This window comes from Hordeum vulgare, chromosome 1H (assembly GCF_904849725.1).
Source record: "Hordeum vulgare subsp. vulgare chromosome 1H, MorexV3_pseudomolecules_assembly, whole genome shotgun sequence".
Classification (NCBI taxonomy): domain Eukaryota; kingdom Viridiplantae; phylum Streptophyta; class Magnoliopsida; order Poales; family Poaceae; genus Hordeum; species Hordeum vulgare.
This window is the reverse complement of record NC_058518.1, coordinates 413421740-413493828: the sequence shown is the minus strand read 5'-3', so window position 1 is coordinate 413493828 and position 72089 is coordinate 413421740. Positions and strand designations below refer to the sequence as shown.

General features: G+C 45.0%; 1 protein-coding gene across 1 annotated transcript; it reads right to left on the bottom strand.

Annotated features, from left to right (window-relative positions):
• Positions 1-39124: 39124 nt before the first annotated feature.
• Positions 39125-43190, bottom strand: LOC123441336. The gene is made up of 2 exons (XM_045117819.1): positions 43032-43190; positions 39125-41267 (listed from the first exon to the last, which is right to left on the bottom strand). Exon 2 carries the CDS (start codon positions 41233-41235, stop codon positions 39355-39357), a length of 1881 nt encoding a protein of 626 aa, XP_044973754.1. The 5' UTR covers positions 41236-41267; positions 43032-43190; the 3' UTR covers positions 39125-39354.
• Positions 43191-72089: the final 28899 nt, after the last annotated feature.

The following is a 72089-nucleotide window of genomic DNA, read 5'->3' as shown; positions in this document are numbered from 1 at the left end:
CACGATGCCAATATTAATGATGCTTATGGAGATGAACTTACTATAGTTCCTTATGTTGAAAATGAAATTATTTCTATTTCACCCATAAATCATGATTGCAATGATGTTACTATAAATTCTATTAATGTCAATTGTGCTAGTGATAAGCAAAACTACAAGCTTGGGGATGATAATATTGTTATGTCCTTTACTTATTGCAATGATCATGATTGGGCTGATGATGTTTCTTTTGATCTTGAAATTTTATTTAAGCCTAATGATGAATGTGTTATGGATAGTAATGTTTGCAATAATATTGAAATTGGATTTGGAATAGTGAGAACTTTAGATAGAATCCCACATATTCGTAGAGTGTTCAGTCTTATAATTTTACTGGTAAAAGTGGGTTTGGAGAGGTCGTGACTTTAGTTATTGTTGATCCCACTACCTTGGAAAATTGTAAAATATTTGTGCATATGGATCATTGAGAGAATATTTTATATTAGAGCTATATTATTGAATTTTAATATCATCCTACATGTAATTATTGTGAGAGAGTAAAATATGGTTATAGAAGTTTCATGTTACTGACTTACCTCTCTTTGTGTTAAAATTATTGATGATCCATTCTTCCAACATGCATATGCTAGATACTTATTTTATTAATAATTGTTTCTTGTAAAATGCCAATGCATTGGAAGTATGTTAGACTTAAATGTGTTTTTCACGTGCTACATTATTCTCCCTTTATATTTCAGTTATATCTTTCTTGTGAGCACCAATACCAACACAAGCCTATCTTAATGACTATAAAGAAAGAGCTTGTTGGGAGACAACCCAATACTTTTTTTATTCTTAGTTAAAATGATTGTTGCCTCTATAATGATTGTGTTTTTATGTTTAAATTAGTGTTCGTGCCAAGTAAAGCCTTTGGGATGATTTGAATGATACTACAATTGATGCGGTACAAAAACAGAAACTTTGACGTCCAGTGCAGAATTTATATGATTTTACTCGAACTTATTTTTGATCTCGAGTTTTTACAAAGTATTGTTATGCAAATTCCTCAGGTATTCCTAATTTTTCAGAATTTTTGGACTTACATAAGTATGGTACTTAATTATATAATTATAGACTGTTCTATTTTAGACAAATTTTATTTTTGCTTGCATAGTTTGCTTGTTTTGATGATGTCATGGATTGTATCGGGGGGTATAAGTCATGGATAAATTAGTATACAGTACCTTATGCAATAATAAAATATGAATCAATTTATAATAGTACATAAAGTATTTCATATATTTATTATACTAACGGATCCCATGAAGTTTCTCTTGAGTTTTATGTGTTGAAGTTTCCATGTTTTGGGTGTTATCATGATGGATGAAGGAATAAGGAGTGGTAAGAGCCTAAGATTGGGGATGCCCAAGGCACCCCAAGGTAATATTCTAGGAAGACTCAAGCGTTATCATTTTAGATTGTATCCTAATGTTTCAGAATTTTCAGAGTTATAGAAGTTGGGTGCATTTGCTTATCATTTTAGACTGTTTTGTTTTAGACAAATTCTAGTTTTGCTTGCGTAATTCGCTTGTTTTGATGATGCTATGGATTATATCGGGGGGTATAAGTCATGCAGAAGTTAGATTACAGTATCTTATGCAATAACAAAATATGAATCAATTTATAACAATACCTAATGTTTATGGTTCGCCTATCCTACTAACGGATCTCATGAGTTTTCTGTTGAGTTTTGTGTGCTGAAGTTTTCAAGTCTTGGGTGTTATCATAGTGGATGAAGGAATAGGGAGCGTCAAATATCCTAAGCTTGGGTATTCCCAAGGGCATGCCAAGTCAAATTCTAGGAAGACTCAAGCGTCTAAGCTTGAGGATCCCCCGGAAGGCATCCTCCCTTTCGTCTCAATCCATCGGTATGTCACTTAGCTATATTTTTATTCATCACATGATATGAGTTCTGCTTTGAGCATCGTTTGCTTTAGTTTGCTTTTGTTTTAGTTTTCCACAATCATTGTTCTATGAATACACCCGCTTGAGAGAGATGCGAGATCACCATGATTTATTAGAATACTATGTGTGCTTCACTTGTACCTTTTGAGCTTAGCAGTTGCTCCAGTGCTTCACTTATATCTTTTAGAGCACCGTGGCGTATAGATTTTAAAGAAATAATCGCATTCTCATTCTTAATTATATTTGTTTGAGATTTTAATAAATATATATGGTAATTTGCATGGGTTATAAGACTAGTCCGAAAATAATAAGTATTCAATGAGTGCATAATCAAAACCACATGTAGCACATAAAAGAGAAATTATTGTTAGTGATATTATGTAGCAATGTGAAATGGCATGAGAGCATGATCATTGGTTAATATAGGTATCATGAATTAGAGGTTGTTAACTTTCTATTCATCTAAATATTTTTATGGCATGGTGAGGATGTCTGAGCATACTTCTTCCTCGTTGAAATCCTAGTGTTGTTTAAGTCAGGGGTGCGCGATGGTTAACTCCTACCAACCTCCTCCCTAGGGGCATGCGAGTAGTGTTTTGCTTTGAGAGAGCTAACAAAATCTTGCAATAAGTATGTGAGTTCTTTATGACTAATGTGAATCCATGTATATATGCACTCTCACCTCCACATGTTTGCTAGCTTCTTCGGTACCGTGCATTGCCCATTCTCACCTCGAGGGTCGGTGCATCCAAAACCCTTGACGTGATAGGATCTATTGCACATAAACCTCATTATATCTTCCTCAAAACAGCCACCATACCTACCTATGATGTCATTTCCATACCCATTTTGAGATATATTGCAATGCAACTTCCATTGTCACATCATATGACTTATACTTCCATTGCCATATTGCTTTGCACGATCGTAAGGCAGCTAGCATGATATTTCCATGGCTTGCCCATTTTTGATGTCTTTTGCTATGCTAGATCATTGCACATGATGGTACACTGTCAGAGGCCTTCATATAGAGTCATACTACAACTTTTTGATGATGAGTTGTAAGTAAACAAAAGTGTGATGATCATCATTATTAGGGCACTGTCTCAGTGAGGAAAGGATGATGGACCCAATGATTCGCCCACAAGTCGGGATAAGACTCCGAACAAAAAAAGGAAAATAAAGAAGAAGTATAAAATGAGAGAAAAGAGAGAAGGGACAGTCCTGCTACCTCTTTTCCACAGGTGTGCCTCAAAGTGGTATCATGTTCTTAATATAGAAAGTCTCTTGCTTTGTCACTTCCATATGCTAGTGGGAATTTTCATTATAGAACCTGGCTTGTATATTTCGATGATGGGCTTCCTCAAATGCGAGAGGTCTTCATGAGCAAGCAAGTTGGATGCACACCCACTTAGCTTTAGTTGAGCTTTGATAACCCACAAGTATAGGGGATCGCAACAGTTTTCGAGGGTAGAGTATTCAACCCAAATTTATTGATTCGACACAAGGGGAAGCCAAAGAATATTCTCAAGTATTAGCAGTTGAGTTGTCAATTCAACCACACCTGAAAGATTTAGTATCTGCAGCAAAGTATCAGTAGCAAAGTAGTGTGATAGCAACAGTAGCAACAGTAACCAGTAACAGCAAAGTGACAGCAGTAGTGACAAAGTAACAGTAGCAGCAGTGACAGCAGTAGCGACAAAGTAACAGTAGCAGCAGTGACAGCAGTAGCGACAAAGTAACAGTAGCAGCAGTGACAGCAGTAGCGGCAAAGTAACATAGCAAGGACCAGTAGGAAAAACTCATAGGCATTGGATCGGTGATGGATGATTATGCCGGATGTTATTCATCATGCAACAGTTATAACACGAAGAGATATGTAACTAGCTCCAGTTCATCAATGTAATGTAGGCATGTATTCCGTATGTAGTCATACGTGCTTAGGGAAAAGAACTTGCATGTCATCTATTGTCCATCCCTCCAATGGCAGCGGGGTCCTAATGGAAACTACGGGATATTAAGGTTCTCCTTTTAATAAAGAACCGGACCAACGCATTAACACTTAGTGAATACATGAACTCCTCATACTATGGTCATCACCGGGAGTGGTTCCAGCTATTGTCACTCCGAGGTTGTTGGGTCATTACACATAGTAGGTGACTACAACTTGCATGATAGGATCAAGAACACACATATATTGGCAACAACATAATAGGTTCAGATCTGAAATCATGGCACTCGGGCCGTAGTGACAAGCATTAAGCATGGCAAAGTAGTAGCAACATCAATCTTAGAACATAGTGGATACTAGGGATCAATCCCCGCCAAAACTAACTTGTTTACATGATAGATCTCATCCAACCCATCACCGTCCAGCAAGCCTACGATGAGATTACTCACAAACGGTGAAGAGCATCATGGAATTGGCGATGAAGGAAGGTTGGTGATGACGATGGCGACGATCTCCCCTCTCCGGAGCCCAAAACAGACTCCAGATCTGCCCTCCAGATGAAGAACAGGAGGTGGCGGCGCCTCCGTATCGTAAAACGCGATGAACTCTTCTGCCTGATTTTTTCCGGACGAAAGAGGCAAAATAGAGCTGAGATTGGAGGCGGTGGAGCAACGTAGGCCCCACAAGCCTGCGAGGCGCGGCCAGGGGTGGCGCTCCTGGTGGAGTTGTGGGCTCCACGCTCCACTTCCTCTGTTGATTCTTGCGCCAGTATTATTTATATATTCCACAAAAAATCCCCGTAAATTTCCAAGTCATTCCGAGAACTTCTATTTGTGCGCAAAAACAACACCATGGCAATTCTCCTAAAAACAGCGTTAGTCCGGGTTAGTTCCATTCAAATCATGCAAATTAGAGTCCAAAACAAGGGCAAAGTAGATACGATAGAGTCCGAAATAAAAGTTCTTGGAATGTCCTGAAAATTAACAGAGAATTTTTCTAGAATAGATGAAAAATACCTGCTCAAAGATCCATCGGAGGAGGTGTGTCAGTGGGCCACAAGCCCATGGGCCGCGGCCACCCCCCCCCCCCCTGGCCGCGTCGTGAGGGCTTGTGGGGCCCACGTGGCGCCACCGCCTCCAAACTCAGCTCTATTTATTCCGTCTCGCCCGGAAAAATCAAGGAGAAGGATTCATCACGTTTTACGATACGGAGGCGCCGCCACCTCCTGTTCTTCATCTGGAGGGCAGATCTGGAGTCCGTTCTGGGCTCCGGAGAGGGGAAATCCTAGCCATCGTCATCATCAACCTTCCTCCATCGCCAATTCCATGATGCTCTTCACCGTTCGTGAGTAATCTCATCGTAGGCTTGTTGGATGGTGATGAGTTGGATGAGATCTATCATGTAATCGAGTTAGTTTTGACGGGGATTGATCCCTAGTATCCACTATGTTCTGAGATTGATGTTGCTACTACTTTGCCATGCTTAATGCTTGTCACTAGGGCCCGAGTGCCATGATTTCAGATCTGAGCCTATTATGTTGTCGCCAATATATGTGTGTTTTAGATCCTATCTTGCAAGTTGTAGTCACCTACTATGTGTTATGACCCGGCAACCCCGGAGTGACAATAGCCGGAACCACTCCCGGAGATGACCATAGTATGAGGAGTTCATGTATTCACCAAGTGTTAATGTGTTGGTCCGGTTCTTTATTAAAAGGAGAACCTTAATATCCCGTAGTTTCCATTAGGACCCCGCTGCCACGGGAGTGATAGGCAATAGATGTCATGCAAGTTCTTTTCCCTAAGCACGTATGACTACATACGGATTACATGACTACATTATATTGACGAACGGGAGCTAGTTACATATCTCTCCGTGTTATAGCTGTTACATGATGAATCACATCCGGCATATCTTTTACTACTGGTCCTTGCTACGTTACGTTGTCGCTACTACTGTTGCTACTGCTGTTACTCTATTGCTGCTATCACTACTTTTGTTCCTTGCTACTGCTGTCACTACTGCTGTTACTTGATGCTGCTGTTGCTACTGCTGTTACTTGCTACTTTGTTGTTACCTATTGCAAGACTTTTCTGGGGCCGTTGCTGGGGAAGAATAGTCCTCCATAAACGTGTTATTTACTGGCGACATTGATACAACAAGTTAGGAGTAGTCTGCCGTCAACAGATCTTTTCTGGCACCGTTGCTATCATACTACTTTGCTACTGATACTTTGCTTGCAGACACTAATCTTTCAGGTGTGGTTGAAACTGACAAACTCATCTGCTAATACTTGAGAATATTCTTTCGATTTCCCTTGTGTCGAATCAATAAATTTAGGTTGAATATTCTACCCTCGAAAACTGTTGCGATCCCCTACACTTGTGGGTTATCAAGACGATTTTCTGGCGCCGTTGCCGGGGAGGCACAGCTATATTCTCTGAGTCACTTGGGATTTATGTTTGTTGATCACTATGAAGAATCTGAGAGATCCAAGAACTAAAGTCTTGCCCTCCACTATGAGGACAGGTAAGGAACTGCCATCTAGCTCTACACTTGATTCACCTTCAGTTATGAGTAAGTTTGCGACATCACCTCCTGCTAGAAATCTTGATATGTCGTCTGTGCTTGATGATGCTACTTCTGCTGCCCATGATGCTTATGATGATGCTATGCTTGATACTATGTCTGATGATGCTATGCTTGATACTACTATGCCCGATGATGCTATGCTTGATACTATGCCTGATGATGCTATGCCTGATACTACTTTGCCACTAGGTGCATTCCTTGATGCACAACTTGCTAGAGTTGCTGCTAGATGTGATGATACTTCTGAAACTGCTGATACTATTGAAGTAGAACCTGCTATTTTGCCTACTAGAACTAGCTCTCCTATGCCTGAATTGCCTGTTATGCCTGAGCGCTATGTTCTCGAGGAAGAGATAGCTGAGGACTTTCTTGTGTGTAAGGATAGCTATGATGTTGAGAAATTACTGTGCAAGTGGAAAGAAAAATCTCTGAACGCTAGGATGAAATATGACCCGAAGTTTGCTACTTCGCCTATCTTTGTGACCGATAAGGATTATGAATTCTCTGTCGACCCTGAGTTAATCACTCTGGTCGAATCTGATCCCTTTCATGGTTATGAGTCTGAAACGGTTTTAGCCCATCTTACCAAACTTCACGATATAGCCACCCTATTCACTAGTGAGGAAAAGATCCGCCACTACTATATCCTCAAGTTGTTTCCTTTCTCGCTAATGAATGATGCTAAGACCTGGTTCACTTCTCTTGCTCCTGGTTGTGTGCGTAGCCCCCCCGGATATGGTCTACTACTTCTCTGAAAAATATTTCCCTGCCCATAAGAAGCAAGCTGCCTTGCAGGAAATATACAACTTTGCGAGAGTCTCCCACAAGCTTGGGGGAGGCTCATCCAGCTACTGAATGCTTTGCCTGATCAACCTCTTGAGAAGAATGAAATACTTGATATATTCTATAATGGACTTACCGATGCTTCTAAAGACCACCTAGATAGTTGTGCCGGTAGTGTTTTTAGGGAACGAACCGTAGAACAAGCTGCGATTCTATTGAATAACATCTTGTGCAATGAGAATGCTTGGACTATTCCCGAACCACCTCCTATGCCAACTCCGAAGAAAACAGGTATTATATTCCTCGGTCCTGAAGATATGCAAGAAGCTAAGAAATCTATGCGAGAGAAAGGCATTAAATCTGAAGATGTCAAAAATCTACCACCTATCGAAGAGATCCATGGTCTCGATAACCTGATACAGGTAGTAGAAGTAAATTCTCAGCATAGGTTTGATGAGAGTGATATTCCTTTTGATAAACCTGCTAGCTTATGCCTGGATGAATTTGATAGCTTTGTTGCCAAACAACAGAGTTTCAATGATTATGTTAGCAGACAATTGGAACAGAATGCTCGTATGCTTAGTCATTTAAGTGCTTGTGTGGACAGAAACGTCAATGATCTTAAGCTTCTGAGTAAACATGCCTCTATGGTTACTACTCAGGTAGAACAAGTACTTAAAACTCAGAATGACTTGCTCAAGGAGTTGAATGACAATTCCATTAGAGTCGTCACTAGAGGCGGTAGAATGACCCACGAACCTTTGTATCGTGGGGTCATCCGAAGAGAATTGAACAAGACTCTCAAGGAGTTAGCACTGATGCACCTAGTCATCCTAGAAAGAAGAAGAAAGATGATAGGAACCTGCATGCTAGCAACCCTGTTGCTGCTACACCTGAGAGTCCAAACGATGTCTCTGTCTCTGATGCTGAAACACAATCTCGTGCTAAACATGAGCCTAATGATAATGTCAATAGCGATGTTCATGAAGATGCTCAACCTAGCAATGATAAGGATGTGGAGATTGAACCTAGTGTTGATCTTGATAACCCACAGCCTAAGACTAAGAGATACGATAAGAATGACTTCACTGCTAGGAAGCACGGTAAAGAAAGGGAACCATGGGTTCAGAAACCTATGCCCTTTCCTCCCAAACCATCCAAGAAAAAGGATGATGAGGATTTTGACCGATTCGTTGGAGATGATCAGACCTGTCTTTCTGCAAATGCGTTTGACGGATATGCTCGAGATGTCTCCCTATGCTAAGTACATGAAGGATATTGTGACTAATAAGAGGAGGATACCTGAGGTTGAGATTTCCACCATGCTCGCTAATTATACCTTCAAGGGTGGAACTCCTAAGAAACTAGGCGATCCCAGTGTGCCCACTATACCTTGCTCCATTAAAGGCAACTATGTTAGAACTGTGTTACGCGACCTTGGAGCCGGTGTTAGAGTTATGCCTCTCTCTCTTTATCGTAGGCTTGAACTGGATAAGTTGACACCCACTAAAATCTCTCTGCAAATGGCCGACAAATCAACTGCTTTCCCTATCGGCATTTGCGAGGATGTGCCCGTCGTGGTTGCTAATGTCACTATCTTAATAGACTTTGTTATCTTGGATATTCCTGAGGATGATGCCATGTCGGTCATCCTCGGAAGACCCTTTTTAAACACCGCAGGGGCTGTTATAGATTGCAACAAAGGCAAAGTCACTTTCCACGTCAACGGTAATGAGCATACGGTGCACTTTTCGAAGAAACAATATCGAGTACATTGCATCAATGCTATCGAAAAAACTTCATCGATTCTTATTGGGAGCTTTGTATGCCCTATTCCTCGTGTCAAGATGAAGTATAATTTGCTTGTTGGGGAGATACACATCCCCATTGAGGTGACCTAGTGACTGTTCAAAAATTCTCCGTTCTCTTTTGCGATTCGAAAAGTTTTGTCGAGGGGATTTGATCAACCCCATTGACGGATTTCTTTCGATGACCATGAGATGGATGAATCAAGGAGTCACAAACCTCTGTTTTAAGCTTTCACTTTAGGTTGCTTAGAAGAAAGATGATAGATTTAGTTTAGTTTTCCCTGTTTTCTGTCTTAGCGTCTCGTAGAAAAATACCCCGAAAATAAAAGTTCTCCGAAGGTCCTGAAAATCAAGTATGATTTTTTCTGGATTTTTTGAAAAATACTGAGACGAAGAGCTTGTCTGGGGGCTGTACCAGTGGGCCACAAGCCGTGACGGCGCGGGCACCCCCCTGGCCGGGCCACCTAGGCTTGTGGGGCCCACAGGCACCCCATCCACTCATTCTTGCTCTCATCTGATTCTCCTACCTCCAGAAAAAATCGTTTCGCAGCTCAAACCCGTTTTCTTGCTCCTCTTCCTGGGATTTTCGATCTCTTTGCTCAAATCATCATTCTCCGAACTATTTTTGGGGAAATTACTCCTTAGTAAGTGACTCCTCCATTGGTCCAATTAGTTTTTGCTCTAGTGCCTTATACTCCGCGTATTTTTGCTGCCTTGGTGACCATGTTCTTGAGCTTTGCACACTAAATTTAGCTGGTCCCAAGTAGTTTTGATGCGTAATATGGCCTCTAGGCACTTGTGGGAGTAGTTTCTATGAGTTTTGTAGAGCCTTATTCACTTTTCCTTAGAATCACTAAAAATTTCAGAAATTTTCAGAGATAGAAAAGGGAAAAGATGAGGAGGTTCTTAAGAGGCTCGTCAAGCCGTGACCCCAAGGATGATGGGAGTGAGAAGTGGCCCAAGTATCTGGTCCCTCGAGTCACAGAAGTTCGAGCGTGCGAATGGCCAAGCAACGTGTTCTTACGCACCGCTGGAATTTATGAGGACTTTTATCACTTGGTGGAGAACACAGGCCTTACTGCCTTCGTTGAAGATAAGTGTCTGCAATACCTCCCCCTCACTAATATCTTCATACAAAGCTTTAACTTCTATCCGAGGAAGAATCCTCCTATGGTTGAGTTTAAACTTTATGATATCCCCTAGCACATGTCACTCCAAGATTTTTGCAATGTTTGCAAATTACCTTTTGTTGGGGATATTCATGAACCTCGTCCACGGGACTTGGAAGCTTTCATTGATACAATTGTTGTAGGAGAGGAGAGAGGAGTGTCTTGCGCTAGAGCTGCTAGCATACATTTTCCAGTGCTTCGGAACTTCTTATTATTTGTGGGAAAATGTTTGATTGGCCGTGGGAAAGCTGGGTCACTTAGTTCCCCAGATCTTGCGGTCTTGCGCGAAGAACTTTATAACGATAAAACTTATAGCTTGGGCGCTATAGTAGCTCAACGGTTGAACATGAATCGTTCTAAAGGCATTGTCTATGGAGGTATCTATGCTACCCGTCTTGCTAGACACTTTGGGATACCTATTAGACTGGATGAGGAAGAAGAGATTCTTCTTCCCGAGAGATATCTATATTATGATAGCATGGTTCTCCATGACTTTCTGGATAGAGATATAAACAGAAGGATGATTTATAACCTTGTATTTAGTCAGGGTACTCATGAGACTATTACTTTGCCTGCTCCTTGTTTGTTCAATCTTCATGCACGCAAGTATATTATTATGCCCTCGGACATCTACGCATATGGGGCTTAGCCCAACCACAGGTGCCCGTGCCCGAGCCATCAGTCGAGTACCAGACGTCTGTTTATCAGTGGGAGCCAGAGGAGCTCACACAGCTGTGGCATCCTCAGTCCACTCTGGAGTACCCCGGAGCTGGTTATTTCCATCCTTGGGAGTAGACCAACTTAGGCCAAAATCCTAAGCTTGGGGGAGTATGTGTTCTTAAAGACTTTACATTCTTGCTTATGCTTTCACTTTGTTCGTCGGTGTTCACACTTTGCCACTGTATCATCCATGCTAGTTTATTTTCATTTTCTCGTTTTCTTTTCGTGTGTCTGTCTAGTTTGAGAAAACCCAAAAAGATTTTATTTTTTTTCTTTTGCTTGTTGGGAGCTTTCCCGTGTAAATAGTTTTCTTTTTCTTTGGGTCAAGGTAGAAGATCATGGTTACAATGTTTAGTGGCTCTTGCATGCATACCTGTTTAGCTTTCAAAGAGCCATATTACTTTGTCTTCTCCTTTGTGTTTGCCTGCAGATTCCAGCGTAGTCCCATGCACGAGCACTCTTATTATTGTTCATATCGTTCGGTCGTGCAAGTGAAAGGCAATAATGACGATATATGATGAAGTGACTGAGCCTGGAAAAGCTGGTATGAACTTGATCTATTTATTTTTTTTGTAAATATGACTAGCTCGTCATGCCTGATTCAGCTTTGTTGTGAGAGAAACATGTTTGCAATGACAACTTAGAGATCATAGTTGCTTATGCCATGCTTACTTAGCTAGGAGCTTATAATGGTTTGTCTTGGTTGCCAACATGAATGTTGAGATGACTATGATGTAGTATGATAGGATGGTATCCTCCTTTGAATGATTCAAGTGGCTTGACTTGGCGCATGTTCACGCATGTAGCTGAAACAAAATCAACATAGCCTCTATGATGTTCATGGTCATGGTGGTTTATGTCCTACTCATGCTTGCACTCAATGTTAGTTAATCTCAATGCATTTTGATGACTGTTGGCGCTCTCTAGTTGGTCGCTTCCCAGTCTTTTGCTAGCCTTCACTTGTACTAAGCGGGAATACTGCTTGTGCATCCACTTCCATAAACCCAAAGTTGTGTCATATGAGTCCACCATACCTACCTATGTGCGGTATCTACCTGCCGTTCCAAGTAAATTTGCATGTGCCACTCTCTAAACCTTCAAAAAATAATCTATTTTGCATGCCCGAACCGCTCATGTGGTGACAGGGGGCTATTAGTATCTTCCATGCTAGGCGTGTTATCCTCGATATGTGTTTATTCACTATCATTCACGAGAAAGGGGCCGATAATTGGAATTCCCAGTTCCATGCTCAAATCGAAAAGATAATTGCAAACAAAACTCCCCCATGATTGATGTTGGTATGGACGGTACCCGAGGATTCGTCTAGCCGTGGAGTGTGATTGATTGGTGGTGGGGGAGTCAAAACTTTACTTTTCTGTTTGGGAACCGCCTATAGCATGTGTAGCGTGGAAGATGTTGAGAACTCTTAGTCATTGCTTTGACAATGAAAGCATGCCACCCAAAATTATTATCTCTTTTTTCAAAGCTTGAGCTCTGGCACCTCTGCAAATCAATGCTTCCCTCTGTGAAGGGCATGTCTATTTATGTTCCTGTTGAGTCATCGTCCTCTTACAAAAGCACCAATTAGAGAGCACATCTGTCATTTTTATGCTTTGCTTTTAACTGTGTTGAGTATGAGTGTGACTGGATCTTCATTGCCTTGAATTGCAATGTTTAGTCAGCCCTTGGTCTTTGAAGGTGCTATGCATTTATGTTTTGCGGTCACAAAAAGAGCTAGCGAGATACCATCTATTCGTACGGCTTCATGTTGTTTTGATTGAAGTGTTGACATTTGAGGCTTATTATTATTTGCTCGCTAGCTCATTATGCCATTTATATGAGTTTACCGTGAGACCTAGATGTCATTTGCTTATGTGGTTTGCTTGTGATCCTGCTGAAATTCTGGTTATGAGTTAGACATAGTTGCAACAACAAGATCAAACGGAGTTCGTCAAAGTTTTTCTTTTGTCTCTTTCAGTTTGTCAACTGAATTGCTTGAGGACAAGCAAGGCTTTAAGCTTGGGGGAGTTGATACGTCTCCGTCGTATCTAATTTTCCGAACTCTTTTGCCCTTGTTTTGGACTCTAATTTGCATGATTTGAATGGAACTAACCCGGACTAAAGTTGTTTTGACCAGAATTGCCATGGTGTTGTTTTTGTGCTGAAATAAAAGTTCTCGGAATGTCCTGAAAATTTACGGACAAATTTTCTGGAATAAATGAAAAATACCTGCGCAAAGATCCACCGGACGAGGTGTGCCAGTGGACCACAAGCCCATGGGCCGCGGCCACCCCCCCCCCCTGGCCGCGTCGTGAGGGCTTGTGGGCCCACGTGGCGCCACCGCCTCCAAACTCAGCTCTATTTATTCCGTCTCGCCCGGAAAAAAATCAAGGAGAAGGATTCATCGCGTTTTACGATACGGAGGTGTCGTCACCTCCTGTTCTTCATGTGAAGGGCAGATCTGGAGTCCGTTCTGGGCTTCGGAGAGGGGAAATCGTCACCATCGTCATCATCAACCTTCCTCCATCGCCAATTCCATGATGCTCTTCACCGTTCATGAGTAATCTTATCGTAGGCTTGCTGGACGGTGATGAGTTGGCTGAGATCTATCATGTAATCGAGTTAGTTTTGATGAGGATTGATCCCTAGTATCCACTATGTTCTGAGATTGATGTTGCTACTACTTTGCCATGCTTAATGCTTGTCACTAGGGCCCGAGTGCCATAATTTCAGATCTGAGCCTATTATGTTGTCACCAATATATGTGTGTTTTAGATCCTATCTTGCAAGTTGTAGTCACCTACTATGTGTTATGACCCGGCAACCCCAGAGTGACAATAGCCGGAACCACTCCCGGAGATGACCATAGTATGAGGAGTTCATGTATTCACCAAGTGTTAATGCATTGGTCCGGTTCTTTATTAAAAGGTGAACCTTAATATCCCGTAGTTTCCATTAGGACCCCGCTGCCACAGGAGGGATGGACAATAGATGTCATGCAAGTTCTTTTCCCTAAGCACGTATGACTACATACGGAATACATGCCTACATTAGATTGACGAACGAGAGCTAGTTACATATCTCTCTGTGTTATAGATGTTACATGGTGAATCACATCCGGCATAATCATCCATCACCGATCCACTGCCTACGAGTCTTTTACTACTGGTCCTTGCTACGTTACTTTCTCGCTACTACTGTTGCTATTGATGTTACTCTGCTGCTGCTGTCACTACTGTTGTTCCTTGCTACTATTGTCACTACTGCTGTTACTTGTTGTTGCTGTTGCTACCGCTGTTAATTGCTACTTTGTTGTTACCTGTTGCAAGACTTTTCTTGAGCCGTTGCTGGGGAAGAATAGTCCTCCGTCAACGTGCTATTTACTGGCGCCATTGATACAACAAGTTAGGAAGAGTTTGTCATCAACAGATCTTTTCTGGCACCGTTGCTATCATACTACTTTGCTACTGATACTTTGCTTGCAAACACTAATCTTTCAGGTGTCATTGGAACTTACAAACTCAGCTGCTAATACTTGAGAATATTCTTTCGCTTCCCCTTGTGTCGAATCAATAAATTTGGGTTGAATACTCTACCCTCGAAAACTGCTGCGATCCCCTACACTTGTGGGTTATCAATCGAGTTCATACCAGCTTTCCAAGCTCAGTCACTTCATCATATATCGTCATTATTGCCTTTCACTTGCACGATCGAATGATGTGAACAATAATAAGAGTGCTCGTGCATTGGACTAAGCTGGAATCTGCAAGCAAACACAAAGGAGAAGACAAAGTAATATGGCTCTTTGACAGATAAAAAGATATGCATGCGAGAGCCACTAAACATTGTAACCATGGTCTTCTGCCTTGACCTAAAGAAAAAGAAAACTACTTACACGAGAAAGCTCCCAACAAGCAAAAGAAGAACGGGAAAATATTTTTCGGTTTTCTCAAACTAGACAAACACACGAAAAGAAAACGAGAAAAAGAAATAAACTAGCATGGATGATACAGTGGCAAAGTGTGAACAACGACTAACAAAGTGAAAGCGTAAGCAAGCATATAAAGTCGGTGAGAAACACGTACTACTCCAAGCTTAGGCTTTTGGCCTGAGTTGGTCTACTCCCATGGAGGGAAATAACCAACTCCGGGGTACTCCGGAGTGTACTGAGGGTGCCACTGCTGTGTGAGCTCCTCTAGCTCCCACTGATAAACTGGCGTCTGGTACACGACTGGTGGCTCGGGCACGGGCACCTGTGGTTGGGCTATGCCCCAATATGCGTAGATGTCCGAGGGCATAATGATGTACCTGCCTGCATGAAGATTGAACAAAGAAGGAGCAGGCAAAGTAATAGTCTCACAAGTACCCTGACTAAATACCAGGTTATAAATCATCCTTCTATTTATATCTCTATCAAGAAAGTCATGGCGAACCATGCTATCATAATCTAGATATCTCTCAGGAAGAAGAATCTCTTCTTCCTCGTCTAGTCTAATAGGTATCTCAAAGTGTCTAGCAAGACGAGTAGCATAGATACCTCCATAGACAACGCCTTTAGAACGGTTTGTGTTCAACCTTTGAGCCACTATAGCGCCCAAGCTATAAGTTTTATCTTTATAAAGGGCTTCGCGCAAAACCGCAAGATCTGGGGAGCTAAGGGACCCAGCTTTCCCACGGCCAATCAAACATTTTCCCATGAATAGTGAGAAGTACCGAAGCACGGGAAAATGTATGCTAGCAGCTCCGGCGCAAGACACTCCTCTCTCCTCTGCTACAGCAGTAGTATCTATGAAAGCCTCCAAGTCTCGTGGACGAGGTTCATGAATATCCCCAACAAAAGGCAATTTGCAAACATTGCAAAAATCCTGGAGTGACATGCGCTGGGGGAGATCATATAATTTGAACTCAACCATAGGAGGATTCTTCCTTGGATAGAAGTTAAAGCTTTGCACGAAAATATTAGTGAGGAGGAGGTATTGTGGACACTTATCTTCAACGAATGCGGTAAGGCATGCGTTCTCCACCAAGTAATAAAAGTCCTCATACAGTCCGGCGGCACGTAAGAACAGATCGCTAGGCCACTCGCACTCTGACAGCCCGATGCCGATGTTCCAGAACATTCCCCCCTTTATTCCATTTTCGTCGTGTGTCTATTTACTTTTGTCGCATCATCATCGCATCATGCGCATCATCTGCATTGCATCGGCATCTTCGTTGCCGCCAGTTTTCAAAACTTGCATCCGTTAGTAGTTGCCGGTTTTCGTCGTTGTCTGTTCTGAGCCCGAGCGCACTCGCACGCGTCCGCAGCACCGTCGAAACCCTGTTTTAAAAGTGTGTTGAAAACTTTCTCTGATTGGGGTGAGATTTGACGTGCGGTATCATTTTAATATAGCTAGGCCGCCTGTCGAATTTCGTCGCGATCGGAGTCCGTCTGGTACCCGAACGATCGACCATAGCGGCACCGTATTCGGTCTATCATCGGACATTTGTCGGTGTTTTAAAAATCGTTGCCACGCCGCCCGTTCTCCCTCTCGTCTCCGTTAAACCACCCTACACGGCCTCGTAACCGTTCCCGCGTTCATAATCACTCGAATCCGACCGCGTGGTTGGATCCGGAACGCGATTCCGGTTAACCGAGCCCCCTTTTTCTGTGTAAATACCCCCCTCCATCATATTTTTAGACAACAAACCCTAACCCCCCTCGGGATCCGCGCCCCTCAAACCCTAGGCCCACTCTCTCTCTCCTCTCCAGCCCCCCTCTCTCCCTCAGCCGTCGCCGGGGCCCGCTCGGGCCCGAGGCAGGCTGTGACAGCCCGATGCCGACGCCCAGAAGATTCTCCCTTCTTTTCCGCTTTCGTCGTGTGTTTAGTTTTATTCGTTGCATCGTCATGTAGTTGCATCATCGCATCATGCATGGCATCATGTCATCGGTGTTTTGTCGGTGTTGCTTGTTGCTCCGTGTTGTTAGGCATTAGTGCTTCGTGAGTGACGTTGTTTTGTTGGAGTGATGAGAGAGGGAGCGTGAGAGCCACCGCTAAACCCCGTTGCACCGCCGACCTAAACCTTCTCCCCTTCTCTCCTCTCTCATTTCGTTTTTGTGGTTTTGCCAAAGTCTTCGTTTAAAACCCCTATTTAAAAGGGTGCGTCTTCTTCTTTTCAATAAAAGTCTCTTTTCAATAAAGGTCCTTTTATTAAATGTAGGGGAAACCCTTAGGTTTTATTTTAACTCTCCGTTTGTTTTATTTTAAAACCCTCCCATTTTATTTCTCTTTTAAAAGGCTTTTATTTATTCTTTGAATAAAGAGGTTTTTATTAATTCTTTTGAAAAGGGGTTATTTTTATCTTCTTGTTAAAAGAGTTTTAATTTAATTCTTTTAAAAGGGTTTTATTTTTATTCTTTAAAAAAAAGGTTTCATTTTTATTTCTTTTAAAAATGCCCAAACTAATAATAGTTGGGGTTTGGTTTAAAGGGGTAAAAGGCACTTATTTTAGTTTATTTTATTTTGTTGAAAAAAAAACCTTTCTTATTTACAGATTTCTGTTTTAAATGTTTTAATTAAAAAAAACCCTCAAGGGGAGGGAGCCAGCCCAGATGGCCCCCTCCAACCCTAGCGTCGGCCTCCCGTTTGGCCTCCTCGCCCCTCGTCCCCCGTGACCGTAGCCCCCTCGTCCTCCCCGTGCTCCACCCCCCAGCGCCATGGCCGCCGCCTCGCCTCTGTTCCCGTGCGCCCCGCCGGCTCGCCCCGCCGCCAGAGTACCCTCCCGAGCCGCGCGAGCCCTCGCCTCTGTCCCCACACGCCGCCCTCGATCCTGCCGAGCCGCCCCCTCGGTCCGCCTCGCCCCTCTGCGCCGTCTCCTCCTCGAGCCGCCCCGCCTCCGGCGCCGTCTCGCCCCAGCGCCGGCCTCCGCCCTGCTCCGCCTCACCGATGTGCCTCGCGCGCCGCCTGCTGGAGCCCCGCGCCTCGATCCCGTCGCCCGTCATGGCCCCAGCGCCCCTGCACCCGAGCTCTCCCAGCCGCGTCGCCTGCACCTCCCCATGCCAGCAACCTCGACATGCATGGCCTCGCTGGCTCCCCGTCCTCGCGCCGAGCCGCCCTCGGCCTCTCCCCGCCGTCGGAGGCCATCCCGTGCCGAAGCCCCTCCAGGGTCCCTCGACCCTTTTCTCTCGTGCCGGAGCTCTGCCCGCGTGCTTCCCCGCTGTGCGCGTTGCCGGCCTCAGCTGCCCGCCGCTAGTACCATGGTCGCCGCTCAGACCGCCTCTCCTCGTTCCCCGTGCCTCCCGTCGCTGGTGCTCGCTCCTCGACCCGAGCGCGACGTCGATCGCTGCCGTGCTCGCCAGTGCGCCGCCCTGCTGGCCCGATGTGTGCCGAGATGCTGATGTTCCATGTGCTTGTTGGCATGCTGAAGCCTGCTGCTATATATGGTGCTCGTTGTTGTCGCTGTCGCGTTACCTGCTTTGCTAAGTTGTTGCTGTTGTGCTGTTGCTGTAGAGGTTAGCTAGGCTGCTGCTTGCCGTGTTGCCCGCTGGTAGTTGCTACCTTGCCTTGCTGCCATGTTGCTTCTGTTGCTTGCGCTAGCCATGTCGTGCCGTGCTTGATGTTTGCCTGCATGCCGCTGCTGCCGTTTGCTGCTGCTAGGCTAGGTTGCCGCGCTTGCTGCTTGCCGAGGTTGCTGCTAGTCTAGTCGTTGCTGGTGCTAGTGCCGCTTTGCCGATGTAGTTGCTGTTGTGTCGCGTGCCGTCGCTGCGTGCATGATCACTGCCTTCGTGGGTCCTCGACAAGTTCGCCGCGAGTACCACGACGCCCCGACGACCCCAGACATCTACGGATTCGTGAACGACTACCGACGCCGAAGACCGTCTGCCGACGCCGAGAGTACGACTACCGTCGACGAGACCGTGTACCACTACTTCAACTACAGGCGCGTGTACGACTACTTCCACCATGACCACGACGTCCGCTTCGACCGAACCCCTCCGATTCGCACGCGTCGAAGGTATACCGATGGGACATGTCGTGTACCGTGTGCTAGTGATGTACGGGTGTATGTGTTGTACAAGTCGAATGCATGTATGCACCGTATTTATGCACCGTTTGTTTGCACCGTTTATTTGCCGTGCACATCGTCTTCCTTTTCGTCGAGCCCTCGACACATGGGAACCCGAGATACGGGATCACCCCATCTTTATTTACCGTTCCCGCACGCGTTCGTATACGTTGGCACCGGTTTCTCCTCGAGTTATCGGGACCGGAACGTTGTCGTGGCATCGTTTCCGATTTGCCGCCATGGTTTCCTCTCGCTCGCCATGGCGTCACCATGCTTATTTTCCTCCTTGTCGTGATGTTTGAACCCGCATGCATAACGCATTCATGGCATATATTTTGTGTTGCTTGTTCTTGTGCCGTAGCTCCATTCAAAGTCCGACGTGTTGTCGACTAGGATGACTTGTAGGATCATCGCTTCACCCTTGCCATGATAACCACAATGTAATATTGCCGTGATAATTAACGGGAGTGAATTAAATAATTAAACGTGTAGTTTCGTCGATATGCAACCCGTTGCATGTCGAGCTTCACTTAATGTGTAGAGTTCGCGTGAGATGAATTGCCATGCCATCCCTTGCATCTTTGAAGTGATCATGCATCATATTAGGGTGTGCATCATGTCTTGCTCTGTGGTGGTGAATACTTGTGTTGATGTTTGTTTCCGGTTTGCCCGTCTCGATAGAGTTCCGCAAGCGTGTCGGAATGTGAGGACCCGTTCGACTACGTTGGTTTGCCGACTTCTCCGAGTTGTTCTTCTTCCAAGCGGGATCTCAGGCAAGATGATCATTTCCCCAGATACCATTACTATCATTGCCATGCTAGTTATTTCGATGCTATCGATTATGTCTCGTTGCCTACCACATGTTAAATATCAGCCTCTCAACAATGCCATGAATACCTTCAACCTGTTCGACCTAGCAAACCACTGATTGGCTATGTTACCGCTTGCTTACCCATGTTGTTAGCGTTGCTAGTTGCGGGTGCAGACGCTTCCATGTGGTAACATGGGTTCCTTGTCATATCACCCTATTAAATGCTATTTAATTTAATGCACCTATATACTTGTTAAAAGGTGGAAGGCTCGGCCTTTCTAGCCTGGTGTTTTGTTCCACCTTTGCCCCCCTTAGTTTCCGGCTACCGGTGTTATGTTCCATAAATGAGCGCTCCTAACACGATCGGGGTTGATATGGGGACCCCCTTGATAATTCGTTTTAGATTAAAGCTGGTCTGGCAGGGCCCAACTTTGGTACTACATTTGCCTAATAACTAATGAACTGCATAGGGAGTAATTAACCCGAGGAAATTTAATCAACCCCCGGGCCAGTGCTCCTCATGAGTGTTGGCCCCACCTGAGCGATGTCCAGCGCCCCTCTGGTCACCCGGAGGTTTAGCGATCCCGACGTCTAGCTCATCCGCTGTGTCCTGAGAACGAGGTACGCGACTCCTACCGGGATCGTCGACACGTCGGGCGGCCTTGCTGGATTAGTTTTACCTTTGACGAGATATCTTGTGCATCGGGATTCCGGTGATGCTTTGGGTAATCTCGGAGTTGAGGTTTTCCACTAGGGAATCCGACGAGATCGCGAGCTTCGTGATTGAGGATTCCTATGCGGCTTGTGTTAATTTGTGATGGACTAGTTGGAGCACCCCTGCAGGGTTAAATCTTTCGGAAAGTCGTGCCCGCGGTTATGTGGCAACGTGGATACTTTGTTTAACACTGGTTCTAGATAACTTGAAGTTAACTTAATTAAAACATGCCAACTGTGTGTGTAACCATGACTGTCTCTTTCGTGAGTTCTTTCTCCGATCGAGGACACGGTGGGGTTATGTCTGACATAGGTAGGTGTTCAGGATCATTCATTTGATCATCAGTAGTTCACGTCCGTTATGCGTAGATCTTCCCCCTCTTATTTCTTGTACTCGTAAGCTAGCCACCATATATATGCTTAGCCGCTACTGCAACCTCACCACTTTACCATACCTCACCCATTAAGCTTTGCTAGTCTTGATACCTTTGGAAATGAGATTGCTAAGTCCCCTGTGGCTCACAGATTACTACAACACCAGTTGCAGGTACAGGTAAAGGTTACTTGACGCGAGCGCGTTGATTGTTCATTTGGAGTTGCTTCTTCTTCTTCTTCTTCATCATCGATCTAGGATGGGTTCCAGGCCGGCAGTCTGGGATAGCAAGGATGGACGTCGTTCTTATTTTTTTCTCGTTTGTTTTCGTCCGTAGTCAGACCCTGCTCTTACTCTTGATGATTATGTAATGTACTGATGTGACTCTGATGTAGCTTGTGGCAAGTGTAAGCCAACTCTATATATATATCTCTTCTTTTCAGTACATGTACTTGTGACGATATCCATTCTTGCGACACGACGAGATGCGCTTCTATCCCTGACGAGGCCCTCGTGCCAAATTGAGGATAGGGTCGCATCTTGGGCGTGACACAGGCCCGCCAAGCCCATCGCCCCGCCGCCGTGCAAGCCTCGCAGCGCCTCTGCTGGCGAGGCCGCGCCAGCATCCGAGCCGCAGCCCCGCCGCCACCTGCCTCCACGCCGCCGCCGTGGGCCTCGCTCGCCGCGCCGCCTACCCAGCTCGCCGCCGGCCGCCGCAGTCTGGCCCCGTCGCCAGATCTCGCGTCGCCGCCTGCTAACCTGCCAGCCGAAGCTTGCTTCGCCGCCGGCCGCCGCGTGCTCCGCCGCCCACCGCCGACCAGATCCGGTCCCGGGATAGGCCTCCCCCCGCCAAGCGTTGCCGGAGCCTCCTCGGAGACGCCCCGTCTCTGCAGTGCCGCCGCCAGCAGCCTCATCGAGGAGCACGGGAGGAACGAGCGCCCTACTCGTCTCGCGTTGACCGCGCCTCCCACGGCCAGCGCCTCTGCCCCCCCCCCCTCGTGGGCCTGCGCGAGCCTGCCTTGCCCGACAGCCCACCTCCGCCGGCCCACAAGGTGAGCGCCCCTCTGCCCCTCTATCCAATGCATGTGCATGATTTAGTATCTTGCGCTTATCAGTTTTGGCCCGACTAGAATTTAGGGATTTTCTGTGACTTAATAATTTCAGGAAATTAGGATATTTTCATATGCCCGTAGATTTTAAGCCGTGTATCGAATCGCGATGTATTGAATATGTAACTTGTGTAGAATTCCGCGTAGATTTCGAATTTCTAACTTGCATAATTATTTGAGGCAGTTTGAAGTGCCTAATGCATCGTTTTGCATGCTCTTTTAATAGGACACGTCCCGTATTTAAGTTTTGCGCAAGCCCGGTTTGCTCGAATGCCTTAGGTAAAATGTCTATGTTTTAGGAACCATTTTTCCATGCATTTTAGAGCGGTCATTTGTGTTTTTGCATGTAGGGGTTGCCGCTAGTTTATTTTCCCGTGTATAGGTTATTTTTTTCGCATTTTCGTGTGGCATTATATTGTTGTGCAACCCCACATATTTTATATGTTTTCGGGGTAGAAAAATCCATGGGATTTTTCTGTGAATATAGTTTCAGCTTTTGAGTAAGTTAGTTCGCGCGATATTTTTGCCGTGATGCTCTTTTGTTTAATTCGTAGGATTTATTCCGTGCTTCGTTTGACGGAGTTGTCAACTAGAGAGTTGTTCTTGGGTGTTTACTCTAGCCCTTGGTATTTTTAGTTGCAATAGAGATGCATGTTTAGGTGTGGTTTGATTGCTCCCAAGTTGCTAGAAATAGTGCTGACTGGGAGCAGGTGAAATATTTCTAAGTCTGGAATCTGTTATATTTTGTTGATGTCTTGTCTTGCTTCTATCTTGTGATTTGTAGCTCTTTTGAGGTTGGTCCAATGGAGTTAGTTGTACCCCTTGTGTTTCTCTAGCATGATGTGAATTTTCATGCCATTTGGAGTCATGTAGCTTATGGTTTTTCTGCTTTCAATATTGCTTCAGATCAAAAACTGCACTTTTATAAGGTGTAATTTTCACTAAGTCTGAAATAGTGTGTGAGATGCCTTTTTGTGTCTTATTTCCCTAGTGATCCATGATGCCATGCTAGTTGTTGTTAGTTGGTTGTAGTAGTGATTCTTGCCCTATTTCGTGTCATGGCTTGCTTGAGTTTATCGGAGTTGTGTAGCTCGTAGTTGTGGGGCGTAGAAAATGCTATGTGGCTGATTTTGGCAGATTGTAGTGTTTTCTTGTTTTGCTCGTAGATGTTGAACCGTAGCTCCGATTTGATCGTGTCCTACATGAAACTTGCTTAGAATCTCGTGTAGTTTCATTTTCTCTTGCTGGTTGTATGTTTTGAAGTGCTCGTGACCGCCGTTGCACACATATTGCATTCATGCCATCATATCTTGCGGTGCTTGTATCTTTTGATCCGTAGCTCCGTTGGAGATGTTCTTTATGTCTAGATTGCTTGCCATGACGCGTAGAATCACATGAACCTATTTGTTTTGCTGTTTAACAACTAATTAAATGCATTAGTTGAGATCTGGACAGAATTGTAAATTAACATGTGAGGTCGTCTCGGAGGTGCTATATGTCATTTCCGACCTCATTTAAAATGCCTAGATATGTAGTTTAATTACGCTTCACCTCTTGCCATGTTAACCCACACTTAATATTGCCGTGTACCTAATTGGGATAGAACTAAATAATTAAACGTGGAGTTTCGTCAATATGCAACTCGTGGCATATTAAACTTCACTTAACGTGTAGTGTTTGATTGTTTGAATTGTCATGCCGTGACTTGCATATATTCAGCTGTTCATGCATCATATGTGTTGTGCATCGTGTGGTGAATGTCGTGTGTTGATTCTTGTTTTCGGTTTCCTCCGACTCGATAGAGTTCCGCAAGCGTGTCGGATTGTGAGGACCCGTTTGACTACGTCGGTTCGTCTGCTTCACGGAGGCGTTCTTCTTCCAAGCGGGATCTCAGGCAAGATGACCATTTCCCCGGATACCATTACTATCATTGCCATGCTAGTTTTATCGCTTCTATCGATTATGTCTCGTTGCCTACCACATGTTAAATATCAGCCTCTCAACAATGCCATGAATACCTTCAACCTGTTCGACCTAGCAAACCACTGATTGGCTATGTTACTGCTTGCTTAACCATGTGTTAGCGTTGCTAGTTGCAGGTGCAGTTGCTTCCATGTGAAAACATGGGTTCCTTGTCATATCACCATATTAATGCTATTTAATTTAATGCACCTATATACTTGGTAAAAGGTGGAAGGCTCGGCCTTTCTAGCCTGGTGTTTTGTTCCACCTTTGCCCCCTTAGTTTCCGGCTACCGGTGTTATGTTCCATAATTGAGCGCTCCTAACACGATCGGGGTTGTTATGGGGACCCCCTTGGTAATTCGTTTTAGATTAAAGCTGGTCTGGCAAGGCCCAACATTGGTACTACATTTGCCTAATCACCTAATAAAATTGCATAGGGACTTTCCGGACCCCGAGGATAATTTAATCAACCCCCGGGCCAGTGCTCCTCATGAGTGTTGGTCCAAAACAGAGCAGCTTATTAACACTACCCAGGGCAACTCGGCGTTTGGCGTGGTAACCATCGCTCATCCGTCGTGTCCTGAGAACGAAGTACGCGACTCCTATCGGGATCGTCGACACGTCGGGCGGCCTTGCTGGATTAGTTTTACCTTTGACGAGATATCTTGTGCATCGGGATTCCGGTGATGCTTTGGGTAATCTCAGAGTTGAGGTTTTCCACTAGGGAATCCGACGAGATCGCGAGCTTCGTGATTGAGGATTTCTATGCGGCTTGTGGTAATTTTTTATGGACTAGTTGGAGCACCCGTGCAGGGTTAAATCTTTTCAGAAAGCCGTGCCCGCAGTTATGTGGCAACGTGGAAACTTTGTTTAACACTGGTTCTAGATAACTTGAAGTTAACTTAATTAAAATATGCCAACTGTGTGCGTAACCGTGACTGTCTCTTTCGTGAGTTCTTACTTCGATCGAGGACACGGTGGGGTTATGTCTGACGTAGGTAGGTGTTCAGGATCATTCATTTGATCATCAGTAGTTCACGTCCATTGTGCGTAGATCTTCCCTCTCTTTATTCTTGTACTCGTAAGTTTAGCCACCAAATATAAGCTTAGCCGCTGCTGCAACCTCCACACTTAACCTTACCTCACCCATTAAGCTTTGCTAGTCTTGATACCTTTGGAAATGAGATTGCTGAGTCCCCTATGGCTCACAGATTACTACAACACCAGTTGCAGGTACAGGTAAAGGTTATTTGACGCGAGGGCGTTGATTGTTCATTTGGAGTTGCTTCTTCTTCTTCATCATCATCGATCCAGGATGGGTTCCAGGCCGGCAGCCTGGGATAGCAAGGATGGACGTCGTTCTTATTTTTCTCGTTTGTTTTCGTCCGTAGTCGGACCCTGCTCTTACTCATGATGTTTATGTAATGTACTGTTGTGACTCTGATGTAGCTTGTGGCGAGTGTAAGCCAACTCTCTTGTATAACTCTTCTTTTCAGTACATGTACTTGTAACGATATCCATTCTTGCGACACGACGAGATGCGCTTCTATCCCTGGCGAGGCCTTCATGCCAAATCGAGGATAGGGTCACATCTTGGGCATGACACGCACGCTCGAACTTCTGCAACTCGGGGGACCGGATACTTGGTGACTCTGAAGAACCTCCTCATCTTTTCCCTTTTCTATCTTTGAAAATTTCTGAAATTTTAATGACTCTAAGGAAAAGTGAATAAGGCTCAACGAAACTCATAGAAACTACTCCGAAAAATGCCTAGTGGCCATATTACGCATCAAAACTACTTGGGACTAGCTAAAATTAGCATGCAAAGCTCAAGAGCAGGGTCACCAAGGCAGCAAAAATACGCGAAGTATAAGGCACTAGAGCAAAAACTAATTGGACCAATGGAGGAGTCACTTACCAAGGAGATATTTCCCCTAAATAGTTTGGTGAATGGTGCTTTGCACAAGGAGATCGAAAATCCCAGCAAGAAGAGCAAGAACACGGGTTTGAGCTGCGAAACGATTTTTTCTGGAGGTAGGGGAAGCAGATGGGAGCTAGAATGACTGAAGGGGGTGCACGTGGGCCCCACAAGCCTGGTAGGCACGGCCAGGGGGGTGCCCACACCTCCAGGGCTTGTGGCCCACTGGTGCAGCCCCCTGACTAGCTCTTCGTCTCAGTATTTTCAAAAATTCCAGAAAAAATCATACTTCTTTTTCAGGACATTCTGAGAACTTTTATTTTCAGGGTACTTTTCTACGGGACGCTAAAAGCAAAAAACAGGGAAAACTAAACTAAATCTATCATATTTATTCTAAGCAACCGAATGTGAAAGCTTGGAACACAGGTTTGTGGCTCCTCAATTCATCCATCTCATGGTCATCGAAAGAAATCCGTCAATTAGGTTGATCAAGTCTCCTTGACAAACTTTTTCGAATCGCAAAAGAAGACGGAGAATTTTCGAATAGTCACTAGTCAATGGGGATGTGGATGTCCCCAACAAGCAAATCATACTTCATCTTGACAGTAGCTATAGGGCATTCAATGGTCCCAATAAGAATCGATGAAGTCTTTTCGAAGCATTAACGCAATGTACTCGATATTGTTTCTTCGGAAAGTGCACCGTATGCTCATTACCTTTGTTGCAATCTATAACATCCCCTGCAGTGTTTAAAAAGGGTCTTCCAAGGATGAACGCCATGGCATCGTCCTCGGGAATATCCGGGATAACAAAGTCTGTCAAGATAGTAACGTTAGCAACCATAACAGGCACATCCTCGCAAGTGCCGATAGGGAAAGCAATTGATTTGTCGGCCATTTGCAGAGAGATTTCAGTGGGTGTCAACTTATCCAGTTCAAGCCTACGATAAACAGAGAGAGGCATAACACTAACACCGGCTCCAAGGTCGCATAAAGCAGTTCTAACGTAGTTGCCTTTAATGGAGCAAGGTATAGTGGGCACTCCGGGATCACCTAGTTTCTTAGGAGTTTCACCCTTGAAGGTATAATTAGCGAGCATGGTGGAAATCTCAACCTCAGGTATCCTCCTCTTATTAGTCACAATATCCTTCATGTACTTAGCATACGGAGACATTTTGAGCATATATGTCAAACGCATTTGCAGAAAGACAGGTCCAATCATTTCAACAAATCGCTCAAAATCCTCATCATCCTTTTTCTTGGATGGTTTGGGAGGAAAGGGCATGGGTTTCTGGACCCATGGTTCCCTTTCTTTACCATGCTTCCTAGCAGCGAAGTTGTTCTTATCGTATCTTCTATTCTTAGGTTGTGGGTTATCAAGATCAACAGGTTCAATCTCCACATCCTTATCATTGCTAGGTTGAGCATCATCATGAACATCACTATTGATATTATCATTAGGCTCATGTTCATCACCAGATTGTGTTTCAGCATCAGAGACAGAGACATCGTTTGGATTCTCAGGTGTAACAGCATCAGGGTTGCTAGCGTGCAAGTTCCTATCATATTTCTTCTTCTTTCTATGATGACTAGGTGCATTAGTACTAACTACTTGAGAATCTTGTTCAATTCTCTTAGGATGACCCTCAGGATACAAAGGTTCCTGGGTCATTCTACTGCCTCTAGTGACGACTCTGACAGAATTGTCATTCAACTCATTGAGCAAGTCATTTTGAGCCTTAAGTACTTGTTCTACTTGAGTAGTAACCATAGAGGCATGTTTACTCAAAAGCTTAAGATCATTGACGTTTCTGTCCACACAAGCACTTAAATGACTAAGCATACGAGCATTATTTTCCAATTCTCTGCTAACATAATCACTGAAACTTTGTTGTTTGGCAACGAAGTTATCAAATTCATCCAGGCATAAGCTAGCAGGTTTATCAAAAGGAATATCACTCTCATTGAATCTACACAGAGAATTTACTTCTACTACCTGTATCGGGTTATCAAGACCATGGATCTCTTCGATAGGTGGTAGATTTTTGACATCTTCAGATTTAATGCCTTTCTCTTTCATAGATTTCTTAGCTTCTTGCATATCTTCGGGACTGAGCAATAGGATACCTCTTTTCTACGGAGTTGGCTTAGGAGGTGGTTCGGGAATAGTCCAAGCATTCTCATTGCACAAGATGTTATTCAATAGAATCTCAGCTTGTTCTACGGTTCGTTCCCTAAAAACACAACCGGCACAACTATCTAGGTGGTCTCTAGAAGCATCGGTAAGTCCATTATAGAAGATATCAAGTATTTCATTCTTGTCAAGAGGGTGATCAGGCAAAGCATTGAGTAGCTGGACGAGCCTCCCCCAAGCTTGTGGGAGACTCTCTTCTTCAACTTGCGTAAAGTTGTATATTTCCTGCAAGGCAGCTTGCTTCTTATGGGCAGGGAAATATTTCTTAGAGAAGTAGTAGATCATATCCTGGGGGCTACGCACACAACCAGGAGCAAGAGAAGTGAACCAAGTCTTAGCATCATCCTTTAGCGAGAAAGGAAACAGCTTGAGGATATAGTAGTGGCGGATCTTTTCCTCACTAGTGAATAGGGTGGCTATATCGTGCAGTTTGGTAAGATGGGATACAACCGTTTCAGACTCATAACCGTGAAAAGGATCAGATTCGACCAGAGTGATTAACTCAGGGTCGACAAAGAATTCATAATCCTTATCGGTCACAAAGATAGGCGAAGTAGCAAACTTCGGGTCGTATTTCATCCTAGCATTCAGAGATTTTTCTTTCCACTTGCGCAGTAAATTCTCAACATCATAGCTATCCTTACACGCAAGAAAATCCTCAGCTATCTCTCCCTCCATAACATAACACTCAGGCATATCAGGCAATTCATATCTAGGAGAGCTAGTTCTAACAGGCAAAATAGCAGGTTCTACTTCAATAGTATCAGCAGTTTCAGAAGTATCATCACACCTAGCAGCAACTCTAGCAATTTGTGCATCAAGGAATGCACCAAGTGGCAAAGCAGTATCAAGGATAGCATCATCACAAGCATCATGGACAGCAGAAGTAGCATCATTAAGCACTGGCGACACATCAAAATTTCTAGCAGGAGGTGGTGTCGCAAACTTACTCATAACTGAAGGTGAATCTAGTGCAGAGCTAGATGGCAGTTCCTTACCTGTCCTCGTAGTTGAGGGAAAGACTTTAGTTTTTGGATCTTTTGGGTTCCTCATAGTGACCAGCAGACGTAAATCCCAAGTGACTCAGAGAATATAGCTATGCTTCCCCGGCAACGGCGCCAGAAAATAGTCTTGATAACCCACAAGTATAGGGGATCGCAACAGTTTTCGAGGGTAGAGTATTCAACCCAAATTTATTGATTCGACACAAGGGGAAGCCAAAGAATAGTCTCAAGTATTAGCAGTTGAGTTGTCAATTCAACCACACCTGAAAGATTTAGTATCTGCAGCAAAGTATCAGTAGCAAAGTAGTGTGATAGCAACAGTAGCAACAGTAACCAGTAACAGCAAAGTGATAGCAGTAGTGACAAAGTAACAGTAGCAACAGTGATAGCAGTAGCGACAGAGTAACAGTAGCAGCAGTGACAGTAGTAGCGGCAAAGTAACGTAGCAAGGACCAGTAGGAAAAACTCGTAGGCATTGGATCGGTGATGGATGATTATGCCAGATGTTATTCATCATGCAACAGTTATAACATGGAGAGATATGTAACTAGCTCCAATTCATCAATATAATGTAGGCATGTATTCCGTATGTAGTCATACGTGCTTAGGGAAAATAACTTGCATGACATCTATTGTCCATCCCTCCCGTGGCAGCGGGGTCTTAATGGAAACTATGGGATATTAAGGTTCTCCTTTTAATAAAGAACCGGACCAACGCATTAACACTTAGTGAATACATGAACTCCTCATACCATGGTCATCTCCGGGAGTGGTTCCGGCTATTGTCACTCCGGGGTTGTCGGGTCATAACACATAGTAGGTGACTACAACTTGCATGATAGGATCAAGAACACACATATATTGGCGACAACATAATAGGTTCAGATCTGAAATCATGGCACTCGGGCCCTAGTGACAAGCATTAAGCATGGCAAAGTAGTAGCAACATCAATCTCAGAACATAGTGGATACTAGGGAGCAATCCCCGTCAAAACTAACTCGATTACATGATAGATCTCATCCAACCCATCACCGTCCAGCAAGCCTATGATGAGATTACTCATGAACGGTGAAGAGCATCATGGAATTGGCGATGAAGGAAGGTTGGTGATGACGATGGCGACGATCTCCCCTCTCCCGAGCCCAGAACAGACTCCAGATCTGCCCTCCAAATGAAGAACAGGAGGTGGCAGCGCCTCCGTATCGTAAAACGCGATGAACTCTTCTCCCTGATTTTTTCGGACGAAAGAGGCTAAATAGAGCTGAGATTGGAGGCGGTGGAGCAACGTGGGCCCCACAAGCTTGTCAGGCGCGGCCAGGGGGGCCGCGCCTGGTGGGCTTGTGGGCTCCACGCTCCACTTCCTTCGTTGATTCTTGCGCCAGTATTTTTTATATATTCCACAAAAAATCCCCGTAAATTTCCAGGTCATTCCGAAAACTTTTATTTCTGCGCAAAAACAACACCATGGCAATTCTGCTGAAAACAACGTTAGTCCGGGTTAGTTCCATTCAAATCATGCAAATTAGAGTCCAAAACAAGGGCAAAAGAGTTTGGAAAAGTAGATACGATGGAGACGTATCGAGCTTTCATACACTTATAGCTCTAGTGAATATGTTGCATGGCAATCCGTACTCCTCGCATTGATATCTATTGATTGGCATCTCTATAGCCCATTGATACGTTGGGTTGATACGAGACTTTCTTCTCCACTTTCAACCCTTTGAAACCTACCACATATTCCACCTTTATGCTATATCCATGGTTCAAGCTCATATATTGCATGAGTAATAAAAAGTTGAAGCACGTTAAAGAGTATGATCCAATTGCATGACTTGACAACATGGTGTTTAACAATTGTATTTACTTGATGAAGACGGAGCCATGTTATGCTTATATGATAAAATAAATAGGGGGTGAACATTCTTTAAGGATCGTATATGTCGAAACTTGACGATTATGTTGCTTATGTTTATGAATATTAGTACGTTGATGTTTGTTAATTCATCATTTCTCAATGATCAAACCTGCAATAGATTACATGTTGGGTAGCATGTCACGGCAAAAAAATCTATTTTTTAACATTTACCCGCTCGAGGACGACTATGAATTAAGCTTGGGGATGTTGGTAAGTCTCCAACCTATCTATATTTTTATTATTCCATGTTATAATATTATCATTCTAGGATGCTTTTAGGATGTTTATATACCAATTAAAATTATTCTTGACCACTAACCTATTAACCCAGTGTCCGGTGTGAGTTGTTGTTTTCAACATGTTGGCATTTAAGGTTTATAGTACCAAACGGAGTCCAATTGACATGAAACTTGTTTATGATTTTTTAATGGACCAAAAGAAGACCTCGAAGCTTCGGGAGGAGACCAGATGCTGCACGAGGGAGGAAGCACACAACAGGGCGCGCCCAAGAGGTGGTCGCGTCCTGATGTGTGTTGCCCCCCTTGTGTGGCCCCCGACGTCCCTCTCTTGTCTATAAATTGCAAAATATCCCAAAACCCTACGAGAGCTACCAGAAACACTATTCCCACTGCCGCAAGTCTGTGTTTCGTCGTGTGCCCATCTGGAGCCATGTTCTGGTGCCTTGTCAAAGGGGGGATCGACCACGGAGGACCTTTACATCAAACTTGCTGCTCCCATGGTGATGTGTGAGTAGCTTGCCACAAACCTACGTGTGTGTAGTTAGTACCTAGATGGCTATCTCTTTCTCTCTCTTGATCTTCAATACAATGATCATCGCATCTTTTCTTTGATATATCCCATCTAAGTCGTTGGTGTGGTGTGTTTGTTGGGATCCAATGAATTGTGGGTTTATGTTCAGATTATTCATGATAAAGATTTGAGTCTTCTCTAAATACTATTATAATTATTATTTGCATGATTATTATAGCTTCGTAAATCTCTTCAATCTATTGAAATAGTTTGGCCAACTAGATGTGTATTTCTTCAATGAGAGGGGTGCGTCGTAGTGGGTTCAATCTGGCGTAGTTCTATATCCCAGTGACATAAAGGGACAAGAATACGTCTTTGTATTGTTTCCACTAAGGATAAAATGATGGGGTTAATTCATATTGATTGAGTTCTCTTTGTCTACATAATGTCATTGTTCTCCAAGCATTACTCTGTTTTACTTAATACTCTAGATGCATGCTGGATAGCGATCGATGGATGGAGTCGGCCTATTTAGTCATGGACATGATGCCTATATATACATGATAATTGTCGTTAATATCACATAATTGTGCGCTTTTCTATTAATTGTCCAACAGTAATTTGTTTACCCACTGTATGCCTACTACATGGGAGATGCCATTAGGGAAAACTATGGACCGAGGGTCTATTCACTTATAAATTTACAAATGCTATGATTACCTTGTTGCCTTTATTTAATTTTTATTTACTTTGCATTTATCAACTATTATCTACACTTTACTTGCATGCAAATAACAAGTACATGGGAATTTACAACCCTCTTGCATGCGTTGGGTGCAAGTATTTGCTTCTTTGTGTTCAGTCGGTGAAGACGGGGCTGGTTGTTTCTCCTATTGGTTCGATAAGCATTGGTTATCTACTAAGAAAAATACTTATCTATACTATGCTGCATCACCCGTTCATATTCACGGAAAACCCAACGAGATCACAAGTATCATATGCATAAACTCTTGGGGCGCAGTGTACTTTTTATTATTATTTTAGCAATGCACCATGCTGATATAGGATAATACTTGGTTTATTTATGTAATGCTCTATGCACTTCACTTATATATTTTGAGTATGGCTTTATAAAATGCTCCATGTGCTTCACTCATATCATTTGAAGTTTGGATGCTCGCTTATCCACATTGGGAACACTGTCATTTGTAGAATGCTCTTTTGCTTCACTTATATTTATTAGAGAGTATTCAGGCCTTTTTTTAAATAATTAAACTCTCATGATTCACTTATACATATTTAGAGAGTTAACGGAAATATGTCATTCACATGGTTAGTCATAAAATCCTACATAAAACTTCTTGATCACTGAATATGATATGTTTGATTCCTTACAATAGTTTTGTGATATTAACATAGTAATATGTGGGTGCACTAGTGGATGATCAAGGTTTAGTAGGAATATTGGTGTTAAGGTTTGTGATCTCCAATTTATTAATGTGTCCGCTATGGCATGACCGGGATGTTGGAGTACTTTTATTCCTCGTTGAAATCCTTGTGTTGTTTGAGTCGGGGGCGCGCAATGGTTAACTCCTCCCAACCTCCTCCCTAAGGGTGCACTGGTAGTACTTTGCTTCTAGGGAACTAATAAAACTTTCACAATAAGTATATGAGTTCTTTACAACTAATTTGAATCCATGGATTATATGCACTCTCACCCTTCGGCATATTGCGAGCCTCTTCGGTATCGTGTGCAAACTTCGTCGGTGCATCCAAAATCCATGATATGATACGCTCTGTCACACATAAACCTCCTTATATCTTCCTCAAAAAAACCACCATACCTACCTATTATGGCATTTCCATAGTCATTCCGAGATATATTTCCATGCAACTTCCATCATCGTCATATACATGACTTGAGCCTTCATTATCATATTGCTTTGCATGATCGTAAGATAGTTAGCATGATATTTCCATGGCTTGTCCGTTTTTTATATCCTTGCTATGCTAAATCATTGTACATCCTAATACACTACAAAGGCATTCATATAGAGTCGTCTTATATAGTTCTTATCGAGTTGTAAGTAAATAAAAGTGTGGTGATCATCATTATTAAAGCATAGTCTCAGTGTGGAAAGGATTATGGAGACTATAATTTCCCCACAAGTCGGGGTGAGACTCCACACGAAAAATAAAATAAAATGGGGGAGGCCAAATGAGCCCACCATGAAAAATAAAGAGAAAAATAGGGGAGGCCAAATGAGCCCAGCATAAAAAAATAAAACAAACAAAAAATAAAAAATAAAAAATGAGAGAAAAAGAGAGAAGGGGCAATGTTACTATCTTTTTACCACACTTGTGCTTCAAAGTAGCACCATGTTATTTATATACACAGTTTCCTGAGTTGTCACTTTCATATACTAGTGAAAAAATTCATTGTAGAACTTGGCTTGTATATTTTGATGATGGGATTCCTCAAACTCCCGAGGTATTCATGAGCAAGTAAGTTGGATGCACACCCACTTAGTTTCATTTGAGTTTTCATACACTTATAGCTCTTAGTGCACCTGTGTCATGGCCATCCCTACTCCTTGCATTGATATCGATTTATGGGCATCTTCATAGCCCGTTAGGCCGCCTACAAGGAGTTCGACGAGGTGGTGGGAGAGGTGTGGGGCAAGAGCGGCGACAATGAGGACATCGCCTGCTCCCCAAGGCCTCGCCCCGTTGCCACGACCACGAAGTCGACACGTCCACGGGCGTCGCCTGCATCGAAGAAGAGTAGTGCATGCTAGGTTGTTGTCTCTTGGGTCCCAAGAAGGCCACCGCACTTCCCCTCCTCCTGAAGGCAATTTTGGCGGGCTGATAATTGTCGGGCGGTTAGCTGTTCAAACTGCAATGGTAAAGGTTGCGGAGGTAGAGCTTCACAGCATCGGGACGGAGGTTGCGGAGGCAGAGCTTTAGAGCGTCAAGGCGGAACTAGAGAATACGAAGGCAAGTGTCGAAGCTTCAATTCTCAGGGTTCATGGCCGGACATGGGGAACGGACGTATACGATTATTTATATTAAGAAATTATACCTCCAAAGGTCCATAGTAGTAGCTACATGGTTCTCTCTCTCTCTCTCACTCTCTCTCTCTCTTTCATGAATTCTCAATACCGTGTTTTCATTTTTGATCAAGATATTTTCAATGTAATCGGTGGTGTGTTAGTTGGGAAATGATGAATTATCACTTTATCATCAAATTGGTCATTAAGTTCAATTGAATCTACTTTGGTTTTGTTGCTGCATAATTAAATAGCTTTCTACTTTTCTTCGGTCTATCTGTCTTCTTTGATCAAGTTTGATTGATTTTTGTTTGGTCGGGAAGGTGTTTTGTAGTGGGTTCAATCTTTCGGTTCTCTAACCCAATGACAAAAAGTGTCAGGACATGTATTGTATTGTTGCTACTAAACATAACAGGACAATTTTTTCATATTGGTTAATTTCTTCGTGTTTACATTATGTCATCTTTTTTATTGTGATATTCTATTTCTTGCAAACTTAATACCTCGAGATGTATGTTGGATAGCGGTTTTACGGTGGAGTGTTTGTAGCAGATGCAGTAAGTTTAACATCCTACTTATTATGAACGTAATGTTTATATCAAATTATGCGAGGAATGATCATAGTCATAAATGTTGCAACAATTCAATTGCGTGATTGTAATATTTTTACCATGTCATTCGCGTTGACACTAGTGAACCTATGGCCCCGAGGTTATTTGCATCTGTCATTTGCCTTTCTATTTTACCACTACAATCCATCTCTATTTGTTTTAATCTTATAACTAGCAACACAAGGGCTTGACAACCCCCTGGTTGCAAGTTTTTTTATCTTGTTTATGTGCAGGTGTTTCTTATATTGTTAGCCGAAGAAAATCTACTAGTTCGATAAACCTTGTTTCTTAGCCGAAGGAAATCTTTAATGCTATCCTGCATCATCCTTCCTCTTTGGACCCAACGATTCATGCGGGAGTAGCAAAAATCAAATTAGTATGTCACACTATCAAAGGCATTAATTGTGGTTCAATGACGGGGTTGCCGGACATGATGTACACACGCGGAACAAGGAGAGACAAGGTCACCTAAACCTCTATACATGATATGTTGGTGGGCTAATTGAACATGCATTTCATCTATGATAGTTAGATCCTAATTAAATGAATTGGTGGGATAATTAAATTGAATCCATAAAATATGTGTGCGCATAATCAAAGAAAAAGAAGAAGAATGTACTTTAAAAAATCGGGAACAATGTACACGTTGGATGATGCTACTCCATCTATGATGGTCTACTCGAATTGTGAGGGTCTGTATGGATACATATGGTGTTTAGCCCATAATTAATCGGGTTGAGGTCTTGTGTGGATCAATTAAATCCCCTTGACAATTGATTAATTGTTACATAATTAACGTAAAACCAATATGAATTTCTTATGGGCCCTTGTGTAGTGCTAGTGGGTGTTTTGGTGGATTAAGAAATTGGAGGTTTCTTTATAACGAAACATACGATGGTGTGCTTGCACATATAATTTTTAGTGTTGCCCATCATAAAAAATTTATTGAAACGCACGGACATATGTACTAGTAATTCTAAACAAATTACGGTCTATAAAAAGATATTTGAAAGTTAAACTCCTAAATAAATTTAAACTCTCAGAAATTTTGCGTAGATTAAGTTTTTTCTTCGAGATCTTGCTTACATTAGATGTCTAACCATAGCTCATTCCCTTTGTGTTTTACCTTTGTGGTCATGTAGACATCAAACCTTATCATTCTTCTTTCTAATTAATTAAATGAGGTAAATATTTTGCTTTTGTTTAAAAAAATATAAAGTATATGGTTTGAAGCCACGGACGCGTGGTTTTTTCGATCGAGAGGCAACATCCCTCTTGAGGGAAAGGCATTTGTAGTGACTTTGTCAATACTTAACCTCCACAATTCCATTCTTTGGCATGTTGTGTTGATGTGTGTGCTTATCACGATGGTTATGTGCATCGATCAGTTTAGAAGCCGAGGGTTTCAACCCTCTTTTCTATTAGAATTAATGGGCTTGACACATCTACAAATTTTGAAACCTCAAATGAACCCATGAGTAAAATGGCAAGAGGTGATGTGGTGGTGCTAAAGTTTAGTTTCATACCGTTAGTTGAAAAAGGGTTTGACCTCTTTATATAATGAGTTCTTTCCACCACTCTAAGTGAGTGTTGAGAAGTGAAAGGAGAAGACCACACGCGCGCTCGCTCGCCTCGTCTGGCCGGGCCGGGCGGCGCGTATGTGTCCTTCTATATATACTGCTTACTGTGGTCGGGCAAAGACACACCGATAACACCTAGGGTTTTGCCTCGTCTCACAACTTGCGCCGCCATTGTGGCCTACCTCATCTCGAACGCCGTCGTGCATTGGCGTGCGAGAGAGCAAGTCTCCGGAACCGTTCGTCTTTGCGATCCTGCACTGAAAGAGGACGAATTATGTTTTTGGAAAGCGCTCTGCGCAACTGCTCAAATTCGTCATCACGGATCGTCTACCGTTCAAGTCGGGTGGTGTTACTCATCGTCGTCTCCATCATCATCAACAACAGATCGTCGACAACATCGTCATCAGTATTGTCGCTCCTGGAGCAGCTAACGAACAATACGTTATTCATAATCTGTTAATGTTTCTCTTTATAGTTGCTACTTCGTGTGCGGTGATGATTTACATGTTCTGTTGCTTTTTTAGATTGCTAGAGTATTGCATGCTATTATCTGTTCTAGTCACGAATTATTTATTATAATTAATTATGAACTTATCCAATCTTTCAACATTTTCTCGAAAGAAGCAAAACGAAAAGTCTTAAGAGAATCAAACACGCGTTTAACCACCATGGCCTGGCCTCTCTCATGGACGTAAAAGACAAAGAGGAACCATTGACAGGACGCCTCCTTTGCGAATCAAAGATCCTTGGATCCCAAGAAGCCTCACGCGTCGGTCGCTGGATTCTCTTCTCTGAAGTTGGATCCCCTACTCGTAGCCTCACATATATTCCAGCGGAGGCGTGGAGCATCCCTGCCCGAATGAGGGCGAACATACTCCCCAGCTCCTGATCTTTCATTTTCCTCTTATGTGTACAGTTTATGTTCGCGCCTACGCCCAGCTAGGTTTCGCTCGACCTATCACCTCACCTCGTCATAAAGCAAAAATAGACCGAGAATCGTGTAACTCGTGTGCTAGAGAATTCCTGGGCGAAATTCCTCTTTCGTGCCAGAAACGAACGAGCGAATGGTCGTCTGTAATATTCCAAGGAGATCATCGGTGGTGTGTGTGCTATTCCTGAACGCGCCAGTCAAGATGGAATAAAGCTGCACAGTGCTTTCGGGCTTCCGACACTGCGGCGTCGGAATGCTGGCAGTTGGAGTCCAGGTACCAGGTACGAATCGATGCGCGTCCAAGCTGAGATGCGAGGAGACGTGCGCGCCTCCCACGAGCTACAGCGCCGCGCCTGTGCGTGCCTGTCATGCCGACACCCCGGGGTGCAGGTGTCAGACGTGAACGAATATAGTATCCCTCCGTTTCAAAATAACTGTCTTAAGTTTAATACAAATTTATACTAAAACTAGTATAAAGTTGAGACAGTTATTTTGGAACGGAGGAAGTAGTAATCACGACGGGCGGCCGCTGCCCATGGCTAGCTCGTAGGCGGCGGCAATGGGCGATGGATCTAGGAGTATCTACCAAGCCGGCGAGTCGTCTTATCGAGCTGACAGGAGAAGGAAAATGGGAAGCAGACGTCTTTAGACTTCGGCTGCTGCACAAGCTTTGGCAGAAGCATTTCGAGACGGAATGTTCGCCTCTAAGTCTCGAGCGATCCCGGGTCAAGGAACTTTTAGCTAGGGAAGAGCGCCGCACTTTCCGATCAACCGTAGCTAGGTAGCCCCTTTGGCACCACAGCAAGTTCGGCCGAGCGGGTCAATCAGCGATTGTTCTAGACTAGTATCACATCACGCAGATGCTATATTAGGTAATCTGGCAGCTTTATCTCCAGCAATTCAAAAAATATAGTCCCTCCGTTTCTAAATATAAGTCCTTTTAAAAATTCCACTAGTGGACTATATACAGATGTATATAGACATACTTTAATATATAGATTTACTCATTTTGCTCCGTATGTAGACCACTGGTGAAATCTCTTAAGAGACTTATATTTAGGAACGAGTAGTATATACCTGCGCTGTGTCAATCCTTATAAACTGGCATGAAAAATAAGAGAAAAATAAGAGGAAACCTGAGGTAGGCTATATTTACAGTACTATACAAGAGAGAAGGCGTTTATCCATTTCAGCAAAGATAGCTTCAATTTCTTCTTCATTTGCATGCACATGGACTCGATAGAATGAAGACTTATCTCGGCCAACAGTCAAAAGGTACACAAACACGGTTCAATACACAAGAAGTAAAAACTCTTTTCAACCAACTCCAACGAGACAAAAAACAAGAACAGAAACAAATGACATCTTTTACTTTTTCTTATTCAATGGCTTCTTTCTTACCTACAGGGTTCTGGAACTAGGAAGATCCGCCCCTGCAGAAAGAAGGCCACTCATAAGGGCGGGGTGATGGAGCAGGATCCATTGGAAGACTACTGCTGCTCTCATGCAGCAACCCATTCATGCCTCCCGCACCAAGGTTTCCCCCAGCAGGCCTTGTGGATCTGCCACCCATGAACATGGTTGACCATGTGTCGGACAGCCATTCGCTCTTTGCTGCAGGGTTTAACAATGTTGTGTCGAGGCTCCAATCTATTGAAGTGTAGTCGCACGGTGCTGGCGCATTGCCTCTCCAATCAGCATGAGATAAAGCAGGAGAGGGCTCGGATGAGCTCCATCCTCCTCTAAATGTCCCATGTGCCGACGCCCCAGCCTGGGAAGACGATGCACCTCCAGGGCCCCATGTACCACCCCAACCATTAGCAGCCAGCTCTACAGGATTGGAGACAAAACTTTGTTGATGGTTTGCTTGCATGAACTGCTGCTGCTTGGCAGAATTAGCGTTCTCCAAACTCATATTACGTAGTCCATGCCCTAAACCACCATTCAACATCATATCCACCCCTGATGCGCCATTCATGTACCATTCCCTTGAAGATGGCTCTGATGCAAACATACTATGGCTTGTGGACGGCAGACTTTGCTTGGCAGCTGCGGATTGAGGACGCTGCATTACAACTACCGGATCTCGCAAGCTTCCGTTATGCATTGCACTTTTCATCTCATTGACTGCTGGCACATGTCGTGTTTCTGCCTTAATTTGAGGCACTGCAACAGGCACCGGAGCAGATGTCACATAAGGAACTGATGGAACCGAATTGACATTAACCCGTCTCTTCTCGGGTTGAAAAAACTGTTGACGGACCAACTCTGACTTCATTGTTGTGGCCAACGGTTGGAACCCTTTAACTGCGGGTTCTTTTGGACCACTGCCATTTACTAAAAGCTTGTAGTTTACGTCCTTCTCATCTCTCCTCATTTGCGGAGCCCCTACTGAAGAGAACCCATTTGTTTGAGGCCTTGCTGGGTTCTGTGCAAGCATGACCTGCTGTTTGTTAACCAAGCCACTTGAATCACTAGACCCTTCAGGCTTGGATGCGGTTGTTGCTGATTCTTGCTTCTGTGTCTTCAAGGCCTCCTCAGCCTTTTCCATATCACCCTCAGAAGAAACAATAGCTCTTTCTACCTCTTGCTTTGTACACTTAAATTTAGCCTCCAGGATCACAATCTTTGCGAGCTCATCAGTTATATCAATCTTCAAATTAGCTGCAGACTGTTGAGCTGCTGCAACTTGCTGCTTCGTTTCATCACTGCCATCAAAATTACATAGCCAGGCAACAGACTCCTCAAGACAGCCCTCATTATGTATAAGGGCCATCGTTGCCTGGTCTGATGAGAAACCCATTGCAACAAGCTTCTGAGCAAGTGTCTCCAACTTTCTGGACATTAGGTATCCTTTGCAACGCTCGTGCAATTCCTGGGCACGCCTCTCCTTTTGCCTTTGATGCTTCTTCTCATTCTTCTGTCTGATCTTCTCACGTTTATCAAGATCACATCCAGGAATAGAGTCCACTCGAGGCGCTGTGCCGGTTGATTTTTCCTTTGTATCTTCTGACTCGCCAGAACAGCTGCCATTATTTGAGGCGCAATCAAAATCCCCTGTACCATGCGAGCTACGAGAATGCTCGTCTATTTCATCTGTATTCCTCAATTTTTCGTTACCCTGGCTACCCAGCAAAGAGGATGATGGCTCCAAAAGATGAAATTTTCCAGAGAGATTGTTGTAAGTACTAGCACCGGTGCCATTTCCCACTGGCTTGACAGCCACCTTAGGTTGCTCTTTTGCTGCTTTAAAAGCAGCTGCCCTATCCTTTGCCTTGGATTTGGACGCAGACGGCATTTCGGAAACAAATAGCCGAAAGGTTGTTTTACCTGCAGTCAAGTTTCAACAAAAATTATCACTCCAGTCAAATATATGTAGCTTCTTTTCTACCAAAAATGATAACTATACCCATCTAAGCATTATAGTTTATAGATAGAAACTTCAGACGATTGATTAAGAAGTTGTCATCTGAATAATCACGATATGCATGGTCGACAATGAGTGGAGTATGAGATTTTCAACGGAACACAAGTATAGATATCCAAGGACCAAGAAACACGCACTACGATCCTAGCATTTGGCAGTTTGGCCCAGTATTCATTAGCGCTCCTCACCTTGACATGCTGATCAATAGCATCACAATCTGTGCTTGGATAAGCATAGCTCAATTAGCTACGTTTGGAAAGTATTCATCTGACCCAATAGAATTTATATTAAACAAAATACCAGCTATTAAGGATAAAAAGGAAGCGTTGCTCTCAAACAAAGTAGAACGATTCAAACTGTTGCAACTAAGTGCCTCTTCCTGGCAGTGGTTCTAGATAAGAGATGTTTCGTACAGTTGCATGCATGTCAAAAATCATGAAAACTAATGCAGTGCATCAAAAAACTCTTGAAATTAAACAATGAGAACCAACTTGATTGTTTCAATAACAAAAGCTAATTTTTGTTACGAAGTGCCTGGAGACAGATAAAGCTAAAAGGGGGCAAAGGCTCTCAGGGAATAATAATATATTTCATTCCAGTGACACATATTTACAGTTGCATTACTTCCTTATTATTGCTGTTTATTTTTCATTTGGCATATCCAATGCAACCTTTTCCCCGTTTTATCTACGAGAGCAAAGAAGACATAAATTTATAGTTTACACACACCGGAGCACAAAGTAGCAACAAGAGAAACTGAAGCGTTGAAATGTGTTCATCTACCCCAGTCTACAAGTTCCAAACACCAAGGCTGACCCAACCGTCCGTTACTTGCAAAAATTAATTCACTAGCGTCATATTACAGCTAACATCACAGCAATTAAGAGGCCCGGTAAGCCACTAGCGAAAGCATACTAAGTTGCCAACATGGCAAGTACTGCAGATTTACTCTGCTATATAAAGCAGCTAAAAGAGATGCGTTATGGCGCCACTTCCGGTTGACCGCAACCTTTCTTCTGGCATACAAGCTACATTAAATTGTGGCTGGTTATCATATAATGAACTAACAGAATACGACAATCGACACATAACGACAACGCTAGCGATCAGCGTATTTACGCGTCAATAAATATGGGACGGAGGAAGTGCAATACATAACAGGACAAGTAGTTTCGACGTACGAGTTGCTTGCAGCAGTAGCTTTAAAACAAGGTTTTGCATTCCCATGGTCCTACAAAACCTAATCTTCAGCCAGGAAACAAACAGGGAAATTATCCCCTCCTTCCTATAAAACGGGAACAACACAGCTGCACCATGGTTTTCCCTGATACACGACGAACGGAGGGGGAACCCCTGAAATCCAAGCACCTCCGAAATTGACAAACAATTGCCGACGCGGGGCATCACCCTAGCCCGCGGGGCAAGCGCCCCTCGGCCTCCGAAGCCACCCGGCCGTCGAATAGCGCGATCCCGTGGCGCGGGACCGCCGAGGCCGCCCGAATTCAGCGGCGGGCACGCCGCCCGGCCACGCGCCGGGCGCCGCGCTAGGGCGGGCCGCATTCCGCCGCGCCCCTAGATCAAACCGCGGGGCCGGACGCCACGCTCCGAACCGAATCGATGGAGAGAGGGATCGGGGGAGAGGGGGGGAGGGGAGCGGAGGGGCTTACCGGAGGCGGCGGCGGGAGGGGCGTAGGGTTTTGGCTGCGGCGGCGGCGGCGGCGGCGAGATCGAGAGGGGCGGGGAGGGATTTGGAGGGTGGGGCGAGTTAGGGTTTGGTTGACGCGGGTGGGGGGAGGGGCGAGGGGGGGAGACGAGGGGCGAGCGAGGGAATGACAGAGGAAGGGAAGGGAAGGGAGGGGAGGGGGTCGATCGGGTGGGGGCTTGCGGCTGGCTTGCGTCGCCTGCCTGTGCTTCTGGGTTGGGTTGGGTTGGGTTGGTTCGGCCTGGTCTCGTTTGTTTCGCCTGTGGCCGTGGCCGTGTGGGTGGGGCTGGCAAGACGCATGCGTCCGTCTCCGCCCGCGCCTGCCGCCACAGCAGCATCCACAGCCGTAGATCTCGGGTCTTCGGGTGGGGAAGAAAATTCGCCAGATGGAAAAATGGATTTGTTCAAGCCCGCTCCATATTAGACCAGCACCGGCCCAAAAGACAAACCGGCCCTCTTAAGCGCTCCATCTTGCTTGGGCTCGATGGATTAGGGAGCGGAACCTATTCAAAGAAAGAGGTCATATTGTCCGAAATCATTAGTTAAAGAGCATCTTTTTTTTAAGGAGCACCTTTTGTAAAGACCACTTTCATTATCTTTGGTTGCGTTAAGTGACCGCACTGGGAGTTTTTACTTTTTTCGTAGATTAGATTATTTAAAATATTTTATCTTTTAAATCATGCGTTTAAATTTTAAATTGTTTTTACCGTTGCATTTCTCGTATCGAGATCTTCAGACTAATCATATGTTGATAGGTTTTGATAAACTTTTTTTTATGAAAAAACCCGAACCGGAAGTACTTTTTTCGTGAGGCATGACACTGCCTCTCATAGAAGCAAATCAGTGCCTCTCATGAAAGAAAAAAATATTTTTTCTTTTTTTTTGAACAAAAGGGGTTTCCCCCTGCCCCATCTTTATTCAAAATGAAGCAACAGGGTCTTACATATCCATCAACCAGCTAGGACGAAATTAAAAGACTACCTAAAACAGATTAGGCGAACCAGGAGTGCAATTTTAGCAAGTACAGCGAAGAGGCAAGCATAGATCTTTTATTACGGACAAAAATAAACTACTAAGCCCCCCTGCTCCCTCCCAGCATCATCTTCATGCGATACGAAGCAATTCCCCACGTCTCTTGTTCAGCAGACTGATGAAGTCCCGCAGCAGAGTTGCTTGAGCATCGGTGAACAAAATCTTCCACTGATTTATATAGATGTCCAACTTTGCAAGAATGCATTTTACACTTCTCCAGGATCGGCCCTCGAAACAAAATTCATTTCTCAGCTTCTAGATGCTCCACAAGGAGGTAGCAACCATCATGTTTATCACAGCATTAGCCTTAGTATTATTCCACAGCAGTATAATATCATCAAAACTCAAAATCTCTGGTTTGCTAAGCGCTGCAGACAGGAAACCCCATAGTTGTGTAGCAACTACGCAATCAAAAAACAGATGTTGCACTGATTCTTTACAGCTACGGAATAGGCAAGTAGCATCTTCCACCAGCCTACGCTTTTCCAGATTATCCCTTGTTAACACCTTGTTATGCACACACAACCAAAGAAAAACGTGAATCTTTTGTGGGCAGATCACTTTCCACAGATTATCTCCAAAGGGAGAAACCACACCCCCAAAATTAATTTGGCTATAAAATGATTTGACTGAGTATATCCCATTTGGCTCTAACTTCCAGATCGGGAGATCAGGACCATTTGATAAAGTTTCTTGGCTTACCACCTCAACAAGGCGGTCCCAGAGAGCTAAGCCTGCCTGATCCACACATCTTCCGAATGCCAATCTCAGTATATTCCCATCCCAGACCTGGGCTACCGTACAGTCAGTTTGATTACAAAGTTCAAATAATTTCCAAAATTGGACTTTCAGGGAACAATCCCCAACCCAAACATCATGCCAGAAATTAATTGATTCTCCATTACCCAGTTTCCATTTATAAAAGACTTTTGCTCTAGCTAAAGCCCATGTGACACTCTTCCAAAAGATTAAGCCACTATTACCCCCACTCCAGAGGATGTTTGAGGAGTTTACCATATATGTGTACTTAATAATTTTCTTCCAGACCCGGTCTGACTCATCCAAATAACGCTTACCCCATGAAGCCAACAAGGCCATATTAAACTCTTTCAGATTAGGGATCCCTAAACCTCCATATTCTTTCTTCCTCGTAATCTGCCCCCACCTAGCTAGGTGATATTTATGTTGGTCATCTAAATCTCCCCAAAAGAAATGTGCCATTTGGGTATTGATAGCATTAATCGCCCATTTTGGGAATCTAATCACACACATAAGATAGGAAGGAATACTAATGATACGGGCACAAAGCAAAACAATTTTCCTCTCTAAGTTAAAAACCTACCCATCCAGCCACATAGATTCTTAATGATTCTATCTATAATTGGTTGGATGTCTTCACGTCCGAGGTTATCATAATGCAGGGGAACTCCAAGGTATTTTATAGGGAAACTACCAAGTTTACAACAAAAGATCTGTGCAAACTCCTTAGTTAGATCTTCTTCCACATTAATGGTCATAAGATCACTCTTGTGGAAGTTGATCTTCAGCCCTGAAAGATTTTCAAAACAGGACAATAGCCATTTGAAATGTTTAGCCTTCTCAATAGAGTTCTCTAGAAAGAGAATGGTATCATCAGCATATTGCAAGCTAATCACACCCCCAGGAATGATGTGAGGTAAAAGCCCCGCAATTAGTCCTTGATTAGCAGCTTTTTGAAGCATTTTAGTAAACACATCAGCAACCAAATTAAAGAGCATTGGAGAAGAAGGGTCTCCCTGTGTAAGCCCCTTACCCCCAAGAAAATGAGGCCCCGTTGTATCATTAATCTTCACACTAAAGGTGTTGTTAATTAAAATGATTTTAATCCAGGATATCCATCTATTCCCAAACCCTCTAGACCAAAGCATATCAAAAATAAATTCCCAGCTCACCCTATCATACACCTTCTCATAATCAAGTTTAAGAACTAGGCCTTGTGTCCCAGTCTTTTTAACTCCATGACTGACCTCACGAGCCATAACCACACCCTCCAAAATGTATCTCCCTTTAATAAATGTTGTTTGGTTAGTGGAGATTAATCTATGTCCAATAGGAGCCATTCTATTGGTCATAGCTTTGGAGAAAATCTTAACAACACGATTACTCGGTCTGATGGGTGCTCTTTAGGAATAAGAACAATCAAGGCAAAGTTCAGCCTGTGAATATCAAGTTCTCCACGTTCAAAATCTCTAACTAAGGCCATAAAATCCCCTTTGATCATATCCCAAAAGGATTGGTAAAACAAGAAAGATAACCCATCAGGACGAGGAGCACCATTGGCACAGCTGCCAAAAATGGCAGTTTTGATCTCCTCTCCCGCGAGAAGTCTCTCTCGAGGGTATCATTCTCCTCTTCTGTCGGGGGGATAACCCCGGGGTAGGCTCATCGAGCCTGCTCCTTCATTTCCTGCTCAAAGGGGATGACCAAGTACGATTCTCCAAGGCCCAAGTCTTCTGGCCGGCTAGGCCACGCCTGTCGGCTGGAGAACGAGGCGGCCAACTCTCTGGCCGGCCAGGCAACCCGTGCCGACTAGAGGCAAGATGGCTACCTCTTCCTGACCGTCTTGGCCAAGTCAGCGGTCTAGGAATGAGGCGGCCGTGCCCAAGCCGGCTAGCCCAGCAAGCTAGCCGCCCGGGGATCTCAAGTCACATCAGATCGTAGGTCATGACGAGACCCTACGATTAAAGGTGGCTACGCGTCAGCAAAGGTACTAGATCGGAGTGCCCGGCAGGTACGAGCGTCGGCGGCCACGCCGTTGACCTACCTCGGCTCTAATCCATCACCCAGCATAGTGTCGGACCGTCAAACTCCCACTCCATTACTGCACTCGGCGTGGGGAACAGTGGAGGCGGTCGTACTATCTGCCCATGACGAATCTCGCTGGACGACGCTTGACGTACCGCGCGTGCTCGGTGTCAACCTTACGCGAGAGCTTCATTGGCTAGCCGGCAGGTCCCACAGCCAGACGAGACCTCGCAGCCGGCGGGCCCCTCAAACGACAAGACAAGACTCTCGTGGGCCCCTGGCCAGCCGGTGAGGCTGCCAGCCGGGTCCCACTCTTGTACGCTTTATCCATATTGTAGTCTGGTGGGTTCGTCTATAAAACCCCCCGGTCACCCTCCATGCAGAGGGTCGGTCGAACAACATACCACACTCACCAACCACATAGAAAGAGGCAGAGATGAGCCGGCTGCTCCCCTCTTCCTCCTCCCCAACACAGCTCCAGGAGCAACCTTGTAATCCATCCATATACATCATACACTCCGGCATGACTAGGGGTCTTATCTCTACGGAGAGCCCTAAACCTAGGTACATCGTGCGTTCCATGCTTGTACCAACCTCGTCCCCAGCGCCCTCCGTTGTCCCTTCGGTTCTCACCGACTTTAGCCTACCTATGGCATATGTTGTGAGTATTCACCGACATTTGGCGCCCACCATGGGGCCGATCGCGGCATCGGCTGGCTTTACGCGCTGGGCGGGGCCCCGCACCTAGACCACCGGATGCATCGCGTCCGGATCGATCTGCATGCCCGTGGAGCCCGCTTTTAATGAGGTAACACCGATGATAATCGACGTCCCCGTCCGCCATGCGGATTCGGACGAAGATTCCGATGACGAAGCGCCCCCTAGCATCTTCGTCGCTGCTATGGAGAACCTCAGTGTTCTCTTTAGCGACTTGCGTCTCAACGACGGTCCTCGCTACTTCGGCGAGGACTTCGATGTTGAGGCGCTATGCGCCAGCTTCAGTAGGCTCTCTGTCGCTGAGATGCCTGCACATGACATGTACCCCAGCAACGTACTCGTCTTCGATGGCCCTCCGCCGTCGGTGGGGTTCTCCCCCCCGTACCATGTCGCCGCCGTCTCCAACGTTGTGGAGGTGATGGTTATCGGCGCTGGCACCATCACTGCTCATGGCAAGGTGCCAGCAGACGCTGGTGAGCCTGCTGCTGTCACTGCTGATACCCTTCAGGACGCTCTCACCGGCCTGAAGACACCCATCGCCGCTTCCGCAAACCCTAACGACGCCCGAGCCTCACTTGAGGAGGCTCGCAAGCATATCTTGGAGGAGGGCATTGTCGTCGCCTCGGCAAAGCGTCGGATGGAGGCTACGTAGCGCGAGTATAACTCCGCATACGGCCTCACTCCAATTTCCGAGGCCCTTAGCCGGCTTGGATCGGTCCGTGGCCGTGGCCGGTTCATTTCTGAGATCCTAGGCGGCAACCAGCCCGTCTACGAGACCCCTGCGGCCAACTTGCGGGCGGCACAGGCGGCCATGGAAGAAATGCCAAGCCTGGAGGGCGAGGAGCGCGCCTTTTAGGAGAAGCGGGTCAAGGATCTCCTTGACACCGACAATGAACAGCAGACGCGGCTTGACCCCGGTCACGCCCAATCAGAGTCTCTAGGACCCAACCCCGGAGCACACCGCAACCCTAGCGGTCATCACCATGCGGAGGGATCTTCCTCGCATCGCACCTTCGCCCGGAGGGGCGCGAGAAGTCAAGATCGGCGCTCCCAGCGCTAGAGCGAGCACACTTCGAGCAGGCGTCACGGAGGCGACGAGAGCGACTCGGCGTGTGAAGTTCCTCGTACGGGGAGGACCCATGTCTCCGGTTCGTGAGGTGCTTCTCCGCTCACTGCTTGGGTCGGCGCTCGCGTTCCTCAGGGTGACCAGGACGCCCGCAGGTGTCTCATCACCCTGGCCCAGTCAGCCCTCCTGGAGGAGGACGGTCCCATCGGTCCGGCCTGCTTCGGCTCCCGGATCCGAGGGGAGCCATTCCCCCGAGGCTTCACCTTGCCTCGGGACACCCCCAAGTACAATGGCACTTCCAAGCCTGAGGACTAGCTAATCGACTACACCACAGCCGTCGGCATTGCCAGGGGCAACAAGCACGTAGCCGTCCGCTACGTGCCACTCATGTTGGCCGGCTCGGCTCGGACTTGGCTGAACAACCTTCCAGCCAGCAACGTCAACTCCTGGGTGGACTTCGAGGAGGCGTTCGTCCGCAACTTCACTGGCACCTACAAGCGCCCTGGCCGGCCTCGCGAGCCGGCGATGTGCGTCCAGAGGCCCGACGAACCCCTTCGCGACTGTGTCACTGATACGTCTCAAACGTATCTGTAATTTTTTAAGGTTTCATGTTGTTATCTTGTCATCTTTGGATGTTTTATGTACCTTTTATATCTTTTTGGGACTAACTTATTAATTCAGTGCCAAGTTCCAGTTCCTGTTTTTTCTGTGTTTTTGGCTCTTTTCAGATCTGATTTTGGAACAGTGTCCAAACGGAATAAAATCCCCAAAATGATTTTTTCCCAAGCGGAAGAAGATCAGGGGGCCTGTGGGCCAAGCCAGGAGGGCTACAGGGAGCCCACAAGCCCCCACTCCGCCACCAGGGGGAGGCGGCAGTGGGCAGGCTTGTGGCCTCCCTGAGCGCCCCCTGACCTAGATCTTGCGCCTATATATTCCCTAAAAATCAGAAAAAAAATCAAGGGATCCACGAAAATACTTTTCCGCCGCCGCAAGCTTCCGTTTCCGCGAGATCTCATCTGGAGACCCTTCCCGGCGCCCTGCCGGAGGGGACTTTGGAGTTGGAGGGCTTCTTCATCGTCATCATCGCCCCTCCAATGACTCGTGAGTAGTTCACTTCAGACCTACGAGTCGGTAGTTAGTAGCTAGATGGCTTCTTCTCTCTCTTGGATCTTCAATACAAAGTTCTCCATGATCTTGATGGAGATCTATCCAATTTAATCTTCTTTGGCGGTGTGTTTGTCGAGATCCGATGAATTGTGGATTTGTGATCAGGTTATCTATGATATATATTTGAGTCTTTACTGATTTCTTATATGCATGATTTGATATCCTTGTAAGTCTCTCCGAGTCTTGGGTTTTGTTTGGCCAACTAGATCTATGATTCTTGCAATGGGAGAAGTGATTGGTTTTGGGTTCTACCATGTGGTGACCTTTCCCATTGACAATAGGGGCAGCAAGGCACACATTAAGTAGTTGCCATCAAGGGTAACAAGGTGGGCTCTGTCGTTGATATGAGATTGTCCATCTACATCATGTCATCTTGCTTAAGGCATTACTCTATTCTTTTGGACTTAATACACTAGATGCATGCTGGATAGCGGTCGACGTGTGGAGTAATAGTAGTAGATGCAGAAAGTATCGGTCTACTTGTTTTGGACGTGATGCATATAGATATAATCATTGCCATAGATGACGTCACAACTTTGCGCGGTTCTATCGATTGCTCGACAGTAATTTTTTCACCCACCGTCTACTTGCTTTCATGAGAGAAGCCACTAGTAAACACTACAGCCCTCGGGTCTATTCACATCTATCGTTTTCACTTTCGCTTTTACTTTGGTTTGTTACTTTGTTGCTTTCAGTTCTCACTTGGCGAACAATCTATAAGGGATTGACAACCCCTTCATAGCATTGGGAGCAAGCTTTTTGTGTTTGTGCAGGCTCTTGTGATACTCCTCCACTGGATCGATACCTTGGTTCTCAAACTGAGGGAAATACTTATCACCGCTGCGCTACATCACCATTTCTGCTTCGAGGGAACACCAACGCAAGGCTCCAAGGCCACGGGGGAAATCCTTTGCATATTTTCCTAGGAAGTCCCTTAAGGCGTAGCCGTAGCAGAAGGATTCCTGGTGCCGTTGCTGAGGAGTATCAAGCAGTACTCCTATTTCTGGCGCCGTTGGAAGGTCTTTTGTTGCAGTAGCAGAAGTATTTCTGGCGCCGTTGTCGGGGAGGAGAGATCAAGATCTATCCAAGTAGGACTCACAAACTCATCTCTTGCATTTACTTTTTTGCCAATTGCCTCTCGTTTTCCTCTCCCCCACTTAACATTTGCCGTTTTCATTTGCCTTTCTCCTTTGCCTTTTCGTTTGCCTTTTTCTCTCGCCTGCTTTCTGTTCACTTGTGTGCCATGTGCCCTCAATATGCTTGCATCTTCGCTTGCTGAAAATCTAGTGATATGGATCCTCATCCACTTGCTAATCTCTTTAAGAGACCCACTTATGTGGAACGAATTGCTAGTGAGTTGAGTGCACTTGACTATCTTTATGGAGTTTTGCTTGAGTTGCGTAAATCTGAAAATCGTGATGAAGAAACTTATGAAGTGATTCGCGAGGGCTCCTTGAATGAAAAGCATGATTGCAATGGTTTCACTATAAATCCTGTTAGTTACAATCATGCTAAAAATATGCAAAACCCTAAGCTTGGGGATGCTAGTTTTGCTATGACCACTACTTATTGCAATAATCATGATTGGGGTGATGATCTTTCTTATGATCTTGAAAATTTGTTTAAACCTCATGATGAACATGATATTTGCAATGATATTGAAAGTGGGTTTGGAGAAGTCATGACTTTAGTTGATGATAATCCCGCTATTTTTGAAGAGCGTCAACTTTGCATGCATGTGGATCATGAAAATAATATCCTATGTGGTAGTTACATTGTTGAATTCGAATATGATCCCACATGTAATTTCTATGAGAGAGGAAAATATTTTGGTAGAAACTTTCATGTTACCAAATTACCTCTCGTTATGTGGAGATTGCTATTGTCTCTTTCTTCTTCCTTGCATATGGCAACTATTGGTTGCCTTGACAATCTGTTTTCCTATAAAATGCCTATGCATAGGAAGTATGTTAGACTTAGATGTGGTTTTCACATGCTTTATGATGCTCTCGTTGTGCTTCAATTCTTGTCTTTTGTGAGAGCATCATTGAATGCCTAGCTAAGGGCGTTAAACAAAAGCGCTTGTTGGGAGGCAACCCAACGAATCTATCCTTTTCCTTTCTGTTTTGTGTTTTCCACACTTTCATAATTCTGTTATGATTGTGTTTTTTGTGCTTCTTTTTGCGTTTGTGCCAAGCAAAACCATTATGATTAGTCTTGGGGATGATCGTTTGGTCATGCTGGAAAAGACAGAAAATACAGTAACCCAACATCAGCATAAGTAGAATTTAAGTTTGCTACAGTACCTAAGGAAGTGGTCGTTTGCTCTCATACTAATGTTATCACGAGTTTCTGTTTAAGTTTCGTGTTGTGAAGTTTTCAAGTTTTGGGTGAAGTTCTTATGGACAAAGAGATAAAGAGTGGCAAGAGCTCAAGCTTGGGGATGCCAAGGCACCCCAAGAGATTCAAGGATTCCGTAAAAGCCTAAGCTTGGGGATGTCCCGGGAAGGCATCCCCTCTCTCGTCTTCAGTCCATCGGTAACGTTACTTGGGGCTATATTTTTATTCACCACATGTTATGTGTTTTTGCTTGGAGCGTCTTGTATCGTAGGAGTCTTTTATTTTTGTTGTGTCACAATCATCCTTGCTGCACACCTAGAGAGAGACATGCACTCACCGTGATTTTGTCGAGCTTCACTTATATCTTTTGGTAGACAATTCAGCTCACATTTGCTTCACTTATGTCTTTTGAGCTAGATAATTTTGCTCTATGTGCTTCACTTATATCTTTTAGAGCGCAGCGGTGCGTGGCTTGGTAGTTGATCTATGCTTTGAAAGTAGTCTCAAAAGGGGTAGTTATCCAAAGGGATACGAAAACTTCCACCTTCATGTGCATTGAATAGTTAGAGAAGTTTGATTCATCTCAATTAGTTTTGAGTTGTGGTTTTGGTAATATTGAAGTCATGCTAGTAAGGTGTTGTGGATCTAGAAATACTTGTGTTGAAGTTAGTGATTCCCGTAGCATGCACGTATGGTGAACCGCTATGTGATGAAATCTGAGCATGATTAGTCTATTGATTGTCATCCTTTGCGTGGCGGTCAGGATCGCGCGATGGTTTATACCTACCAACCCTTCCCCTAGGAGGATGCGTTGAATGTTTTGTTTCGATTACTAATAAAACTTTTGCAACAAGTATATGAGTTCTTCATGACTAATGTTGAGTCCATGTTTAGATGCACTTTCACCTTCCACCATCACTATCTTCTTAGTGTCGTGCAACTTTCGCCGGTGCACAAAACCCACCATTAGCCTCCCTCAAAACAGCCACCATACCTACCTACTATGGCCTTTTCAAAGTCATTCTGAGATATATTGCCTTGCAACCACCACCATGACATGTGCCACCGCGTCTACATTGCCATTGCATGATCGTAAGATAGCTAGCATGATGTTTCCATTAATGACTATGACATGCTAGATCATTGTCACGGTACACTACCGAGGGCATTCCATATAGAGTCATCGTTGCTCTAAGTTTTTGAGTTGAAAGTGTGATGATCATCATTAATGGAGCATTGTCCCATGTGAGGAAATAAAAGAGGCCAAAGATGCCCACCAAAAAAAAGAGAGGCCAAAGAGCCCACCAAAAAAATAAAAAAATAAAAAAAAGAGAGAAAAAGAGAGAAGGGACAATGTTACCACCTTTCCACACTTGTGCATATTAAGCACCATGATCTTCATGATTGAGAGTCTCTCGTTTTGTCACCACCATATAGCTAGTGGGAAATTTTCATTATATAACTTGGCTTGTATATTCCAATGATAGGCTTCCCCAAAATTGCCTTAGGTCTTCGTGAGCAAGCAAGTTGGATGAACACCCACTAGTTTTCCTTAAGAGCTTTCACCTACTCTTAGCTCTAGTGCATCATTTGTATGGCAATCCCTACTCATTCACATTGATATCTATTGATGAGCATCTCCACAGCTCATTCATATGCCTAGTTAATGTGACTATCTTCTCCTTTTTTGTCTTGCAACCTCCACCACACTCCACACCATCTATAGTGCTATAACCATGGCTCACGCTCATGTATTGCGTGAGAGTTGAAAAGGTTTGAGAAAGTAAAGGTATGAAATAATTACTTGGCCAATACCGGGGTTGTGCATGATTTAAATTCGTTGTGCAATAATGATAGAGCATAGCCAGACTATATGCTTTTGTAGGGATAACTTTCTTTTGGCCTTGTTATTTTGAAAGTTCATGATTACCTTGCTAGTTTGCTTGAATTATTATTGTTTCCACGTCAATAGCAAACTATTGTTTTGAATCTAATGGATCTGAACATTCACGTCACATAAGAGGAGTTACAAAGGACATTTATGCTAGGTAGCATGAAAGCATCAAAAATTCATTCTTTATCACTTCCCTACTCAAGGACGAGCAGGAGTTAAGCTTGGGGATGCTTGATACGTCTCAAACGTATCTATAATTTTTGATGGTTTCATGCTGTTATCTTGTCATCTTTGGATGTTTTATGTACCTTTTATATCTTTTTTGGGACTAACTTATTAATTCAGTGCCAAGTGTCAGTTCCTGTTTTTCTGTGTTTTTGGCTCTTTTCAGATCTGATTTTGGAACCGAGTCCAAACGGAATAAAATCCCCGAAATGATTTTTTCCCGAACGGAAGAAGATCAGGGGGCCTGTGGGCCAAGCCAGGAGGGCTACAGGGAGGCCACAAGCCCCCACTCCGCCACCAGGGGGAGGCGGCGGTGGGCAGGCTTGTGGCCTCCGTGAGCGCCCCCTGACCTAGATCTTGCGCCTATATATTCCCTAAAAAACAGAAAAAAAAATCAAGGGATCCACGAAAATACTTTTCAGCCGCCGCAAGCTTCCGTTTCTGCGAGATCTCATCTGGAGACCCTTCCCGGCGCCCTGCCGGAGGGGACTTTGGAGTTGGAGGGCTTCTTCATCATCATCATCGCTCCTCCAATGACTCGTGAATAGTTCACTTCAGACCTACGGGTCCGTAGTTAGTAGCTAGATGGCTTCTTCTCTCTCTTGGATCTTCAATACAAAGTTCTCCATGATCTTCATGGAGATCTATCCGATGTAATCTTCTTTGGCGGTGTGTTTGTCGAGATCCAATGAATTGTGGATTTGTGATCAGATTATCTATGATATATATTTGAGTCTTTGCTGATTTCTTATATGCATGATTTGATATCCTTGTAAGTCTCACTGAGTCTTGGGTTTTGTTTGTCCAACTAGATCTATGATTCTTGCAATGGGAGAAGTGCTTGGTTTTGGGTTCTACCATGTGGTGACCTTTCCCAGTGACAGTATGGGCAGCAAGGCACATATTAAGTAGTTGCCATCAAGGGTAACAAGGTGGGCTCTGTCGTTGATATGAGATTCTCCATCTACATCATGTCATCTTGCTTAAGGTGTTACTCTGTTCTTTTGGACTTAATGCACTAGATGCATGCTGGATAGCGGTCGACGTGTGGAGTAATAGTAGTAGATGCAGAAAGTATCGGTCTACTTGTTTTGGATGTGATGCCTATAGATATAATCATTGCCATAGATGACGTCACGACTTTGCGCAGTTCTATCAATTGCTCGGTTCTAATAGTAGTAATAGTAGCGTTGGGAGCAAGCTTTTTGTGTTTGTGGAGGCTCTTGTGATACTCCTCCACTCGATCGATACCTTGGTTCTCAAACTGAGGGAAATACTTACCACCGCTGTGCTACATCACCCTTTCTGCTTCGAGGGAACACCAACGCAAGGCTCCAAGGCCACGGGGGAAATCCTTTGCATATTTTCCTAGGAAGTCCCTTAAGGCGTAGCCGTAGCAGAAGGATTCTTGGTGCCGCTGCTCAGGAGTATCAAGCAGTACTCCTATTTCTGGCGCCGTTGGAAGGTCTTTTGTTGCAGTAGCAGTCACCAAGTGGACGGAGCTCCGCAACTCCTGCGAGGGGGTGCATGAGGTACAGGCCATCCAGTACTTCATCGACGGTTGCCGAGACGGAACCCTCCTCAAGCACAAGCTCATGTGCTCCGAGCCCACCTCTCTGGCGGTGCTCATGGCCAAGGCGGACAAGTATGCCACGACCGACTCGGCGATGCGGGTCAAGGTGACCGCCTCAGACAAGGCTGTCCCCACGCTGGCTACTCCCAAGCCGGTTGGAGACGGTCGAGGCGGCCAGAACAACAAAAAGCGCAAGGCAGATCAGATGGATTCGCGCTCCAACAACAAGTTGGTAGCCAGCGTGGAAGGCGAGGCGTCGGCCCCCCAAGCCGACCCTCCACGGAAGCGCCCCAACAGGGGCAATGCAAACTGGTTGCCCAAGCAGACCTTCGAGCAGCTGCTTGACGCCCCCTGCAAGATACATTCTGGGTACAACCGTCTACCCACACCCTTCGACAGTGCAGCCTCGCACGCCGGCTGTCACAAGGGGAGGGCCGGCCGGCTGCCCCAGGAGCGCAGGCTGCGCCTCATGCCCCGGCTCTCGGTCCTGCTCCGGCTCAACCACCGCCGCCTCGCGACGACGACCACCTTCACGACGACTACCCCCATCAAGACGGAGCATTTGTCGTCATCACCAGTGAAGGCGATGACAAGCATAGCCTCCGCTAGAGACGGCGCGAGGTGAACGCCAAGGTTCCCCCGGTTCCCCAATACATGCATTGGTCTGACAGACCAATCACATGGAGCCGGTTAGACCATCCCGCGGTGATGCCCAACCCGGGCTCATACGCGCTCGTCCTCGACCCCACCTTTGTTTCCAAGAGGCTCACCTGCCGGTTCTCCCGGGTGCTGGTCGACGGCGGCAACAGCATCAACATCGTCTACCTCGACACTCTCCGCAAGCTCGGGCTCAAGGAGACGAACGTCCTGCCAACTGATGACCCACAAGTATAGGGGATCAATCGTAGTCCTTTCGATAAGTAAGAGTGTCGAACCCAACGAGGAGCAGAAAGCTCTGATAAGCGGTTTTCAGCAAGGTAATAACTGCAAGCAGTGAAAGTAGCGGTAACAAGTGATGGTGTAGTGAGGTGAAACGTAGCAAGCGAAAAGTAACAAGTAACAAGTAGTAGCAATGGTGCAGCAAGTGGACCAGTCCCTTTTGTAGCAAGGGACAAACCTGAACAAAGTATTATAGGAGGAAAAACGCTCCCGAGGACACACGGGAATTTCTGTCATGCTAGTTTCATCATGTTCATATGATTCACGTTCGTTACTTTGATAGTTTGATATGTGGGTGGACCGGCGCTTGGGTACTGCCCTTACTTGGACAAGCATCCCACTTATGATTAACCCCTCTCGCAAGCATCCGCAACTACGAAAGAAGAATTAAGACAACATCTAACCATAGCATTAAACTAGTGGATCCAAATCAGCCCCTCACGAAGCAACGCATAGACTGGGGTTTAAGCTTCTGTCACTCCAGCAACCCATCATCTACTTACTACTCCCCAATGCCTTCCTCTAGGCCCAAATATGGTGAAGTGTTATGTAGTCGACGTTCACATAACACCACTAGAGGAAAAACAACATACAACATATCAAAATACCGAACGAATATCAAACTCACATGACTATTATCAACATGACTTATCCCATGTCCTCAGGAACAAAAGTAACTACTCATAAAGCATAATCATAAACATGATCAGAGGTGTAATGAATAGCATCAAGGATCTGAACATAAACTCTTCCACCAAGTAATCCAACTAGCATCAACTACAAAGAGTAATCAACACTACTAGTAACCTTACAAGTACCAATTGGAGTCGTGAGACGGAGATTGGTTACAAGAGATGAATTAGGGATTAGAGAGGAGATGGTGCTAATGAAGATGTTGATGAAGATGCCTCCCCTCCGACGAGAGGAGTGTTGGTGATGACGATGGCGACGATTTTCCCCTCCGGGAGGGAAGTTTCCCCGGCACGATCGTCCTGCCGGAGCTCTAGATTGGATCTGCTCAAGTTCCGCCTCGTGGCGGCGGCGAAACCACGAAAAATCTCCCGATTGATTTTTTCTGGAACGAAACCCTTCATATAGCAAAAGAGGGGGGCTAGTGGCCGTCAGGGAGCCCACAAGCTTGCCCTCCACCACCAAGGGGGTGGCGGTGGCTGGGCTTGTGGCGCCGTGGTAGCCCCCCTCTGGTACTTCTTTAGCCGAGTATTTTTATATAATCCCAAAAAATTCCACATAACTTTTCAGGGCATTTGGAGATGTGCAGAATAGTGTACTAAGATTTGCTCCTTTTCCAGTCCAGAATTCTAGCTGCCTGAATTCTCCTTCTTCAAATAAACCTTGCAAAATAAGAGAGAAAAGGCATAAATATGGTACCACAAAGTAATATAACAGCCCATAAAGCAATAAATATCAACATGAAAGCATGATGCAAAATGGACGTATCAACTCCCCCAAGCTTAGACCTCGCTTGTCCTCAAGCGAAAACCAAGTTCCATAAACATGTCCACATGTTGAGGGACGAAGGTGTCAATAAAACATAATACAGACATGAGGGCATCATGATCACACATAGAACAACAATACATCATAAAGATTCTTATGGGAAAGTAACAATTCCTTCACAAAGCAAAGCATGAAGCAAAAACCTTACCGGGATGTAACCAACAACAGTCCAGAGTCATTGAAGCAATTGCAATTTATCACAACATCAGAAAGAGTCCAATAAGAGCTTGTAAGGCAAACCACATACTCAATCATCTCTTTTGTTTTCCACAATTGTTACAACTCACGTGGTACTCATGGTGTCAAAGTTTCAGCTGGACCCAGAGGAAGATAGTGGCTTATAGTTTTGCCTCCCAACGATTTACCTCATGCGTAAAGTCAACAATAATAAAGCATAAGTATTCAACTCCAAGTTGATATAAGAATCTAGATCTTTCCCAAGCATGTGACGGTAGCCAAGACAAAGGCAAAAATAGGGAATTGGTGAAGATCACCATGACTCTTACAAGGGAAAAAAGTAAAGGTACAAGATATGCCCTTCACAGAGGGGAGCAGAGGTTGTCATGCGCTTTTGAGGTTTGAATGCGTGTCCTCTTAGTGCGGAGGAACGACACTTTATATTGCCTCGTGTGATAAAGAACTTTATTATGCAGTCTGTCGCTTTTATGTCTTCCTCATCACAGGTTCGTATAAATCTTATTTTCCACACACTAATAGATCATACATATTAGAGAGCAATTTTTATTGCTTGCACCGATGACAACTTACTTGAAGGATCTTACTCAATCCATAGGCAGGTATGGTGGACTCTCATGGCAAAACTGGGTTGGAGGTTTATGGATGCACAAGTAGTATCTCTACTTGGTGCGGGAGTTTTGGCTAATATGAGGTGGAAGCAATCGTCACATGCTAAGGGATCTCTGATCATATAACATTGTTTGGAACCAAGCAAACGCAATTCATTATGTTGTCTTCCTTTTCCAACATCTACTCCTAAGCATGCAATAGTTTGGTGAGTGCTCACAATTGTAAAAAGTGTCTAAGATGATATATTTATATGTGAACCTCTCTTTCCTTATTAATTCTTATTAATTGCAACAATGACTGAGCTCTATGTTGTTTTATTCTCAACAAGTTTCAATCATCATATGTGTCATATGTGAAGTTATCACTTTCCATAAGATCGTCTCATGATCTTTCATGCTATCGTTCTTTTCATACTTTTGATCATGTCACAAAGCAAAGCCCTTGACTAAGATACTCTTTATTATATAGCTCGTAAGCTCGAATACATCGGGGGAGAGACAAAAGCAAAAGACTCAAACTAGATACTAAAGACTTATTCCTCTAAGAGAAGAAATAAAAACTGAAAAGGAAAGAACTAAAACAAAGGTAAAAGCAAAAGATATAAAGGTGATACGATACCAGGGCAACTCCCGCAAGCTTGGCAAAAGCCAAGGGGATTGCCCATACCAATGCTTAGTTGTCTTCCTTTGGTGGTGATGGTGGTGGAGTTGTTGGAGTAGTCTGATCCTCCGTCTTCCAAGGCATAGGTGCTCCATCATGGCAGGATGAACGAGTCGCCGGAATCCTCAAATCTGCAGCCAACCTTATTGATTTAAATCTGTACTCATACTCACAGTTTTGGTTCTGCAGGTCATAGATCTGGCCCTGAAGTTGATCAACCCTGTCATAGAGCCTGGAGAGGTGTTTCCCAATGTCAATGGCATCCATCTTGTGATTGCTAGTGAACTCCGTGATCATCATGTGGTTGGCGTTGAGTCCATGCTCCACCATCCCTTAGCACTTGAAGACTTGTTGCTCCATTGCTTCGAGCCTCGTCTCCACGCTTCCGGTCTTCTTAGGCCCCTCAACATCACGGATGTGCAACATCCCCTCGCTCATCTTGATAGATTAAGGGTGTTTCAGCACTTCTGTGAGGTAGGGATTGATGACCTTCTCGAAGATCTTGTCCTTAGGAGCATTTGGGAAAGTCATGATGATCTAGATCTGCCACTGAAACAGGCTCGAAACGAAAACAGAGGAAGATTGCGCGATACGGAGATCAAAACCTTCGGGTGAATATATATTGATTTTTTCTGGACCAGAAGGAGTTCTCCGCAAGAAAATGGAGTACGGGAGGCACACGAGGTGCCCACAAGCCCTCTCTCCGCCACCAGGGGTTGGCGGTGTCCAAGCTTGTGGCCGCCTCGTGCACTCTCCGGACTGCTTTTTATTTTTCTAATTTTCCAAAAATTCCAAAATGGAGGAAATTTCCTATTGGAAAAGCATCGGACTCCAATTTCTTACAGAAATAGACACCTCTTCGTTTTCAGGGTCTGAAACAGGCTGATAAACATGCCTTATGTACTCCTCTGGAGTTATGACATTGATGATATTGGTCTCAACATTTATGGGAGTACCAAAGATGTAATGTTTGATTCTTTGCCCATTTACCACTCTAGGAAAATTTCCTTCCGTGTTATTGATTTTGATGGCACCGGAACGATATACTTCCTCGATAATGTAAGGACCTTCCCATTTAGAGAGAAGCTTTCCTGCGAAGAATCTTAAACGAGAATTGTATAGTAGGACATAATCACCTACATTGAACTCTCGTTTCTGTATTCGTTTGTCGTGCCATCTCTTAACCTTTTCCTTGAACAACTTGGCATTCTCATATGCCTGGGCCCTCCATTCATCTAATGAGCTGATATCAAACAACCGCTTCTCACCGGCAAGTTTGAAATCGAAGTTGAGCTCTTTGATTGCCCAATAAGCTATGTGTTCCAGCTCAAGAGGTAAATGACAGGCCTTACCGTAAACCATTTTATACGGCGACATGCCCATGGGATTCTTATAGGCATTCCTATAAGCCCATAGTGCATCGTCAAGTTTGCTAGACCAATTCTTTAGAGATCTATTGACGGTCTTTTGTACGATCAATTTGATGTCCCTATTACTCAACTCCACTTGACCACTAGACTGAGGATGATAAGGAGATGCAACTCTATGGTTGACATCATACTTAGTGAGCATCTTGCGGAAAACACCATGAATGAAGTGTGAACCATCATCAGTTATCAAATATCTAGGGACTCCAAAGTCTTGGGAAAATGACTTCTTTAAGCATCTTAATAGAGGTGTGGTGATCAGCATTTTTAGTGGGGATAACTTCTACCCACTTAGTAACGTAATCCACAACAACTAAGATGTGAGTGTACCCATTGGAACTCGGGAAGGGTCCCATATAATCAAAACCGCAGACATCAAATGGTTCAATGACAAGTGAATAGTTCATAGGCATTTCCTGACGCTTACTGATGTTCCCTATTCTTTGGCATTCGTCACAAGACAATACAAACTTACGGGCATCCTTGAAGAGAGTGGGCCAATAGAAACCTGATTGCAATACCTTATGGGTAGTTCTATCTCCAGCATGGTGCCCTCCGTAGGCTTCGGAATGACACTTCTGCAGGATCTGTCCCTGTTCATGTTCAGGCACACAACGTCTAATAACACCATCTACTCCTTCCTTATAAAGGTGAGGATCATCCCAAAAGTAGTGTCTCAAATCAAAGAAGAATTTCTTATTTTGCTGATAGGTGAAACTGGGTGGTATGTATTTGGCTATGATATAGTTCGCATAATCGGCATACCACGGTGCACTATGTGAAGTGCGGATGACATTTAATTGCTCATCAGGAAAGTTGTCATCAATAGGTAGTGGGTCATCAAGGACATTCTCTAGCCTAGACAAGTTATCTGCTACAGGGTTATCAGCACCCTTTCGGTCAACGACGTGCAAATCAAATTCTTGTAGCAGGAGAACCCATCTGATCAGTCTAGGCTTAGCGTCCTTTTTCTCCATAAGGTACTTAATAACAGCATGATCAGAGTGAATAGTGACTTTGGAATCAACTATATATGATCTGAACTTTTCACATGCAAACACGACTGTAAAAATTCCTTCTCCGTAGTGGCATAGTTTCTTTGGGCACTGTCTAGAGTTTTACTAGCGTAGTGAATGACATTCAACTTCTTGTCAACTCTTTGTCCTAGAATAGCACCAACAACATAATCACTAGCATCGCACATGATTTCAAAGGGCAAGTTCCAGTCAGGTGGTTGAACAATAGGTGCGGTTATCAAAGCCTTCTTAAGTATTTCGAAAGCTTCCTCACAATCCTCATCAAAAACAAAAGGAACATCCTTCTGCAAGAGGTTGGTAAGAGGCCTAGAAATCTTAGAGAAGTCTTTAATGAACCTTCTATAGAAACCAGCATGACCTAGGAAACTTCATATACCTCTGATATCTGTGGGGCAAGGCATTTTCTCAATTGCATCAACCTTAGCCTTATCAACTTCAATGCCTCTTTCAGAAAATTTGTGTCCTAAGACGATACCTTCATTAACCATAATGTGGCACTTCTCCCAATTCAAGACGAGGTTGGTATCTTTTCATCTCTGTAAGACTCGATCAAGGTTGCTAAGGCAATCATCAAAGGAAGACCCGTAAACGGAGAAGTCATCCATGAAAACCTCGACAATCTTTTCACAAAAGTGAGAGAATATAGCCATCATACATCTTTGAAAAGTGGCAGGTGTATTGCATAAGCCAAAAGGCATACGTCTACAAGCAAAGGTACCGAAGGGGCAGGTGAAAGTGGTTTTCTCTTGATCAGATTGTGCAACAGGTATTTGCGAGAAACCTGAATAACCGTCTAGAAAGCAGAAGTGTGTGTGTTTTGATAGCCTTTCTAGCATTTGGTCAATAAATGACAAAGGATAATGATCTTTCCTGGTTGCCTTCTTCAGTTTCCGAAAGTCTATCACCATCCTATAGCCGGTAATAATCCTTTGTGGGATTAGTTCATCCTTATCATTAGGAACGACGGTGATACCTCCCTTCTTAGGTACGCAATGTACTGGACTTACCTAATCACTATGAGCAACAGGATAAATGATTCCTGCTTCCACAAGCTTTAATATTTCTTTTCTGACGACCTCTTTCATCATAGGATTTAATCTCCTTTGATGATCAACAACTGGTTTAAAGTCAGGATCGGTTTTAATCTTGTGCTGACATAGAGTGGGACTAATACCCTTAAGATCGTCAAGAGTATATCCAATAGCAGCACGGTGCTTCCTCAGAGTTTTTAGTAACTTTTTCTCTTCGTACTCTCAGAGGAGAGCACTAATAATAACAGGATATATCTCCTTATCATCAAGATAGGCATACTTAAGAGTATCAGGCAACTGTTTAAGCTTGAACACAGGATCACCCTTTGGTGGGGGAGGATCCCCAAGTAGTTCAACAGGTAGATTATTCTTGAGAATAGGATACTGTTCTAAGACAATTTTATCTATCTCATCTCTCTCCTCCATATGCATATCATTTTCATGCTCAAGCAGATATTGCTCTAAAGGATCCGTAGGAGGTACGACAATAGAGGCAAGAGCAATAATTTCATCCCTTCCAGACGACTCTTTTTCATGGGGTTGTCTTCCAAACTTGGAGAAGTTAAATTCATGAGACACACCCTCGAAACTAACAGTGACGGTCTGCTTAGTGGAATCAATGTGAGCATTGACAGTGTTGAGAAAGGGTCTACCAAATATGATGGGACAAAAGTTATCTTGTGCAGTACCAAGGACGAGGGAATCAGTAGGATACTTTGTCTTACCACACAGAACTTCTACGTCTCTCACAATTCCCAGAGGGAAGATAGTGTCTCTATTAGCTAGCGTAATAGTGACATCAATGGGTTCTAACTCAGCAGGTGCAATCTCATCTTTGATTTCATCATATAAGGAACGGGGTATTGCACTAACACTAGCTCCCATATCACATAAACCATGGTAACAGTGATCTCCTATCTTGACAGAAACAACGGGCAGGCCAACTACAGGTCCGTGTTTGTCTTTCGCGTGAGGTTTAGCAATTCTAGCAGAGTCCTTGCAAAATTTTATAACATGCCCATCTATGTCTTCGGCTAAGAGATCTTTGATAATAGCAACACTAGGTTCAACTCTAATCTCCTCAGGGGGTGCAAGTGGTCTAGTGTAACCCCTACGTATCACAGTTGGAGCTTTAGAATAATCCTTTATCCTAGCAGGGTATGGTGGTTTCTCAGTGTAAGCACAAGGAACAACAGGATCACTAAAAGCAATGACTTTCTCCTCAACTAGATTGGTTTTGACTATGTTGCTTTCTACAGGAGGATGATACTTAAACCACTTCTCTTTGGGAAGATCAACATGAGCAGCAAAATATTCACATAGAGAAGCTACTATCTCAGATTCAAGTCCATACTTAGCGCTAAAATCTCTAAAAGTGTTTGTCTCAACAAAAGATTTAACGCAATCGAACTTGAAATTCATACCTGACTCCTTACCTTCCTCCAGCTCCCAATCTTCAGAGTTATGTTTGATTCTCTCCAATAAATTCCACTTGTGGTCAATATCCTTCTTCATAAAAGAAGCGGTACAAGAAGTGTCAAGCATGGTACGATCTTCATGAGAAAGCCGAGCATAAAAGTTTTGGGTGATAATTTCTCTCGAGAGCTCATGATTGCGGCATGAATATAGCATTGATTTAAGCCTCCCCCAAGCTTGAGCTATGCTTTCCCTGTCACGAGGCTAAAAGTTATAAATAAAGTTCCGATCATGATGTACTAAATGCATAGGATAAAACTTATGATGAAATTCCAATTTCAACCGATTGTAGTCCCATGGTCCAGTTTCATCACATAGCCTATACCATGTCAACGCCTTATCCTTCAAAGATAAAGGAAATACTTTCTTATTTACCTTACCCTCAGGCAAACCTGCAAGCTTAAATAAGCCACAAACTTCATCTACATAGATTAGATGCAAGTCTGGATGTGAAGATCCATCTCCTATAAAAGGATTAGCCAGCAGTTTCTCAAGAATACCCGAAGGAATTTCATAAAAGATATTTTCAGTAGGTACCTCAGGTCGAGGAACAACTCCTCGTGCTTCCGTTCGTGGTGAAGATACCCCGAAAAAACTCCTCAAAGGAACAGTTTCCATAGTGACAAGTGACAATAAATTTCAGCACAGTATAAAAATGTTTCCTTACCAATTTCCACTTACCAAAGGCACTTCACTCCCCGACAACGGCGCTAGAAAAGAGTCTTGATGACCCACAAGTATAGGGGATCAATCGTAGTCCTTTTGATAAGTAAGAGTGTCGAACCCAATGAGGAGCAGAAGGCTCTAATAAATGGTTTTCAGCAAGGTAATAACTGCAAGCACTGAAAGTAGCGGTAACAAGTGATCGTGTAGTGAGGTGAAACGTAGCAAGCGAAAAGTAACAAGTAACAAGTAGTAGCAATGGTGCAGCAAGTGGCCCAATCCCTTTTGTAGCAAGGGACAAGCCTGAACAAAGTCTTATAGGAGGAAAAACGCTCCCGAGGACACACGGGAATTTCTGTCATGCTAGTTTCATCATGTTCATATGATTCACGTTCGTTACTTTGATAGTTTGATATGTGGGTGGACCAGCGCTTGGGTACTGCCCTTACTTGGACAAGCATCCCACTTATGATTAACCCCTCTCGCAAGCATCCGCAACTACGAAAGAAGAATTAAGACAACGTCTAACCATAGCATTAAACTAGTGGATCCAAATCAGCCCCTCATGAAGCAACGCATAGACTGGGGTTTAAGCTTCTGTCACTCCAGCAACCCATCATCTACTTACTACTCCCCAATTCCTTCCTCTAGGCCCAAATATGGTGAAGTGTTATGTAGTCGACATTCACATAACACCACTAGAGGAAAAACAACATACATCATATCAAAATACCGAACGAATATCAAACGCACATGACTATTATCAGCATGACTTATCCCATGTCCTCAGGAACAAAAGTAACTACTCACAAAGCATAAGCATAAACATGATTAGAGGTGTAATGAATAGCATCAAGGATCTGAACATAAACTCTTCCACCAAGTAATCCAACTAGCATCAACTACAAAGAGTAATCAACACTACTAGTAACCTTACAAGTACCAATCGGAGTCGTGAGACGGAGATTGGTTACAAGAGATGAACTAGGGATTGGAGAGGAGATGGTGCTAATGAAGATGTTGATGAAGATGCCTCCCCTACGACGAGAGGAGTGTTGGTGATGACGATGGCGACGATTTCCCCCTCCAGGAGGGAAGTTTCCCCGGTAGGATCGTCCTGCCGGAGCTCTAGATTGGATCTGCTCAAGTTCCGCCTTGTGGTGGCGGCGAAACCACGGAAAAGCTCCGGATTGATTTTTTCTGGAACGAAACCCTTCATATAGCAAAAGAGGGGGGCTAGTGGGCCGTCAGGGAGCCCATAAGCTTGCCCTCCGCCACCAGGGGGCGTGGCGGTGGCAGGGCTTGTGGCGCCCTGGTAGCCCCCCTGTGGTACTTCTTTAGCCTAGTATTTTTTTATATAATCCCAAAAAATTCCGCGTAACTTTTCAGGGCATTTGGAGATGTGCAGAATAGTGGACTAAGATTTGCTCCTTTTCAAGTCCAGAATTCCAGCTGCCTGAATTCTCCTTCTTCAAATCAACCTTGCAAAATAAGAGAGAAAAGGCATAAATATGGTACCACAAAGTAATATAACAGCCCATAAAGCAATAAATATCAACATGAAAGCATGATGCCAAATGGACGTATCACCGACCAGCACTGTTTTCCACGGCATCGTGCCTGGACAGTCCTGCTCGCCTATCGGCAAAATCCAGCTGGACGTCCTCTTCGGCGACAAGGCTCACTTCCGGCGCGAGTCCATTTGGTTCGAGGTAGTGGATCTCAGCAGCCCGTATCACGCGCTACTGGGCAGACCGGCTGTGGCCAAGTTCATGGCTATACTGCATTATGCCTACCTGAAGATGAAGATGCCGGGTCCAAAGGGCATCATCACCATTGCTGGCCACTACAAGAAGTCGCTCGAGTGCGCCCAAGATAGCAGCCGCCTCGCCGACGCCCTGGTGATTACTGAGGAGAAGCGGAAGATCGACCGGCTCGTGGCCCAGGCTACCGAGCAGCCGACGTTTCCTTCTCCTCCGTCCCAGTCGGCCGGCGAGGGCTCCTTCAAGCCGGCCAAAGAAACCAAGCAGGTTCCACTCGACCCTGCAAACCCCAAACAATGTGTCACCATCGGGGCTGGCCTCAGCCCCAAATAGGAAGGTGAGCTTGTCGACTTCCTCCGTGAGAATCGAGACATCTTTGCATGGTCCCCCAAAGACATGTCGGGTGTTCCGAGGAAGTACGCGAAGCACAAACTTCACGTGCGTCCGGATGCAAAGCCGGTGAAACAACCCTTGCGCCGCTTCGCCGCGGGGAAGCGACGCACAATTGGAGAAGAGATTACCCGGCTCCTTGCAGCCGGCTTCATCATGGAGGTTTTCCACCCGGACTGGTTAGCCAATCCAGTCCTGCTGCTGAAAAAGAACAACACCTGGCGAATGTGTATCGATTACACTAGCTTGAATAAGGCCTATCCGAAAGACCCTTTCACGTTGCCTAGGATAGATCAAGTGATCGACTCCACTGCAGGGTGCGAAATGCTGTCATTTCTGGATGCTTATTCACGCTACCATCAAATCAAGCTGGATCCACCTGATCGCCTCAAGACCTCCTTCATCACGCCCTTCGGGGCCTACTGCTACACCACCATGACGTTCGGTCTGAAGAACGCTGGTGCGACGTTCCAACGCTGCATGCAGCAGTGCCTACTGCCACAGATCGGCAGAAACATCCACGTCTATGTGGATGACATCGTCGTCAAGACAAAGCAGCACTTCAGCCTCCTCGACGACCTGCGGGAGACGTTCGCTAACCTGTGCGAATACAAGATCCGGCTCAACCCGGAGAAGTGCGTCCTTGGGGTTCCAGGCGGCTAACTCTTGGGGTTTGATGACCCACAAGTACAGGGGATCAATCGTAGTCCTTTCGATAAGTAAGAGTGTCGGACCCAACGAGGAGCAGAAGGATCTGACAAGTGGTTTTCAGGAAGGTAAAATCTGCACGCACTGAAATTGTCGGTAACGAGTGATTGTGTGGTGAGATGATTCGTAGCAAGCAACAAGTAACAAAAGTAGCAATGGTGCAGCAAAGTGGCCCAATCCCTTTTGTAGCAAGGGACAAGCCTGGACAAAGTCTTATAGGAGGAAAAACGCTCCCGAGGACACACGGGAATTTCTATCATGCTAGTTTCATCATGTTGATATGATTCGCATTTGTTACTTTGATAGTTTGATATGTGGGTGGACCGGCGCTTGGGTACTTCCCTTACTTGGACAAGCATCCCACTTATGATTAACCCCTCTCGCAAGCATCCGCAACTATGAAAGAAGAATTAAGACAAAGTCTAACCATAGCATTGAACTAGTGGATCCAAATGAGCCCCTTACGAAGTAACGCATAAACTAGGGTTTAAGCTTATGTCACTCTAGCAACCCATCATCTACTTACTACTTCCCAATGCCTTCCTCTAGGCCCAAATAATGGTGAAGTGTTATGTAGTCGACATTCACATAACACCAGTAGAGGAAAAACAACATACGACATATCAAAATACCGAACGAATACCAAATTCACATGACTACTATTAGCATGACTTATCCCATGTCCTCAGGAACAAAAGTAACTACTCACAAAGCATAATCATATTCATGATCAGAGAGGTAATGAGTAACATCAAGGATCTGAACATAAACTCTTCCACCAACTAATCCAACTAGCATCAACTACAAAGAGTAATCAACACTACTAGGAACCTTACAAGTACCAATCGGAGTCGCGAGACGGAGATTGGTTACAAGTGATGAACTAGGGTTTGGAGATGAGATGGTGCTGATGAAGATGTTGATGGTGACGAGTCCCCTCCGATGAGAGGAGTGTTGGTGTTGACGATGGCGACGATTTCCCCCTGCGGGAGGGAAGTTTCCCCGGCAGGATCGTCGTGCCGGAGCTCTAGATTGGTTTTGCTCAAGTTCCGCCTCGTGGCAGTGGCGAAACCACGAAAAAGCTCCTCCCTGATTTTTTCCTCGACGAAGCCCTCCATATAGAAAAAGAGGGGAGCAAGTGGGCCAGTGGGCTGCCCACAAGCCCCCATGGCGCGGCCTGGGGGTGGCCGCGCCGTGCAGGCTTGTGGGCACCCCCTGGTGTCCCTCTGGGACTTCTTCGACCCAGTATTTTTGAAAAATCGGGAAAAAATTCCTCGTTGATTTTTATGGCGTTTGGAGTTGCGCAGAATAGGTATCTCAACTTTGCTCCACTTTCAGGCCAGAATTCCAGTTGCCGGTATTCCCCCTCTTCATGTAAACCTTGCAAAATAAGAGAGAAAAGGCATAAGAATAGTACCATGAAGTGAAATAACAGCCAAAGAAGCGATAAATATCAACATGAAAACATCATGCAAAATGGACGTATCAGGGTTCTTCGTGTCCGCTCGTGGCATCGAGGCGAACCCCGAGAAGATCGGCACTATCGAGCGGATGGTGCAGCCGGCTCGGATCCTAGACGTACAGAAGTTCGCCGGCTGCTTGGCGTCCCTTAGCCGGTTCGTCAGCCGGCTTGGCGAGAAGGCCCTTCAACTCTACCAGCTCATGAAGAAGAAGACGAAATTCGAGTGGAACAACCAGGCGGACGAAACCTTCCGCGACCTCAAGCGGGTCATCTCGAGCGTGCCAATCTTGGCAGCGCCGGATGAAAGGGAACCCATACTCATATACATTGCAGCGACCACCCACGTGGTTAGTGTAGTGTTGGTAGTTCAATGCAAGGAGGAGGGCAAGGTACTGTTAGTGCAGCGCCTGTCTACTACCTCAGCGAGGTCTTGTCCGCCTCCAAGCAGAACTATCCCCACTACCAAAAAATGTGTTATGGTGTTTACCTTGCTGCAAAGAAGTTGAAGCAATACTTCGAGGAGCATGCTATCACCGTGGTGAGCACTGCTCCACTTTCAGAAATCATGGGCAACCATGATGCAACTCACAGGATTGCCAAATGGTCCATCGCCATGGCGGACCACGATATCCACTACGAGCCTCGCACCGCCATCAAATCTCAGGTGGTGGCCGACTTCTTAGTCGACTGGGCCGAAACCCAGTTCGAGCCACCACCTCCAGACTCTACGCATTGGCGGATGCACTTCGACGGCTCAAAGACGCGGACTGGTCTGGGAGCCGACATCGTCTTGACGTCTCCGAAAGGAGACCAGCTCAAGTATGCTCTCCAGATCCACTTCGCCGCCTCCAACAACGTCGCCGAGTATGAATCACTGGCTCATGGCCTCCGGCTTGCAAAGGAGATTGGCATCTGGCGGCTCATATGCTTCGGCGACTCAGACTTGGTGGTGCGACAAGTTTCTGGCGAATGGGACGCCAGGGACGCCAACATGGCAAGCTACCGCTTCGTCATCCAGCAGCTCAGCGGCCCCTTTGAGGGCTGCGAGTTCCACCATGTTCCGAGAGCAGACAACGAGGCGGCTGATACACTCGCCAAAATTGGCTCCATGAGACACACTATCCCAGCCGGCGTCTCCCTTGAGCAGCTCCACAAGCCGTCTACCAGGCCCTCTCCAGAGTCGGCATCGATCTTCGTGCCGGCTGATTCTTCGGTGCAAGCGTCGTTGGCTCCACCAGCTACGCCGGCTACGCTGGTTATGCCGACTCCAATTGCGGCACCGGCTGAATCTTCGGTGCAAGCGCCGTCGGCTCCACCAGCTACGCCGGCTACGCTGACTATGCCGACTCCAATTGCGGCACCGGCTACAACAACAACTCCAGCTCCGCCCTGCCTCGAATCCTGTCATCTCGACACCCAGTGGGTGGACGTCATGGAGGTAGACGGTGAGCCGGCTGCCACGACGGCATCCGAGACACCTCGTCTCGAGCCCACGACTACTGCTTCATCAAGCGCGGGGGCTGCAGAAGCCCCTAACAATCAAGTCGAGGCGGAGCCAGCCCTTGTGTCGGCTCCGTCATGGGCTCAACCCATCCCGACCTTCCTCCTTCGCGGCGAGCTTCCTCAAGACAAGGCGGAGGCGAGGTAGATCCAACGCAGATCTGTAGCCTACGCCATCATTAATCACGAGTTGGTTCGGCGTAGCGTGACTGACGTGTTCCAGCGCTACGTCGAATTAGAAAAGGGACAAGAGATCCTCAGAGACATTCACCAGGGGGAGTGCGGGTATCATGCCGCCTCTAGAACCCTGGTGGCCAAGGCGTTCCGCCACGGATTCTACTGGCCCACGACTCTCGAGGAGGCCGTGGATCTGGTCGACAAATGTGAGGGCTGCCAGTTCTTCAGCACGCAGAGCCACATGCCGCCTTCCGCCCTCAAAACCATCCCCCTGTCATGGCCATTCGCCGTCTGGGGGCTGGACATGGTGGGGCCTTTCAAGATGGCTCGTGGTGGCATGACCCACCTCTTGGTAGCCGTCGACAAATTCACCAAGTGGATCGAGGCCACACCCATCAAGAAGCTTGATGGCCCCACGGCTATCAAATTCATCACAGACATCTCCGTTCATATGGCGTCCCCCACAGCATCATCACCAACAACGGCACTAACTTCGCCAAAGGCGCTCTGGCGCTCTACTGCTCTAAGGTAGGCATCCGGCTCGACTTGGTATCAGTGGCACATCCCTAGTCAAATGGCCAAGCGGAGAGGGCCAACGGCCTGATCCTGGCCGGCATCAAGCGAAGACTGGTGGCACGACTTGTCACGTCAGCGGCCTAATGGATTG

What these genes read in the sequence shown, in the direction of transcription:
- LOC123441336 (XM_045117819.1), bottom strand. Translation starts at nt 41,235, where the DNA reads ATGCCGTCTGCGTCCAAATCCAAGGCAAAGGATAGGGCAGCTGCTTTT.